At 38.6% G+C, this 58472-nt stretch overlaps 1 protein-coding gene and 1 long non-coding RNA gene across 3 annotated transcripts; one reads left to right on the forward strand and one right to left on the reverse strand.

The window, feature by feature from the left end:
• Positions 1–19759: 19759 nt before the first annotated feature.
• Positions 19760–22331, forward strand: LOC121774893. Its single transcript, XR_006045061.1, has 2 exons — positions 19760–20476; positions 22078–22331. It is a non-coding gene; the product is annotated as an uncharacterized LOC121774893 (long non-coding RNA).
• A 13995-nt stretch (positions 22332–36326) lies between these two features.
• On the reverse strand, positions 36327–37797 carry LOC121773995. Of its 2 annotated transcripts, none has more exons than XM_042170914.1 (2): positions 36662–37797; positions 36327–36557 (listed from the first exon to the last, which is right to left on the reverse strand). In XM_042170914.1, the coding sequence occupies exons 1-2, from the start codon at positions 37661–37663 to the stop codon at positions 36534–36536; spliced, it is 1026 nt and encodes a 341-aa protein (XP_042026848.1). In that variant the 5' UTR covers positions 37664–37797; the 3' UTR covers positions 36327–36533. The 2 variants fall into 2 exon arrangements, with proteins under 2 accessions (XP_042026848.1, XP_042026847.1); XM_042170913.1 differs by having other exon boundaries at positions 36636–37795.
• Between the last annotated feature and the right edge of the window lie 20675 nt (positions 37798–58472).

The raw sequence follows: 58472 nt of genomic DNA on the forward strand, positions 1-58472 counted from the left end.
TTTTTTTTACTTTGTTTGGGATTTTCTTATTTTAAAGAAAGCGATTAAATATTTACAATTTCTTACAAGTGTTCTCAAGATTCCCTGGGTCGGGGTATGGTAAAAAAAACTTCTTAATCACTTGACCCAGGAATTCTTTGAGAACACTTCCTTCCCAGACTGGTTAGGTGATATCAGGGAGTGTGCGTAGTAGCACCTCGTCCACTACACATAGTTTCGAGTTATCCCTGAATACCTTTACCCTATGTCCATTTACAAGGAAAGGCACAAAGTTCGAGGTGCCTTCTTCGATCTCTACTGCTCCATTTACGCAAAGGCCAATGATAGTATACGGTCTGATCCACTTGGATTTTAGCTTTCCAGGCATCAGCTTAAGTTTGGACTGGAATAAGAGAACTTTCTGCCCAACCTTCAGTTCCTTGACCCAGAGATTCTTATCAAGCCAAAGCTTAGTCTTTTCCTTGTACCACATCGCAGATTTATAAGACTCAAGCCTTAATTCCCCCAATTCCTAGAGTTGCATTTTCCTCTCTCCTTCACAAGCCTGCAGATTCATGTTAATCTCCTTGACCCCCCAATATGCTCTGTGCTCAATTCCCACGGGCAAGTGGCACATCTTACCGAATACCAACCTATAGGGTGACATACCAATAGGCGTCTTATATGCTGTCCTGTAAGCCCATAATGCGTCGTCAAGCCTCTTACTCCAGTCTTTCCTTGACGGATTCACAGTCTTTTCCAGTATAGCTTTGATCTCCCAATTTGATATTTCCGCCTGACCGTTTGACTAAGGTTGATAAGGTGTAGACAGCATGTGGTGGACGCCATATTTTTTCATCAGAGCTTCTATTGTTCGGTTCCGGAAGTGAGTTCCTTGATAAGAAATAACAGCCCTAGGAACACCGTACCTGTTAAAGATGTTAGCTCTAAGAAATTTTGCTACCTCACCAGCTTCGCAAGATGTGGTAGCCTCTATCCGTTTCGAAACATAATCCACCGCCACAAGTATGTATGTATTCCCGTATGAAGATGGAAATGGACCCATGAAGTCCATCCCCCAGACGTCGAAAATTTCACAAACGATTACAGGGACTTATGGCATTTCGTCTCTCTTGGAGATTCCTCCCGTCTGTTGACACCTTTCACAATTCTGACAGAATTCGAACGCATCCTTGTGCAATGTAGGCCAGTAAAAACCACTATCTAGAACCTTTCTCGCGGTCTTCCTCGGTCCAAAGTGACCTCCACAAGCTAGAGCATGCCAATGATTCGGGACATCCCTCTGTTCCCATTCTGGAATACACCTCCTAATCACTTGGTCAGCTCCCATTCTCCATAGATACGGGTCATCCCAAAAATATTACATGGCTTCATTTTTCAGTTTCATCTTCTAGGCCTGGGAAATTTCTTGGGAACTGGGCATTTCTCTAGTGACCAAGTAATTTGCTAGGTCTGTGAACCAAGGTTCCGCATTTAGCTGACATTTTCCTTTTTCAGCATCCCCTGGACCTGTTACTGCCATTATCTCTTCCCAGCTGATAGGTCTAGGCGAATTTTCCAGATAATATAGATGTTTCTCTGGGAACGCATCAGGTATCGCTTCATCTGTTTCTCCATGGTAAATACGACTCAAATGGTCGGCTACCTTGTTCTCTGTTCCTTTCTTGTCTCTGACTTCCCAGTCAAATTCTTGTAAGAGTAACACCTAACGGATTAACCTTGGCTTGCACTCCTTCTTCGCCAGTAAGTACTTTATTGCAGCGTGGTCGGTAAAAACTATCACCCTTGACCCCAGTAAGTATGGTCGGAACTTCTCAAATGAATACACAACTGCCAACATTTCCTTCTCCATGGTGTCATAGTTTTTCTGGGCCTGATTGAGCGTTTTTGACGCATAAAAAATCTCATAACTTTTCCCATCAACTCTTTGACCTAACACTGCCCCTACTGCGTAGTCACTCGCGTCGCACATTATTTCAAATGGTAAACTCCAATCAGGCGCTCTGATAATGGGAGCAGAAACTAGTCTATCCTTCAATAGCTGAAAAGCTTTTTTGCACTTCTCATCGAAAACAAAGTCAACATCGTTATGCAACAAGTGGGTGAGTGGCTGAGCAATCTTTGCGAAATCCTTTATGAATCTCCTGTAGAATCCTGCGTGCCCTAGGAATCCTCTTACCTCTTTCTGATTTGTCGGGTAAGACAGTTTCGAGATCACATCAATCATTGCTTGGTCTACCTGTATACCTCTTTCTGATACTACATGCCCCAGGACGATTCCTTCAGGGACCATAAAGTGGCATTTCTCGAAATTCAAGACCAAGTGCTTTTCCTGACACCTCCTCAACACCATATCCAAACTTGCCAGACAAGAGTCAAACGAATTCCCGTACATAGTGAAGTCGTCCATAAAAATCTTGATGCAATCCTCTAAGAGATCCGAGAAGATACTCATCATACACCGCTGAAAAGTGCCTGGCGCATTGCACAGACCAAATGGCATCCTTCTGAAAGCATACGTTCCGAAGGGACACGTGAAAGTGGTCTTCTCCTGGTCCTCGGGATCCACGTAGATTGGAAAATACCCACTATACCCGTCTAGGAAACAGAAATATTGCTTGCCTGCCAACCTCTCCAGCATCTGGTCAATGAAATGTTGGGGAAAATGGTCTTTCTTGGTCGCTTCATTTAACTTCCTATAGTCGATGCACATCCTCTACCCTGTAACTAGTCGGGTGGGCACCAACTCATTCTTGTCGTTCTTGACCACCTGTATTCTTGACTTCTTTGGTACCATATGTACAAGACTAACTCATTCACTGTCTGGTATGGAATAAATGATTCCTAGGGAGAGCAACTTCAATACTTCCTTCAGCACCTCCTCCCTCATGCTAGAATTCAGTTTGCATTGCAGGTCTCTGCAGGATTTTGCTCCTTCTTCTAATCGAATGTGATGCATGCACAGATCTGGACTAATTCCTACCAAGTCAGAGAGTGTCCACCCAATCGCCTTCTTGTTTCTCCGAATTACCGTCAGCAGTTCATCTTCTTGTCCCTCGGTCAAGCTACTGTTAATAATCACAGGGAAAGTTTCATTCTCCTCTAGATAAACATACTTGAGGCCTGGTGGGAGTGTTTTTAGTTCTTTCTTGGGGACATGTTTTTCCTGGGGCAAGAGATTTTTCTCTGTTGTCTCGGTTTTCATACCCTTCGTCGACCCAGCAGAGCCGTCCACGCTTGCCACATAAGGTGTCATCCTTGATCTAGCTAGCTCCGGGTTTGTACAGATTTCTAGAATTGCTTCAGCTAGCTCCTCATCTGATAACTTACTCGTGTTCATTGCTTGACACCAACCGGCTACTTCTCTATCAATAGCATGACTCATCTCAGAATTCTCAATCTGCTCCTGCATTAACTCGGTCTTAAGATATTCCTGGACCAAGGGGTTAATAACATCTATAGCATGCAAATTTTCAACGTCAAGAGGTTTCTTCATTGCCTCATCTATGCTAAATGTATATTTCTCCCAATTGTAATCAAGACAAATGGTGCCATCAAAGACATCAATGATAGTCTTAGCGGTACGTAGGAAAGGTCTCCCTAAAAGTACTCCGCCAGACTCTGCAGACTCATTATCACTCATCTTAATCACATGGAAATCAGTTGGGTACAAGAAATCATGTACCTTGACTATCACGTTCTCAAGCACTCCCTCAGGACAAATGCATGACCTATCTGCCAATTGGATCACAACTTTTGTGTCCACCATGCTTACCCCTATTCTTGTATATAGACAGTGGTAACACATTTATGGATTGATAAGTCGCATTCTAGGCCTCGGTTACGGGTCAGTATGATGTGCGTAAATGATTAGATTTGCAAAACAGTTGCTCAAAGTTTGTAAGTTAAGCGTTCTAGCCAGTAGAAGAGTTTCGGGATGATACAAGTGAAAAGGGCGTAAGAAAGATCTCATACTGACCAGTATACATGTTAAAACGGCTCGAGATGGAGAAGAAAGATAGCTGGGAAGAACAGCCGCTAACAAGGGGGCAGAAGAGTCATTTCATCGCCTGAAGTCTACCCTAAAAATCAAGGGAGGCCTCCCTATATAAAGAAGCCACTTGGAGAGAGAAGGAAATCAATCATCGAGTAGTTAGAAGACTCCTAAGCTTAGTTAGCAATCTCTTCGGCAGATCACTCCTTCAGCATTGTCTTTCGTATTTCTCGTTCCTCGCCACAGCCATGATCACTTGAGTTCCATAAGCTCCCGGAGTTCTAGTCATCCTCGTTCCAGTCAGCAAGATCATAGTTTAGAAGTTCCATCGCCCGGAGTGGCAAAACACTTTTATTGCGCTTTCGTAGTTTAATTTACTTGCATTTTCCTTACGTTGGATCTTTGTTGTTTTTGATTTTCGCTGCTCTGAAGTACTTGTTGAAGATCCAAACATGTTTAGTGCTATGAAGTTGATTTCTGTTCAGTTTACTTCGCTGATTTCTTTCCTTTCTGCCTAGTTAGCTTAGATCTAGTCATTCTGTTTGTTTTAAGTGTTAAATCTTTTGTTTCTGCTTTCGTCGCAAACTGCTCTAAGTTAGTTTAATCTGGATCTGTTTGATTGTGAAGAGAATCGTTGCATGCGAAGTCTGGTTTTGAGTTTTGATTCGTTTTCATGTTGACCAGTATGCGGAGTTACAGTGTCGGTGTTTGATTTCAGATTTGGTTTTCTTATTTGTGGATCTGTGTTCGTGAGTTATTAATCTGTGTTTTAATCGTGCTGAATCTGGTTTGTTATCTGATTTTAGTTCATGTTGGTTGAAGAAGATGATGTCCATCTCCAATGTTGGGGACCACTTCGCTTTTTAGATACTTTTTGCTTTTGTCCTTTACTTTTCTGCATGTACCCTACAGATCTGTCAGATCTGTCGCCTAACCGCCACTCACCCCCTGATATTCTGTTACCACTTTTATAGTAAACTAGTACTTTCCATATACTTCCTGAAACCATGTTCCCCATCTCCCACGTACACAACTGTCTGTCCAACACCTCTCTCACCTCCTAGTCAGTAGAGTAACATCTTGAAATTCCAGGCTAGATTAAGTCTGAACCCGAAGCGTGGTAGCTAACCAAACCACACCCAGAATATCACCGCGATAATCTTAACGCACCATCCCTGTGGGATTCGACCCTTACCTTCACTATACTACCCAGTAGGAGTGGGTTGAGGATTTATTGATACCAGGTTCAGGATTAGCCGAGGTCCCCTTACTGATCAGTAGGACGCACCTTTGCTTGAAACGACTCTTGCAATCCTGCTCTTTCATGGATGCGCCTAGGTCAAACATAGCATGCTCGATTTTTACATCACCAATAGAGATAGACAAGGTAAACATACCTGGGTCATTGCATTTCGAAGGCATCTTCCTCTTCTGAATCACCGCAGACACGTTTTCACCTATCAAAATTTTTCCACTAGGTCTAGCTTTTCCAGCTATAAATTCCTTGATGAACTTTCTAAACACTGGCAATTTCAGAGCCTGTAAGAACGGTAGATTAATTTCCAGTTTCCCAAAAATATCCATAAAATCTACCGGTTCATCCTTCTTTTTCTTTGTTTCCCCTCGGCTCAGAATGGTTTTGATCGCTTCCCTGCTCTTGTAGAACTATCGGCCAAGAACTCTCCAGTTTCTTTCCTTTCCACCTCTCTTTCCAACTCCGGATCCGGATCTAGGAAAAATGGTTCAGTTTCCCTAGGAAATGGTTTCTCCAGATCTTCTGCCCTGAGTTCATCTCTAATCACGGGATTGTTTGCAGCCAAGTTCCTCGGTCTAGAGGTTATACCCTTTGTCTCCTTGCTCTCGGTGGGATCTATGACTTCCTTCGGTCTCATTGCTGGGCCTTCGTATCCCCTCCCAGACCTCAAGGTAATTTGGCTAATATTGGCCCTATGAGGCGGCCTTACTGAGGCAGGAATTTTACCCTCATTTCCCCGCATGTCACTCAAGGAAGTAGCTATGTGCGACAATTGTTTTACTAACATATCCATTGCCACTTTATGTTCTTGTTGAGCATCTTGAAGCTTATGGACTACATCATTGTTCGGCTGTAAGTTGTTCTACATGTGCTGCTGAGAACTGATGAGGTCGTGCACCATTTCATCCAGATTCCTTGGCGGCTTAGGACTTGGCTGACTGGGGCCTGGTCTTGCATTCTGGTTTGTTCCACTTCCTTAGTTCGGGCGAATATTTCCTTGACCCCCTGAATTGTTGTTGAACTGATTTCCTTGGCTTGGGTAAGTGGTTAGGAAATTCCTTTGGTGCGGTGGTACATAAGAGTTCCCCTGATGGTTCTGATTCCTGTTTCCCCAGTTCGAGTGATCTCCCTGGTTCCGATTGTTCCAATTGCTCTGCCCCTCATTATTCCTCCAGTTACCCTGCCTCTCAGGCCTGAGGTGTGAACTGTATACTCTGCTGTGGTGCTGGCTGGCTTTGTTCGTTATCAGACCATCTAAAATTTGGATGATTTCTCCAGTGTGCATCTCTTTGTCTTCCAGGGTTCCAACTTCCATCTGGATTCCAACTCCCCATCGCATTCACCTGGTCCTGGTAATCTCCCTCCTGGGGTCCGTAATATTGTTGAAATTGAGTCTCTCCTGGACCTAGAGATTTCTCTTTCTCTCGTGGTGCTGGTGAATTAGTTTTCTCGATAGCGTTCAAAAGAGCTTTCTTGAGTCTATCTATCCTTGCTTCTACCTTATCATCATCTTGTTCCCTTAGTGCATTAGCAGAACCTCTCCTCACAGCATTCCTTGGACTATCATATGCCTTCTTGGCATCTATCAATTTCCTCAGAATCTCTCTTGCCTCGCTTCCTCTTTTCCGTGTAAAATTCCATCCGCTCGAGGAGTTCATTAAGTCCTTCGACTCAGGAGTCGCCCCTTCATAAAACAGAGAATAGGTCTCTGCCTGATGATTCGGGCATTCATCCAGCAATCCTTTGAACCTTGACCAGTATTGGCTCAATGACTCGTCATAGTCCTGTTTGCACTCCACTATCTCCTTCTTTAGAGCATTCGTCTTGTTGGATGGGAAGAAGTAATCTAGGAACTCCAATTTAATGTCTCTCCAAGTGCGGATAGAATCTGGGGGCAACCGCAATAACCATGTGTTGGCCTCTCCCTTCAGAGTGAAAGGAATCGCGCGCAAACAATAGTCCTCCCCCGTTGCGTCATTTGGCCTCTTTTGAATGCTGCACAATTTACAAAATTCATTTAAAAACTCGTACGGGCACTAACTCCTTCGCCTAGAAAATGTCGGTAAGATGCCGAGCACATTCGTCTTGATCTCAATGGACCTCTGACGCGGGTTAATCACTATGGCCTGTGCTGGCTCTCCATCTAAATGGGCAGTTAGCGACCCTATCTCTGGATCTGGGTCTACTACGTGCGCCATGACTACTTCCTATGTTTCCCCTGTTTCTGACTCTGTTTCCGACTCTGGTGGTGACTCCGGATCTTCACGTCCTGATGACGCCCAAGATTCGTCACTAGTAGATCAACTCGGAAACGGATCTCCCGTGGTAAACCCTGATCTGGTGGTTACTATGGAGGCTGTATCCTTGACCTGCCAAATGAACTGACCGTGCTTCCACCCAGACGAGTTACTCCAATGGGTAGATCGTGAGCCTCTGCTCATAAACTGCAAATAAAAGGAAAGAAAACAAATCAAAACTATATACGCCAAAGACTCTAAACTCTAACACAAACTACGCTATCCATCCCCGACAACGGCGCCATTTGAAGAGCTCAGAATATGACAGTGTGTTATGATGTGCTATGCTGGATCGAGATGCCAAGTCCGATGAATCCACTAGATCACTTGGTCTAGGAACTCAAGGAAACACGAAATACTCTGTCGTTGTACACACTAAATTCCCCTTCAAAGATCCCTCAACCCGAATACTATGGATTAGTATAGAGAAGCAGGGGTCGATCCCACGAAGATGGACACGTAAGAAGGCATTTAGAGACTCTGGACAAGGGCGGCTGCTGTCACGCAAACTGGGTTGAGGTTTAATTACTACTAGACCTAGGCAAGAAATGTAAACACTAGACCTAGGAAACTGTAAACATGTTGAGATCAAACGTCATCAAGACTGTGAAACATTAAATTCTCTTCCTAGACCGTGTAAACGACTACCTAATAAAACTAGACAGAAAACATATAACAATGGGGGACCATAATTCTAGAAATAGCAAGTACTGCAGAAAAGCTGCAAATAACAAACTAAGAACTTAACTAACAATGACATGCATTTTTTCAACTTAATCAAACACGATGATGAAGGAAACAGAGCACATACCCAGATTTGAACAGAATATAAAAGTTTGGTCGTCGGAAACTCGCAACAAGCCGGAAATAACATAGATCTACATATACTAGACGGAGCGAAATGAAAACACGAAAACCAGGCATCAAATTAAACCAACTCTGCTCAGATTTCACGTCAAATGCTTAATCCACTCCAGATCCAAGCAATCCAAACTAAACAACAACCAGAATCAACCCCATAACTTCATATTCAACAGATCTACTCTGATCAATACCAAATTCAAATGATTCCACACAACTCAGCAACAACAAGAAAATCAAACATCCGATTCAACCAACAAATAAACTCTGATCAACCCGATCCAGCCATGTCCCTGCACAGATTCAGTGAGCAAATGCGAAAAGCATCCAAAACAAGTAAACTAACACGAACTCCAGCAAAACTCAATAACTAAATCAGAAACAAACATCATCGACATAACGGAAAATAACTTGCATAAAAACAACGAAAATAGTTGGTAAAACAGAGTGCCGAGCTTCGAACAGTGAAGCTCGGTGAAATCCACAAAATAACGAGAAAATAAACTGGAACTTGTTTCTTCGCCCTCCACAGGACGGTGTTACACCACAAACGAAAACACGAGAAAGCGAAAAGTAGAGGGGTTATTTAGTAATCGTTATATCTGATGATATTTAAGGATGCATAGGAATGTATGGAATTATATGATGTTTTCAGATGAAATGATCTATGTAAATGCGTGCCCTAAATGGATTATACGGTGCAAAAAAATGAACTATTAGCATATAATGTGATATGGTGAGAAATTCATGCGCTACATGTGATAAAGGAACGTGTTCGAAGTTAAGTCATATGAGATGAAATATGATATGATTGAAAGTAAGAAATTCATATGAACTATATGCTTGAAATGAACTATGCGAATGCGATTTTTTTTTATTGATACATGATGGGATCTCAAAATAAATATGGTTGTTGACGAATGTTAACTTGTTATTTGAACTTTGTTGTGAATTGTTAGTTTGATTTGATAATTTATTATTAATATTATATCTTGTTTATAGGGAAAATGAGAAATAAATGATATGATCTGAATCTGTGTGCCCTTGAATGGGTTGTATGTGCGCTCGAGATCGGGCTATGTGATGTGAATGGAAGTATGAATTTTATATGGATTATATGTGTGCTCGGAATTGGGCAATAGGAAATATGATGTGATGCAATAAAGATATAAGCTAAGTAATTGTACATGATACAAGATATGTGATACAAAATGTGATCAGATTAGAATGTTAACTCCGTAAGAACTATGTGTGCGCTCGAGGACGAGCTAAGCGAATATGGAAATTTAAATGATGATTTAGAAATGAAATGGAAAATGAAATGTGTGCTCTAAGTGAGCTATAATGATATGAAATGATATGTCTAAAAATGTGAGTTTTAAATGAAATTAATATATGAGTTTGAAATTGAGCGATATGAGGGGAAAATGGTACTATGCTTGTAATTATGGAATCCAGTGAATCATATGTGTGTTTAAAAGAATGTGAAATGTATTGATGACCAATATATGATGGAATTCGAAAATGAATGTGATATTTGACATTTATGCGAATTGTATTGATTATTTGGGAGATATTAGAATTTTGCTGTGGTTGATTAATTTATTTGGATGCTTTGTGTTTGAATTTGAATACTGTTGGTTTTTGGGCATGCTCCATTTTTAGGGGAAATGTTGCCCAATTTTTGTTTGAAACTAATGGAATAAATAAACTACGGAATTATAATAACAAGAGATGATGGCTATAATAGAAACAATATGCAATATGTGGTGAATCAATGTGGAAGTATGTGGTATGATAAAGAGAATGTAAATGGATATGATGTAAGAGGACAATTAGAATAAGTTTAAAAAATGAACTAAAATGGTGTACGGGATAAATGAGTAATAAAAATGATAACATTGTCATGTGAATGCGAATGAGGATCTGAACGTGAAATTACTGATTATGTGATTTTACATGCTATTTGATGAATGATTGTTGAAATAAGAGCTATGGATTTCACATTGGAACGTATGCGAAAGTCTGTCAGATAATAAAATGTAAAGAAGTATGCAATATAATTTGATAAGTATTGTGTATTATTGAATATGTGACATGATGGAACCAATAATCTTAATTTGATATATTAGGGTGAAATATGAACATATGTGGCATTATATGTGGAAGTTAGATTATGTGATTATAAGTGCGATTTTGTGACAAGTTAAAAAGCATGACGTGATAAATAGCAAATAAAAGATAATAATAATATTATTATCTAATAGTAAAATGTGGTTGTGTTAAGATGTGATTACGTGATTTTGTATGTCGTTCTATGTTTGGTTGTGGAAATAAGGGTACACTATGTAGTCGAGGATATAGGATGCTATAGAATGACATATATGAACCTGAGGCGCTTTTAGGAATAAAGTAAACTCGATGGAATTTCGAGGACGAAATTCTTTTTGGGGGTGAGAGTTGTAACATCCCAAAAATGACTCTAGACGAATTCATGGTTCTGGTTAAGAAATCGACAACTCAGGGCTTTCGACGAATAAATCGATATTGGAAATAATGATTGTAGATAAAATATAGTTGATAATTTTGATAAGGATAAAATGTGATGAGGACTAAGTATTAGAAATAATATATGAGTTATGTTATAAATAAGATAAGGTTTGTGTTAAATTGTCGATTTAGAGTTATATGTGATTTATTCGATAACAGAAAAGATTCAAGTTAATTAAAATAATTAGTAATAAATATTAATGATTAAAGGATTATTAGAAGTAAGTATTAGAAGCTTAATGTAGGTGGAATTGGGAAAGAAATCGGAATTTAACCGACAATTGTATATAAAAATCGATAGAAGGGCAAAATCATCTTTTCACTTAAAAAATAATACAATACCTTCTAGAAGCCAAGGGGTGGACGGTTTTTTTTCACATCGTTGGATTAATATTTTGACTTCCAACATGCCTTAAAAGTGTAGAAATGTCTAGATAGTTTTTAAAGATTTAAAATGTGCCACTTGGAAGAATACTATTCAAAGTAATAAATAAATGAAAGAAGTGCATGATAAATAGCTTAAAATCAGTCACTATTCATCACCTTCCATCCTCAAAAAATTTCGTGCACCACCATAGGGTGAAGAAGAAGCTCATTTCTTCCATATTATCAACATTTTACGGTGAATCGAAGAGCTAAATGCATCAACGAGGGATTATCAAGGTGTAACTATCTTTCTAGCCTATTTTTATCACTTGAAATTTAGTAATGAATGTGTTGTGTTGGCTGTATTAATCGGACCTCCTTGGTTGGATAAGAAGATGGAGTTTTTTATTTAAAATTATCGATCTATTTGTGTACGTAGATGTCGATAAACTTGGTTTTAGCTTCAACTGATTCAAGTTCTAACTTAGAAATCCCAAAATGATAGAAACCCTAGGCCTTCAATTCATGAATTTATATGGTTAGATGTGTGAAATAATGTTGCAGAGGTATTGATGGATAGCCAAAAACATCATTAGAATCCATAATTGAAAAGTAATTGATATAAAAGTCTAAAGAGGATTAAATCTAATATTTTTCAATTCACTGTTCTGAATTGTTTAGCATGTTTATGACTGTTAAAACTTTGGCTTAACAATTTTTAAAATAACTATTATGAGTCTAGAGATTCTCAGAATTATTTTGTGAATTTTGGAGTTCACTTACTATAAGTATAAATTGTTATAATAATATGTTGTTCAAAATGGAGATACAAGTCTTGCCGGGCGAAAATTACAATGAAAGAAAACAAGAAAAATTACACTTAATCAACTGAAACAATTACACGGGAAAAGTGTGTAGAAAGCGGTAAGCCGAGTCGAGGAGTCCTCTTTCCGCAAGACGAGATACGCCCCGGTAGTGCTCTCGGTTTGGCGTGTCGTCCCCAAAGATAAAACGGCTTCGTCTCTGGAGTAGCAGCACCGCTAGCAACAGAGCTCCGGCGAACAGGAGTGAGGCGGGGGCAGAGCTTTGACGGGAAGTTTATGCAGAGAGGGAGAGAGCGTGTATGCAAAATGCTTGAGTTGTGTTGTGTGTAGAATGCAATGGATGCATGCCTATTTATAGGCCAAGTCCACCTGCAGGGCATTGATGGAGTCAACAGCCATTATGTGTGCCATGATGGCTTGACTGTAACCGCCGGGGGTTATTGACTGGTGCACTAGCCATTGGGAGCTGAAGAGACACGATGCACCTAGACATGCTACACGACGGGATACACCATGGACCCGTCGGGGTCCGTCGGGGACCTCTTGTCTCCCGTTATGAGTCGGGGTCCGTCGGGGACCTTTTGATTCCCGTTGTGAGTTGGGGTCCAGCGGGGACCTTTTGACTCCCGTTGTGCGTCGAGGTCCAGCTGGGACCTTTTGTCTGCCGTTGTGCGTCGGGGTCCAGCGGGGACCTTGACGTGGACCAGGACCCGTCGGGGATAGCGTGGAGTTTGGGGTGGTCTAAAAAGAACAAGCGGGGCACGAACCACACTCAACGACCAGCTCCAAAGAACAGCCCAAAGACCACCAAAGACCAATTGCCAAGATCCAAGATCCAAGGCACAAGGCACAAGGCACCCGGCACCCGGCACCCGGCGCACGGGGCACGGGACACGGGTCACAGTGCACGGTGCGCGGTTCGCGGGCGGGCTGCGGCGGCATGCGCGTGTGCGCGCGTGTGGGCTTTTCCACCCGTCTTATTCCACGATAATTATTACACATGATAATTCATCTGATTAAATACTTCATCAAAGAAGTTAATCATCCCCGATGTGGGATAATTAACACTTAGTTAATTAATCCCTTAGTCTCTTCACATAGCTCATTTCTAGCTTTATTGTGACCAACTTTAATATATTATTTCTCACTTACCGGGAATCGGATTTGAGAAAATGAATATACTACGGTCATCTACTCAGAACGTAGATCGACACTATTGCATTTAATTTGACAAAATTAAATGTCTTACACCATTTATTATTAGTCAAAAATCATTTGACCAAGCACGATTCCAACAATCCCCCACATGAGTGGAAATTGCCAAATGCATATGTATGCAGACACAAGCTCAACCCTCAAGAGGTATGTAAGCATAAGGATAGATAGTTTTTAGCTTTGAACCATCCATAGTCAGCACCATCGGATACACAGGCGGACTAGTAGCGCGATGCTTTGAACTATTCCTCCACGGCGTGCACAATGATGTTAACACTTAAACATCTCAACCTCATCCGTTCTCACGTTTTGTGTCCATTTCAGGCCTTGGACACCACTTTGGATTCATAAGTGTATTGTTTGAAGCGGCCCCACTTCACACTTACATAGGTGATTCCTCGTTAAGTATCTTGCCATACTCGGTCTCTTTGAGAACTTCATCTCGACGAGATCCTTTAGGGATCATTAAAAGTCATAGACTTAACCTCACCACTAGGCAAGTTTTTCAACACTCTATTGCTTTCTAGGGAATAGATATAGATGAGTGTTTCACACGAACTCTCATAGCTTAGTTTTCCCATTGAACCAAATTCTTGGGATCTCCAGTCATCATGGTTGGGTTACCACTGTGACAATTCTTTAGTTTGTGGATTTCAAACCCATTCCCTCTAGTAATTTATTCATTTGATCACGATTTAACCCTTTGATTAGCGGATCCGCTAGATTATCCAATGACTTCACGTAGTCAATTGTAATCTCCCCTGTTGTGATCAAATGTCTCACGGTATTATGTCATCGACGAATGTGTCGAGACTTACCATTGTACAAACCACTGTTTGCCCTCCCAATAGCGGCTTGGCTATCACAGTGAATTAACACTGGAGGCACAGGCTTTGACCAACATGGAATATCTTCAAGGAAGTTTTTAAGCCATTCAGCTTCTTCCGCGGCTTTATCTAAAACTATGAATTCAGATTCCATAGTGGATCGGGCTATACATGTGTGTTTCGTGGATTTCCACGAGACAACACCACCCCCAATAGTAAAGACATATCCACTTGTTCAAAGTGAGTCTTTGTTATCGGATATCCAATTTGCATCGCAGTACCCTTCAAGTACCGGGGGGTATCTCGAAAAGTGTAGCCCATGATTTTTATTATACTTGAGATATCTCAAAACTCTTACTAGAGCTTTCCAATGCTCTTTGCTTGGATTGATCGTATAACGGCTCAACTTGTTCACAGCGCAAGCAATATCGGGTCGAGTGCAATTAGTAAGATACATGATGCATCCAATGACCGGTGCATAATCTTCTTGTGCAATGGGCTCACCCCTGTTCTTGCTCAAGTGAACATTGAGTTCTATAGGCGTCTTAGCCGGGATGCCATCATAGGCGTTGAACCTCTTTAATACTTTCTCAACATAATGAGATTATGTTAAGGTGATTCCTTCGGATGTTCTTAGAATTTTCATTCCAAGAATTACATCGGCTATACCCATATCCTTCATGTCAAAGTTTCTCTTTAACATGGATTTCGTGTCGTTAATCACTTGGGTGTTACTACCTATGATTAACATATCATCAACATAGAGACACACTATAACGTATCCATTATCAGTGTTCTTAATGTAGACACATTTGTCACATTCGTTGATTTTAAATCCATTTGATAGCATCACGTTATCAAATTTCAAGTACCACTGCAATGGCGCTTGTTTCAATCCTTAGAGGGATTTAACCAGTTTGCATACCTTTTTCTCTTGTCCAGGTACTACAAAACCTTCAGGTTGTTCTATATAGATTTCATCTTCAATGTCACCATTTAGAAACGCAGTCTTAACATCCATCTGATGAATCTCAAGATTGTGCACAGCAGTAATTGCGAGAAGCACTCGAATTGATGTAATTCTCGTTACAGGTGAGTAGGTATCGAAGAAATCGTACCCTTCCTTTTGTTTAAAGCCTTTGACTACCAGTCGAGCTTTATACTTATCCACTGTTCCATCAGCCTTAAACTTTCTTTTAAGGACCCATTTGCATCCTAAAGGTTTAGCACCTTCAGGTAGATCAACCAACACCCACGTGTGGTTTAGCAAAATTGAATCAATTTTACTTTGAACAGCTTCTTTCCAATGCAACCCGTCTGGGCCAGCAAAGGCTACTTTTATCGATGTTGGTTCTTCATCCAACATGAATGCAATATAGTCAGGACCAAATGTTTTTGGTGTTCTGACCCTGCTACCATGTCTCGGTACCGCATCGTTTGGATCAGGCCTTGTTCGCTTGCGCGATTCTGGCTCTTCATTCGCTGATTTAGAACTAGTGGCTTCATCCTCAATTCTCGTCTCAGAATTGGGTACAATATTTTCCTTGTCTTTGCTAGGAAATATGTTTTCAAGAAATACAACATTTCTTGACTCGATTGTTGTTCCCACGGTCACAGTCGGTATTTCAGACTTGTGGACAACGAATCGATATGCACTACTATTAAATGCATACCCAATAAAGATACAATCAACCGTTTTAGGACCGATTGTAACTTCTTTGGGTGGAGGAACCATTACCTTAGCCAAACACCCCCACACTTTGAGGTATTTGTAGGATGTCTTCCTTCCTTTCCACAGCTCATAAGGAGTAACGTCCTTACTTTTGAGTGGGATTTTGTTTAGGATGTAGTTGGCTGTCAAAACAGCTTCCCCCCACATGTTCTGGGGCATCCCCGAACTGATCAGTAACACATTCATCATCTCTTTGAGAGTTCGATTCTTGCGTTCTGCAACACCATTAGATTGTGGTGAATATGGAGCAGTTGTTTGATGAATTATACCACTTGCGTTGCATAATTCCTCAAACGGGGCTACGTATTCACCCCCTCTATCACTTCGAACCATTTAGATTTTACATCCAAGTTGATTCTCGACTTCGTTCTTATAATTTTTGAACGCTTCTATTGCTTCGTCTTTACTTCTTAAAAGACAGACATAACAATATCGTGTGCAATCATCTATGAATTTGATAAAGTATTTTTTACCACCTCTCGTTTGCACCAATTTTAAGTCACATACGTCCATGTGAATTAATTCAAGGGTTTTCGTGTTCCGTTTAACCGAATGAAATGGTAACTTAGTCATTTTCGCCTCAAGACAAGTTTCACATTTGTTTTGAGTTTCTACTTCATTTGCCTTTAGTAAATCTAAACTTACTAATCTTTTAATGGCATTTTAATTTACATGTCCCAATCTATTGTGCCACAAGTTAGAACACTCAGTCAAATAAGAAGAAGTAGATGCATTCTTATTATTAGCCAACGGCTTAGGGACATGACGTACATCTACACTAAGCTTGAAAAGTCCATCGGTTACAAAGCCTTTCCGAGTGACTTTCCAAACTTGTACAAAGAAAATCTATCAAATTCAAATACAAGTTTAAACCACTTATTCACTAGTATTGATCCTGACACTAGGTTCTTGCGGATGTCCGAGACGTGCAGCACATCCTTCAAAGTGATGGTGACTCCAGACGTCATCATGAGAATCACGTCTCCAATGCCGAGGACTTGAGACGAGGCTTGATTCTCCATATTGATCTTCCTCCCTTCAACAGCGGTGTAGGAAGCGAACTTGCTCTTATCGGCACAGAAGTGGGCAGTAGCTCCAGTGTCGATATACCAGCCACCTTTGTTATCAACAAGGTTGACTTCTTCCGTGACCACAGCAACAAGGTCACTTTCATCCCAATCCTTGAACTCTTTTTCAACAACGTGGGCAGCCGGCTTCTTCTTCGGCTTGCGGCAGTACTTGGAAAAGTGGCCAGGTTTGCCACAATTGTAGTTGTTGCCTTCAACCTTCCTCGTAGGCTGCTTCTTCTTTCCCTTGTCCTTAGCAATTGGACGGGAGCGTTTGTTGGAGAGACCGCCCCGCTCCAACATATTGGCCTTTGCAACAGGTGGGCCATGGCCCTTAGCCAAACCATCGCGTTTGCGCACGTCTGACTCGATGCGCAGCTTCACGATCAAGTCTTCAAGATTCATCTCCTTTCGCTTATGCTTAAGGTAGCTCTTGAAGTCCTTCTAGCCGGGTGAAAGGAATTTAAATGACCGTGCCCGCCGTGAAAGCTTCAGACAGGGTCATTCCCTCGGCGGTGAGGTCGTGGATGATGAGCTGGAACTCTTGCACTTGGTCCATGATTGGTCGGGAGTCGACCATTTTGTAGTCCAAGTACCTAGCTATTACAAATTTTTTAGTACCCGCATCATCACTGTGGTACTTCTTGTCTAGCATTTCCCACACTTGTTTTGATGTGGGAATAGTACAATACACGTTGTAGAGACTATCATCTAAAGCACTTAAAATAAAGTTTTTACAAAGATAGTCTCCTTTGCACCAAGCGTCATAATCGACGTACATCTCGACGCGTGCCTCGTCTTCACTTGGCGAGGTTGGCTCGTTCTCCTTGAGGAAGTTCACGACGCCCAACGTTGTTAGGTAGAACAACATTTTCTGTTGCCATCTCTTGAAGTCCGTTCCAGTGAACTTCGACGGCTTCTCGGCGGGTGGCATCATCCTTGGTGCCATTGGTGCCGAGCTTGTCCCATGGAAAGGACCAAGTCTGTTGCCCCCGTAGGAGCTAACAATTGGTTGGGGCACAGTACCCCCCACAGTTGCGTGGAGCATGGAGGCCCTCGCATTTGTACCAACCCCGAAGGATCCAGCACCCGCGCCGACCCCAGATGATCCAGCACCCGCGCCGACCCCGGAGGGTCCAGCCCCCGTGCCGACCCCGATGGATCCAGCACTCGTACCGACCCCGGAGGGTCCAGCACCCGTGCCGATCCCGAAGGGTCCAGCACCCGTGCTGCCCTCGAAGGAACTAGCACCCGTGTTGACCCCGAAGGATCCAACACCCGTGCCGTGCCCGAAGGCCCCGACACTCGACCCAATGAAAGATCCAATGGAACCACTGAAAGTGGAACTGACCGATCCACTCGAGGTGAATCCAGAAACAGTCCCAAATGGGTTGTCAAACACCCAAGCGGATCTTGAGGAGGAAGTTGAGAAGCCAAGAGTCGGAATCATCGTTATGTCTGACGACGTGTTGACGGGAGCGACGGAGGACACAGTGGATGGAACGGTGGCAGCGGCGGTAGACAGGTCAGTCGACATCTCCAAGCAAAGGTGTTGATTTAAGTTCAGTTGGTGTGTAAACTCCTTTAGTGGCAAGATTATCTCGTCTTGCGATTGTTGTTCAAAATGGAGATACAAGTCTTGCCGGGTGAAAATTACAATGAAAGAAAACAAGAAAAATTACACTTAATCAACTGAAACAATTACACGGGAAAAGTGTGTAGAAAGCGGTAAGCCGGGTCGAGGAGTCCTCTTTCCGTAAGACGAGATACGCCCCGGTAGTGCTCTCGGTTTGGCGTGTCGTCCCCAAAGATAAAACGGCTTCGTCTCTGGAGTAGCAGCACCGCTAGCAACAGAGCTCCGGTGAACGGAAGTGAGGCGGGGACAGAGCTTCGACGGGAAGTTTATGCAGAGAGGGAGAGAGCGTGTATGCAAAATGCTTGAGTTGTGTTGTGTGTAGAATGCAATGGATGCATTCCTATTTATAGGCCAAGTCCACCTGCAGGGCATTGATGGAGTCAACAGCCATTATGTGTGTCATGATAGCTTGACTGTAACCGCCGGGGGTTATTGACTGGTGCACTAGCCATTGGGAGCTGAAGAGACACGACGCACCTGGACATGCTACACGACGGGATACACAATGGACCCGTCGGGGTCCTCTTGTCTCCTGTTGTGCGTCGAGGTCCGTCGGGGACCTTTTGACTCCTGTTGTGCGTCGAGGTCCGTCAGGGACCTTTTGACTCCTGTTGTGCGTCGAGGTCCAGCGGGGGACCTTGACGTGGACCAGGATCCGTCGGGGATAGCGTGGAGTTTGGGATGGTCTAAAAAGAACAAGCGGGGCACGAACCACACTCAACGACCAGCTCCAAAGAACAGCCCAAAGACCAATTGCCAAGATCCAAGATCCAAGATCCAAGGCACAAGATCCAAGGCACAAGGCACCCGGCACACGGGGCACGGGACACGGGACACGGGTCACGGTGCACAGTGCGCGGTTCGTGGGTCGCAGGCGGGTGGCGGCGGCGCGCGCGTGTGGGCTTTTCCACCCGTCTTATTCCTTGATAATTATTACACATGATAATTCATCTGATTAAATACTTCATCAAAGAAGTTAATCATCCCTGATGTGGGATAATTAACACTTAGTTAATTAATCCCTTAGTCTCTTCACATAGCTCATTTCTAGCTTTATTGTGACCAACTTTAATATATTATTTCTCACTCACCGGGAATCGGATTTGAGAAATGAATATACTACGGTCATCTACTCGAAACGTAGATCGACGCTATTGCCTTTAAATTGACAAAATTAAATGTCTTACACCATTTAGTATTAGTCAAAAATCATTTGACCAAGCACGATTCCAACATAATACAGCTACAAACTGTCCAAATTTTGGTACACTGGCATATTTTGGTATGTGTTATCTGAAATATTCCGGGAACTTAAGGTCGATGAAAACTTGATTGCATAATTTCTAAATTTACTATAAGGTGTTTAGTTATTCTTTGAATTTTGTGATTAATTAAAGAGTTTAAATACTATTTATAAAATTGTGTAGAAACTATTGCCAGAAACTGTTTGATTTTGTTAGTCTCTTGTAAAAGGATAATATCTCTCAAACCATTAGGAATTTTTGAGTGAATCTTGTTTCATTGTAAAATAGACTTCATGGGGTATTTATTTTTAGCCTCTAAATCCTTTTGAATGGATGTAGAACATTAATGTGAAATCAGTCCAGTGCAATTGTTATATAAGAAGTTAATTGATGAATCAATGAATTACTATACATCTGGGATATTAAATAAGGTTAAAGGAAGGAGCTTAGCTCATAGTAGTATTCTCTTTCTATAAATTAATGTGGATTGCATGTGATTAGTAAGTAAAGCGAGAGGTTTCTCGGCGATAGCCGAAATGGAATAGAAAGGGACCGGAGTGACTGGAACATTAAGATGGAAAAAGGGCTTATGCTCATAAGCCTATCAGGTAGCATGCTCAGCACTTAAATGGCATGATTCCCTTACGTGCTTTAATGTGATTATTATGTGACATATTGCTTGGTAAATCATGATTAATTATGTGGTAAAAGACTTATGAGGTAAAATGTGAAAGTAAGATGAATTATTGAATGATTTGGTAATGAAGTATGAAAGGGAAGAATATGATTGTGACTGTAAAGATGGTGAGATGTATACAAACAAGATTTTCATGTGAAATATGTCTGATCGATTTGTGATGATGCCTGATCTGTCTGTATGGATGTGTTATGTTGGAAATCATTGATAATAAAGTATACTTGTCTGTGCTTATGCCCCGTGCTTGAGTGTGTTCTGTGGGTACAATTGGCATGCCATAGGACAGCAGCGCTACATTATCTGTGATCTCTCGTCTTCTGGATAACCGAAGCGAAGATCGTCTGATATCTGTCTGAAATCTGATCTGTCTGATATCCGCTTGTCTGATATGCACCCTCATGGGTGATTTGATTATCTGTCTGCACCCTAAATGGGTGGTCTGTGCGGAGTCCTCTTGAGGACAATATCCGCGTCTGCATCTGATCTGGTCCGCGTACCCTAGTCTGTCACTAAGCACATTAAGGGGCCATATGTGAAAGTTATGTGATAGTGTCGATCAAAATATTCGTGATGATATATGTGACAATACGTGTATGATAATATATAAGTTATAATATGAGATTATGTGAAACATCTGTTATATTATACGTGAAACATCTGTTATATTATAAGATCGTCTGATATCTGTCTGAAATCTGATCTGTCTGATATCTGCTTGTCTGATATGCACCCTCATGGGTGATTTGATTATCTATCTGCACCCTAAATGGGTGGTTTGATTATCTGTCTGCACCCTAAATGGGTGGTCTGTGCGGAGTCCTCTTGAGGACAATATCCGCGTTTGCATCTGATTCTGTTTCTGATCTGATCCGCGTACCCTAGTCTGTCACTAAGCACATTAAGGGGCCATATGTGAAAGTTATGTGATAGTGTCGATCAAAATATTCGTGATGATATATGTGACAATACATGTATGATAATATACGAGTTATAATGTGAGATTATGTGAAACATCTATTATATTATACGTGAAAATGGATTATGTTACATGGTTTTGTTGAATTTTGATATAAATATTGAGAATCTGAGATTTGCAGACATAGTTTATGACATATGGGAATTTTCGTATTATTATACCCTTCTGATGACATAGTTGGAAATTTAAAGTCGTAGATGAAGATGTGACTACTGGTACGAGTATGTAGATACGTGTAATGACGTCTATAAATTGCCAATGTTAATGTGTGGATATCATGTGAAATATTAGAAGCTTCATATGAAAGCTCATGATTGTTGATAAATTCTCGGTTTGATATCGCCTATTATTGGGTTCTGAGCATGTGTTGGTTATAGAGGAGATGCTGCCCTATTTATGTTAGAAATTAATACGACAATACTAATATGATATATGCGGTAATGATTGGTAAATAAAATAATAAGAATTTAAAGAATTTTAAGTTATATGATTATTGCTTGTAGAGAATTTTGGCTAAAGTGTTGGGTGTGCTACAGGTTAGTCGGCATTGGGGAGTATCGGTCGATGTTTATTCAAGTCTGCGTCAGTGCTGCATCCTCGTCGGGTCACTGAACGTTATCTGTGGTATAGAGTGGTGGCATGTTTAGAAATCAGATTATGATATTCTAAAATCAGTTGCGTTTAGTTTAATGTTGATAAATTAATTTTCGAGGAAATATAAACTTATATGCTTTTCTATGTAAGTAATGGTCTCAATTTGTTACGATAATGAAATTTTAAATTGCCATAATTGATGCGCCTCTTTCGTAACATCACCTATTCAGCCGGTAGATGGTCGGGTAGGGGGGTGTTACACTATAACTAATATTTATCTACAAAACTATATTGTAGATTTGAGATGAATAAGAGTGACTCGATACATTTAAATCATAAATACTAAACCCTGAACCTAATTATTTCCCCATACTAATATATAATTAGACTTATAATCTCTGAGTGAAGAAAGCAATTAAAGGTGAGAATAATTAGACTTAGAAAAGCACATATAGTACTCCCTCAGTCCCATATTAGGAGTCTCGATCACTTTTGCACACCCGTTTTGTAAAAATCATAATAAATAGTTAAAGTGAAGAAATGATAAAATAAAAGAGAAAATAATATAGAGAATAGTCTTGTGTACATTATTATCTCTCTTACTTTACAATTTCTCCACTTTAACTATTTATTATTATTTTTACAAAACGAGTGTGCAAAAGTGACCGGGACTCCTAAAGTGAGACGGAGGGAGTAATATATAATATTTTATTTCTAAAAAAGAAAATATCCCCAAAATGTAACTTTAAAAGATCGACTTTAATATTGCAAAAAAATATTAAGATCACTTTGCAAAATCTTTTCAATTCTTCACCTCTTCTAAAACCTTTTCACTTCTCTCCGTTACTACGCGAACCCAAAAATCTTTTCATTTCTACCTCCCCAAAGATTACAATAATAATAAAAAAATTAATATTATAGAGGTTTTATTAATAGTGGACTACTGCTATTTAACTTCAAATTTTTAAATAGGTAATCAATATATCTTCAAAAAAAACTTTATACTTCCACCTCTCAATTAAATTTATTTTCAAAAACCTTTTCATTTCTACTTCTCATAATTATCACACAACTAATAATACCTTCTTATTATTAATATTATTAATATTATTATTATACATATTAATATTGTGATAATCATCTAAAAATGTAAAAATTTAACCTATTTTCTTATATTATTGTAAAAATGTTTGAAAGTATGTATATTGCAATCATTTCATCACTTGCATTACCAATCTGCATAATCTCCTCAAATGACTTAAAATTAAAAAGCATTCTAATTATGTGAAAATATGAATTAATCGTTGAGTTATAATTGCAAGAGCAAGTTTACGTTGCAATAATTTAAGATTGCACTGGTGAGACACTTCCTGGTTGAGCTTCATTTCATTGCAATATAGTGACCATATACACTAAAAACCCAAACCTTGATACCTAAATCCTAAACCCTTAACTTTAAAATATACTCATCATGACCAACAAATAAGTCAAATATCAATTAATTCTCCCTCCGCTCCCCTAGTTCAATTTTACTTTGTTGATCACTTATTCTATTTTGAGGGTTTTAGATTTGTATTCGATATCTTACACTGGGTTGACCTACTTGATAATCCTTACTCATATCAACAAAGTGCAATTTTAATTAAAAAAATTAAAAAACATGTTGAAAAATTTCCCCCTAAACTCCACTTTTATATAACTCATAAAAATCTATATGAATATCATTTTAAATATTGAAATTTATAAAAAAAATTAGGTTTAAATTATATTTCATATATTTGATTGGAATAAAAGAAATTAAATATCGTCATTATTATTGAGCATTAAATATTACACAACATTATTATCTAATATTTAAAACTTTTGATACAATGGAATTGACTCGAACATGCATCAGTATAAGTATATTGACAATATCCATAATTGTATAATATTTAAAACTTTTGATACAATGGAATTGACTCGATCATGCATCAGTATAAGTATATTAACAATAATGATCCATAATTGTATAATATTATTAACCGGTTCATTCATTCATTTATACTATGGCTGTTCACATCACATACCATAAACGGTAAACCCCCGTCTCAGAACCCACAGTTAATTATGTCACGTTATTTTACTCCATTTTGAGTTTTGCAATACCTACAATAATTAATACCCCAGAAACACCAAAACTATATCACAATTTAATTTAATTCTCTCAAATATTTTTAATTCATCTTCAAAAAAAAATTCATTTCATTTTCCCCAATTCAATTCAAAAACCTTTCTTGTAATTTATTTATATTTTAAATAAAATGTATATTCTTTAAAAATTGCATAGCTTGAAAATTAAAATATGATCCATTAAACATAACTACAATACAATGTAAACATAAATATATTTAAACATTGGACATCTCAGTTATATGGAGATATGTATTAGTATTAATTTTCTTTAAATTTCTCACTTCCTCTTCTCCAAATTATCATAAAAATAAAAAATAAATAATATACTTCCACTCTCTAATTTCTTAAAAATATGCATAATGATTATTTGTTATTTTCTCCAAAACCCCCTTTTATATATGAATCTAAAACTTGGTCAAATATTGAGTTGATTCATTTTATTTTGCATTGTACATATTCAATTAATTTATTGTTCGACACATGCTATTTTTTATTTGATCATTTTAAATTAGTACTATAATTTTCATTGATATTATTGTACCAGAAAATCAACTAACCCAACTCATGAAGTAATCATTCTATAATTACTTATAGTTTTTAAATGAATTCATGAATACGATTTTAAAATTTGTGATTAAATTGTAAAGAATAGAAGCATTTTTTTTGTAAATTCAAATACGTGCAAAGTATTTGAACTCGATAGTTATAGGGATAGATTGCAACTGAATTATCTCTACTAAAATACTCAATAACACATGATATTTAATATAATTAAACCATTTATAATTATAGGGATAGATTGTGCCAAACCAATTTATTATAAACAGAATTTAATTATTTTCCAAATTGAAAAATTGAATATTGAGCCAAATATGATAAAAGAAACCAAAAATTATAAAACAGCTAAACCTCGAAGGCCCCGATAAATAACTTCTTAAAATCAAATAATTGAACAAAAATAAATTTAAAAAATGTAAATTAAATAAACTGGGCTAAAAATAATTATCATTGCAGAATAATTATAAAATTGACCTATATCTATTATGAGTTACTTAATTTAGTTAAATAGTGATAGTCTCCCTCTTTCTCACGATTGCGACGCTCCTCCATCATCTTCTCTACTCTTCATTGCCTCCTCAATCTTCTTCTCTATATTTCATCGCCTGCAATTTCCAGCAACTCCTCCATGCTTCATCTATTATTTTTTGTAACTCCTCAATCTTCTCAGACATAATGTTCATTTTCTTTCTTCCTTTAACAATGCATTTGCTGGACTTTCACCGTGAAACCTTTCAGTGCATGACGAAAATAGCACATCTTATGCAGCAACACATGAGAATCACAACACTTCTTTTTCCACCACGGTCATTACAATTTTAAATAAGAGAATTGGTATTTATAGAAAATTTAGTAGCTTTTGGCATTCTAATCCCTTTTGTATTCTTCTCTATTGACTCTTAGTGATCCTAATTTAATTTATTATAAATTAAAGTAGTAATAAATTGCATTGGAATTTTAACCGTTCTCAATTATAGGTTTTATTGAATTAAATATAATTCCAATGGTCATTGTCTCCCATTGATTAAAAAAATACGTTATTAGTTATTAGAATTATCATAATCATACGTTTTAACATTTAATCATGTTTAGAGACCCTTTAATCACACATTTTATCTTTATTCGTAGTATTTTTTAACTAAAATGACATTTACATAAATATCCCCAAAACTCCCCCTTTATATATGTATAGATAGATTACAACATTATTTAATGCTCAAAACAAACATATCATAATAATTAAAAATACTACTCTTCACGAAAAATAGTCATATTTTATTATTTTAAGATGTGCAAAAAAAATAGTATTACCATTGAAAAAATTTAAACTTTTACTCATATTTTATCGATTTTTTATCCTTCGTTTCTTACTCTCTTTTTCTCCATTATCTAATCTCTCTTACTTTACCAATTTCTCGTTAAAACTCATGTTATCCACAGATGATATAATTTCAAAGAGAGTATATTAGAGGTGAAAATATAACATCTCATGAAATATTTTCTATATACAAATTCTATAATATAAATAAACAGGTTTCAAATAATGTTAGACAAATTTAAATAAACGTGTTACTACTTTTTATATATTATATACATTTAATAACAAAAAATATAAAATATTGACATGGAGCAATAATTTATAAAACAGATAGCTAAACGATTCATTTAAATTAAAACATTAAATAAGAATTAAATGCAAAACAAAATACTAATACATTCAATTTACCAAAAGCATTGATAATTCATACGACTCAACCTATATATAGATCTTTAATAACAATAATAATACATAAAGGCCACTTAAATAGGAAGACTATTCGATGATTAGCTTAATGGTTCATCCCAATAACTAAAACAATAATCTAACAACATTAGCGGCATTAATCCACATTTTGTCATTTACCTCATTCTATATTACAATTTTCTGTCAAGAGACAAAAAAAAAAGATTAGAACTACACTAAATATTCAACAAATAATAAACCTGAAATTATACAAAATACATTCTCTAAGTACATCACCGATGTAAAATTCACCGAACCTCAAAACAAAAAATCACACGGTCAATACTCTAAACTGATAGACATTGGTTTTGACTTCATGAGCGGTAGTTTCATAAAATGAATGCAACAAATTTTGATAACCGAATAAATTGTGGAAGGCTCTAGATCATCGAGCAAGGTATGAAATGACTCAATACTTTCAAACTTTCTCCTTATGATAAGAATAAAAATATCAAGCTTTAGTTATCATAACCAAATAAAGGCTCTATAAACCTTTCTTCTTATGAAAGGTAGAAAACCTTTAGAATAATAGTCGTTATATTACTATTATAGGAAATAACATGATGGATGACCAATTCATAAAGGCTGCATTTTTCCTAAGTCCTAGTTCTCTTGAACAAAAGACTAGATATGGAAATCATGGGAGTCTGAATTGTCAATCAATGTTTGTTTAAAAGCGAAGTGAAGATGCTTTGTAAGTTGGATTGACCTCTTTTAAGAAGGACAATGACTTACATGACAATGCAACTTCTAAGTAAGAAATCTTAATCCAGTTAGGCATTTATTGCTGTGGGAGCTATTGATGCTCAATTATTGTTTTATGATTGATGCTTAAGACATTATAGTATTAAAACAATATAAATGCAATAAGATTGAGTATTAAACAACACATCAACTTCTTAAACAATGAATGCTAAAGTATTTATGGCTCTTAGTCTTAAAGCCAAGAAAATACTTAGTAATTGTTCAAACTGATCTAAACTATCAAGATTTAACATTTTGTAAATAACTTGAAAGTTGAGAGTGTCTGTTTGATGCACTGTAAGTTAGAATCATTTGATTTTTCAAGAGATTAACACTTACAGGAATGCAATATAGAAAGACTAGCGAGCCTCAATGGTTTATACCATAAGGAGACGAGCGAAAGGGTCATGATCAGTAGTGGGAGTCTAATCTCCATTGACGAATCCAAGCATTCTTATAAAGAATTGGATAGTTATGTAAGAAGAAATCGGAGTCTTATAAGACAAGTTTGATTAAGTGATGAGTTGTACTCGTAAAAATCTTATCATTGATGGGATAAGCGTTAGAAATAATGAGCAACACCTTAAAGAAACTACCAACATCAGTACCTTCTACAAAACATGAGTTGTGGACTAGAGCGACTCTAGTCTAGCACATCTCAAGGTGTAATGTTGTTCCAACACGTGTTGGAAAGGTTTCCAAGTAATTGGAGTTGAGTACTGAGGTATGTTTTAAGGTTGTCCCTAATAATATAAGAATATAAGTTCTGTAATCATCAAGGATAGAATTCTTGTGAAGATCAAGAAATGAACTAAAAGCCTAACAACATGATAACTCTCAACATACAGAGAGATATCGGATTTTCCACATTACCAATAAGTCATACCATTAGAAACTTGTGCAATAATTAGATCAACTTCAGTACCTAAGATTGTAAGAACTTGTCGTAGTGGGAGCGTTCCTAAGGAACATAACAAGTTCATGGGTCTAAGAGTGTCCTAAGACTCAGTCTTATATTAACTTGAGCAAAATCCCTTTAACTACAATGTAGCACTGGTTTATTTGGATATTCATCCTTGAAAAGGTGATAGGTTCCAAACTATAATCTAAGATAGACAACCTATTTTACAAGACTTGCAATACTACCTATAGGTTGTGTTAGTCAGTGGGAGCTAGTATATCTACAAGTGTATATGTGGATCTCAAAATGGCTAGACAATGACAATGAGCTATACCCAAAGAGAACATTTTCTCACTGTCGTTGTGCCAGGATTTATTCGATCTCATTGTCTATTTAGAACTTACATAAATTAGAATGTATGTATTATGATTGTCAAGACAGCATTCTATAAATAGAAGTCTTGAGGAGATCATCTACATAGAACATCCTAATGGGTATGTAATTAAAGGCATGGAACACATGATTAGAAGCTTATGAAGATCTTCATGGTCTTAGGCAAGCATCTAAATCATAGTATATGTGTTTTTATCAAAATTGCCAAATGTCTGGAATTTGACTTGTGCCCTTAATTGTTTGTAAGCACAAGGAAGTTGAAAGTGCATTATGTATGGTATTATTGGTACTCTACGATGATGAAATCTACAAAGTTGCAAACAACTAAGATTGACATCTGGCGTAGGAAACTGGTTGTCTAGCAGTTTAAGATAAAGGATTAAAGAGAAACACATTCTAAGCATCTAAGTCCTTTCAGAACGCTAGAAAAAATGTAGAGATTCTCTTAGGAATACTATATCTATACATTGCTTGGAACATTTTAGCATTAGAAATTCCATGAAAAGGTTTATACCTTTCAAGATGGAATTGCCTTGTCTCTAGTCAAGTGTCGCTTGACGCTTAGTGAGATCAAGAATTATGAGACACTTATTTATTATTCATGGAATAATTAAATTACAATTGACCAGTTTTCTGAATAATAAAACCTTTTTTCGCGCTCCTCTTGAGGACATTATCAAACGAGACTCACCTCGCGCACGATTCAATATAATAGCAATCCTAGCACCGCTAGATATTAATCTACACTGCCCAATATGCCAGGATTCTTGGGTTACGAAAAACCCGCACCTTTTGGCAAGTCAAAATAGTGCGCAATTAATACTGTATGCTCAATGCTAACGTACATTGATTAAGAAATAAATTATCAAGACCTCGTCTTTCAGTAGATAGCATATAGACTTGTCTTGCTGTTAGATCCAATTCAGTGCTATACCAGTAAGGCTTAGAAATATCGGACTGACATTGTAACCTTTCATGATAGGTAGCCAAAGCCTATCTGGGTTGTGAAATTCTTGTTTTTCTTTGTTCATAACTGACCGTGTTACCTTAAAGTGGACGATGCTCACAACCGGTCTACTAAAACAAAGACTTAGACTTTGTTTGCTTCTTATGCATTTAAATGTTTATCCCACATCCAAGAGAATTAATTAGACAAAATATATATAAATATTGTAGTGGTTCATTACATCAAACATGTACTCAGCGGGTACGGGTAGCCGCAGCTGCAGGTTCGGGTATCCGATGTGGGTATTCGAGGTACCCGTTTAGCCTTGCGGGTCGGGTTCGGGTAGGTAAAAATTTGAATTTTCGGGTTCGGGTACCCACAAAATCGGGTGCGGATAGCCGCGGGTACCCGTTTCGATACCCCTGATTCTAGCTCACGCAAAGCCGCCCAAATGGATCTCCCGCCGCATGCATTCAGCCGCCACCACCACCTCAGGTATGAAAACGTCTTCCGCCCTCCTAATTTACTCCCTCCACCCTATCCCCCACCACAAACCCCTTCGTTGAATACTCCCCTTCCACCACCGCCGCAGTCGTCGTCTCCTCCCCCTCCCCTACAAATTCATCACATGTCTCCAACCCTCCATCCTACGCGATTTGCTTTCTCTCCACCGCGGTATCCAATTATTGAGCGATCCCACCGATATACGTGAATCGCCTGGGAATTGGGATCGAACATGACAATTATTCTCGGGGTCGTATTGATGATATATGTGAATTGCCTGAGAATTGGGATAAAGATTTAGGTTGGGGTGCCACGAGAGTGGTACGAAGTCAGGGCCGCCGGTGCTAGGAACGACGACTGAGAGAGTACCTATGCGTAGTGCACTATGAGAGGAAGAAGTGGAAGAGATATTTTGCATTAATTCATAACAATGAAGCCTTATAAAATGGGAAAAGCAACTTATATACGCTGCATGCACACAAATGACATCATCACAACAAGCTAACTAACTATATTCTCCTCACGCTCCGCGCACATGGTTGATTTGATCCTCTATTCTCTTGTGTTGCTTGCACCCATGCACCACATTATTTAAGTCTCCATCCTTCGCGCTTATTCCTATTGCATATCACTATCAAATCTCCCCCCATCGCATAAACCTTGTGCCCAAGGTTTGAAATGCGGAAAACGCTCCTCCATGTCGTGAAGGAATTCCCACGTAGCATCCTCTGGAAATGAATTCGCCCAATGCACCAAGACTTGAGTAGCTGGCATGTTTCTTCGCTTAACCAAACGCCTGTCGAGTTACTGAACAGGCTCCAAAAAGGTATAATTGCCCATCACTGGCAGAGAACCATGCAGCTGGGCTATAGGACCTATCTTCCTCTTGAGTTGCGACACATGGAATACCGAGTGGATTTTACAGTCGGCTGGGAGCTGAAGCTTATAAGCAACTTCACCATACTTGTCGAGGTTCTTGAAGGCCCAAAGTATCGAGGGCTAAGTTTCTGAAACTGAGGATCACGGAGAGTATTTTGGCGATACAGTTGTAGCTTCAAGTAGACCCAATCACCAGTAGAGAACTTTCTATCAGACCGGTGTTTGTCATGCTGACTCTTCATACGACGCTGAGCATGTTTCAGCACCTCAATCATAGCCTCTCGAGTAACCAAGCTTTCATCCACAACATGAACCGCGGAGTCACCTTTGAAGTAAGGAATGTGGAGAGGAGGCGGGTACCCATACAGAGCTTCAAAGGGGGTAGACTCAATAGCAGAGTGAAAGGAAGTATTGTACCAAAACTCAACCACTTGCTCCATTCTGTCGGTTGATCCCCACACATGCATCGAAGATATGTTTCTAGGCAACGATTGACCACCTCGGTCTGGCCATCCGATTGTGGATGGTATGCAGTAGACAAGTGCAACTCCACACCCTGCAACTTGAAGAAATCAGACCAAAAATTACTTAAGAACACCTTATCACGGTCACTGATCAATATAGTCGGGAGACCATGCAGTTTGAAAACATGGTCCAAGAAGGCCTGAGCTACTGTCATGGCTGTGTAAGGATGGGATAAGCTCATAAAGTGAGCATATTTAGTCAGTCGATCAACTACCACCAAGATCGTGGATTTCCCGAAGGATATAGGAAGGCACTCAATAAAATCGAGACTAACTTGAGTCCAAGCTTCCTCTGGTATGGGCAATGGTTGTAAGATCCCAATGAGTACGTTGTTATCATATTTAAACCGCTGGCACACATCGCATTCCCTAATGTAGTGTCTTATCTGCAGCTCCATGTTCGGCCAGTAGAATAAGGAAGATAAGCGTTTGTATGTAGCAAGAATTCCAAAGTGTCCCCCAAAGCTCGAGTTGTGAAATAGCTGGATTATTTTCAGCCTCAAATCCTCATCATTACCCACAACCAACCTCCCTTTCCTCCTTAACTGTCCACCTATCCACGAGAACTTAGAATTCATTAGAGGATTCTGTTGCAAATTCGCAAAAAGAGTAGCAAGGTGAGGGTCAGAATTCCATGAAGCCTCAATCAGGGGATACAGATTAGTAGAGACTGTTGTAATGGCCATACATAGAATTTCAGAGGAGTGCACCCTCGAGAGTGCGTCAACAACCAAGTTCTCCACACCCTTCCTGTATGCGATTTCAAAATCATATGCCATCAGCTTAGAGAGCCACCTTAACTGACCAGGGGTAGTTAACTTCTGCTTCATCAAATGAGCCAAGGTTTTGTGCTCAGCCCTTACTTCAAATTGTTGGTTTCCCAGGTAGTGGCTCCAGTAGGTGACAGCAAAAACTATGGCAAGCAGCTCCTTATCATAGACTGATAGTTGTCTATTTTGAGGGGACAAAGTTTTACTGATGAAAGCAAGGGGATGGCCGTTTTGCATCAGAACCGCACCTATGCCAAAGCTGGAGGCATCAGTTTCAATAGTGAATGGTAAAGAGAAATCCGGTAGAACTAAAACTGGAGGATTCATCATTACTCGTTTCATCTCGAGAAAAGCAGCCTCTGTTTCATCACTCCACTTGAAGGCATCCTTCTTTAGAAGATCAGTAAGAGGTCGGCAAATGATACCATAATTGCGGATAAACCTTCTATAGTACCCGGTTAGGCCCAAAAAACCTCTGAGATGTGGCTGGAGCGTTTGTGAGACCAAAAGGCATAACTGTAAACTCATAGTGGCCATCACGAGTCTTGAAGGCTGTTTTATGGATGTCCTCTTTCCTCATCCGAATCTGATGGTAACCAGCCCTTGAATCAATTTTAGAGAAAATAGTTGCTCCATGAAGCTCTTCGAGAAGCTCTTCAATCAATGGAATCGGATATTTATCCTTCACTGTGATTTTGTTGAGTCTTCTGTAATCAATGCACATTCTCCATGTGCCATCCTTCTTCTTTACTAACACAACCGGTGAAGAGAATGGACTGCAACTAGGCTGTATAAAACCTTGTTTCAGTAAATCATCCACCATTTTCTCAATAATAGTCTTCTGTAAAGCAGTGTGGCGATAAGGTCTAGCATTGACCGGAGAGGCACCAGGAGTTAGGACAATCTTGTGATTGTGAGTTCTCATAGGTCGTAAGGCTGTAGGCTCCTCAAACACAACCTTCTGGGAGTCCATAAACTCTAGTAGTGCAGCAGAATTTGTTTGCTCTGCTCCCTGACCTCCCAAACTCAGAAGCTCAGGTGCATCAGCTTCAGTAACTCTGATGCAGCAGAGTTGAACACCCGGGCAGTTGGTGATGATTTTGTTCATTTCTTTTTCAGTGACAGTATGCACCTTCTGATGAGATTGGCCTCCTCTGAGTATATACCTCTTACCTTGGAGCTTGAACTCCATAATGAGATTCTTAAAATCCCATTGGATAACCCCTAAGGTTTCCGGCCACTGCACACCAAGAACCATATCACAGTTGCCTAATGGCTAGAGTAGTACATCAGTAATGAAGGTAGCATCCCTCAACACCCACTTCAAACCTTTACACACAGCATCACACTCAAGTCTATTACCATCCGCCACATCCACCATCTCTGGTCTAACATGAGTGAGATGCAACCCCAGTTTCTTAGCCAATTGTAAGTCCAGAAAATTGTGTGTGCTGCCCGAGTCAATCAAGATATTCACAGGCCTTTTCCCCACCTTCCCTGTTACTCTCATAGTTCTAAACCCCTTCGCAGCTGATCCATTAATAGCAGGAGATTGGATACTGGTATGAATGACTGGAGTCGTGACTTGTACAGGGAAGTATGAACAATCTGGGAGACAAGGTGTATATTCAGATGGATGATGATGAGATGAGACGGGAACATAGCAGGTCTGCTGGAGTTTTGTCTCGACTGGGAAACAGGCAACTAGAACTTCCTCAGAATGATCTAAGGTTTGGTAGGGTTTTGTCTCGACTTGGAAACAAGCAACCATAATATTCTGAGGATGATCAGAGTTCGGGTGGAGTTGGGGAACAGGAAACCAGAATTTACCAACGACAATCCGAGTTTGGGTAGATTTAGTGGTAGGTTAGGGGTTGGGGTTTGTAATGTTAGTAATGGGGAGTTGATTTGGCCTGATAAGAAGAAGAGATTGCAGAAAAAGAATACATTACTTAGGACTCAACAAGGAAAAGTTCGCAGCAGGCACGTTGGAGGTTTTAAATCTCAACACTTAGCAAACGACTCCAGTAGAGGTAGTTCCAATTTGATCCGCAGGAAGCTTCACAAGAACATATTGATATAGGAGCAACAAAGAACCCTTTGCTTGGAGCTGATCCACAGATGGAAAGAGATAATCATGCCATCGAAGTTGATGCTTGTCAACCCTTGGTTCCTAAAATGAAGAGGAAAAGGAGCAATTTGAACACAAGACACGGGCTGGAGCAGAGAAGGAACACTTTGAACACAAGACCTGCTTCGTCATATGTGGTCCATGATGTAATGACTAAGTGTTCTGGAGGATTGGTAACTACTACTGAGGATCCGCACCAGTTGAGAGCTGATGGGGTCACACAGGAGAACTTTTCACCTCAAGAGAAAGCTGGTTGTGGAGACAGTCTGGTCTTCAATCAGGATGTGAACATTTCAAACAAATATGTACAAGATAAAGCTTTTTTATGTGATGCAGATAGGGGTGCAAATAAGCCAATATACTAAATATGGTAGAGATATAGAAGATGAAGTTAGCGAACATCCTAATATGGGTGAGGCAATGCAAATTAAAGGGGATGCTATCATCTCTGATGTCAGATTTAAAGATGCTAACTCAAAGGACTTTCTCCCAAACCATGCTGATACGCCCCAAGTTATCTTAGATGCAAAGCATTTCAGAAGGTGCTGCTTTTACATATTGTCCAAATGTTGCTTTTCACATTCATGCATACTTTCGGAGAATAATAAGGAGACTTTACCTAAATTTGAAGCATCTTTTTCAGATAATATGGGAACTGTTCCCCCACATAATGCTTACTCTATTGAAGTATCTCCTGAGATGATAAGTGGCAGAGAAACTTGTGTATCCATTGATAATTCATCCTCCAAGGTGATAAGTTACAGTGAAACTTGTGTACCTGTTGCGAACTCATCCAAGGTTACCAGGAAGAGGGAACATAGAGGTGATCAGATAGGTGTTTCTAGTACGAAGACCAATGTGAATGTCGAAACAGTTAGATTCACTGATGGTGGAATCACGAGCTGTTTGCCTTGCAATGGATGGTGACTTTGTTGGTGAGAAAGACAGATGCAAGGAGGTTAATTGCTTACAAGAAGGCCCATCTGGAGTACAAAATTCAGACCTAGAGGTTCGTGTTACTGCAAATGGCTCACCCCAAGGCTCCCAGAAGAAGCAGAAACTTTCCAGCCCAAGATCGAGTATTTCATCTCTTTCTGAAGATTATACAATTTCAGATGGGTTCAGTGATCCGCCAATACTTGAGCAGCATCCCACCAGGCCATCTGAATTGGGAGCTGAGCCAAGTGGGAATACTTCATCAGCACCCACAACCATCTCACCATGTCGAACCCCAGATGCACGAGGTGAAGACTTAAATGCTGCAAATCGGGACGAGATTCTGGTAGATGGATACAGATTACTAGGGATTGATGATCTGGCTTTAATTACTAGTGGCATATCGTGTTCTTACAGAAATGGTCCCAGTGCTTCTGATTCTGGAGATGAATCGTTAGCATCTAGCTTTGACATGCGATCTTGCATGTCTTCTCCTGAAGGGCTGCAAGTTTACTCGGATTCATGCATTTCCAGAAACACTGCCTGCCTATCAGATACTGAAATGATTTGTCGGAGTGACAAAATATCCAACAAAAAGAACGTGTTTGTTGATCCAAGTACCAATTCTCTTGGGAAATGTTTAGAGGTAGCTGTGAACAAATCACAAACTAATCCTGTCGCTCCACAATCTCTACTTCAGAATACCAGTCAAGTTGTCAAGAAACTTTATCCAGTACATGGTAAACTTACTTGGAGTAAGGACCAGGTTCCTTATGCCGTTACTAAAGTTTTTCCTGTGCATCATCCTTCAATTTTTAGTAATACGAAAAAATTGTATCCTTCTCATGCTACAAAATCAAGGACTTGGTGTCGAACTGTTGACTCCACTGCTTCAGTAAAGTAAAACCTCTTGTTCCTCATAGTAATGCAACAAAGGCAGCCGGACCTATACAGAGCTCATACATACGGAAAGGAAATAGTCTATTGAGGAAAGATTCCCAATCAAATGACGCTTCACATGGATTCCCTGGTTCAAGTTGCTCAGTTTATCAGCCAAGTCCGTACATATATAGTTCCCAGCAGCAGGCTTTCACTCAATTCTCATCATCTTCTCTTTCCCTTTCTTCTCTGGTGGTTGTTCCTCCGCATCTCTCTTAGACCTTGCTTTGAAACCAAACCTGCATACAAAAAACAAGCATCTCCAATCAATTACAAAATAAATTCAAAATACTACAATGAACAAGGGCCTTATTTACATATGCATATCTGAAAAGGGACGCACTCTCAGGACACCATTCATCTGCACAGTAGCAATGTAATCCCCGTCCTTGCCTTGCACAACTTCGACCTTGGCATATCGAACACCACTAGTCGTATAATTAACCATATGACGAAGGAATACGTAGAAGAGCCAACTAGTGCTTGTGGTATGAGTGTTGCCGACATAGAAAGCTTCAATCACATCCGTATCCGGAAGCTCCACCTCCACGTTTCCCACCTTCTTTGAGGACAGATTGTAGACTAACCACCTAGATGAGTAGTCCATCATGAATAGAATGTCTCCACCCACATAGACGAGGTTCCTCTTAAACCTTTCATAGTATGGCTCAGGTAATTCCCTTGCAAAGACTTGCCTATAGTTTGATACCAAATTGTACTGGAGGAGTGTTGGTTCGTATCCTTCAATGTTGTAGGACATGCGGGCTCGGCCTTCGTATTCGTCCTGATTGTAAAACCAGGCATCATAGTATATCAGTACCAATTCATTGGTGTACTGAAAGCAAGATCTTGGTATGGGAATCTTAGCCACGCTCGTAGGCAATTGCAGACTGAGGAACTGGCATGTCTTCGGGTCGTAGACCTCAGCCCAACTACTTCTTATATAAGTGCCACCACAGATGAATATCCTGCCATCGTGTAATGGGGCTACCATGGGGTTGACTCGGTCTACACTCATACCAGTGGGGCTACGAGTCCAAGTCACAGGAGAAGAATCACTCGGAAGTGGTGCAAATGACAAGTAGTTTGTCAACGTAATTTGTTTACTTAAAACGGGCTGTGGGACCGAGTAGATGACACCTCCGAACATGTACATGGTATCACCGACACAAACAATTCCAGGGTTAGCCGGAATGTCCTGATGCAAACAATTTCCTATAAATTCTAATTCTTCTAGATTACGTTCAGTATCATCCTTCAATTCCACCTCGTCAATACAACAGTAGTTCATACTCAGAGACGTGTACTTCAACATAATGAAGCGTAGACCTAGACCACCCCTCATATGCTGCTGAATGAAGACCAACCCAAAATATTAATTACTCAAATAACAATATATTATTAAATTTCCCTTTCATAAACTAGGGTTCAGGACAATGAAATTAACCCTAATGAGGGTTCAGGCCGGAGGGAAAAAGAAGAACAGGCACCATGCAATTAGCGCAAGAATCATGAATCTATTCGCCGAACAAGTAGTAATTTAATCAGGAAAAAAACTCCGAATCAATTGTATGATGAGCCAAACAAGTAGTAGTTTGATTAAAAAATAAGAAAATCGTATGATGAAAATGAGGAACAAGCGTGACATAACATGGTGTCGGCTCAAAAGATCGAGAAGCGAGAAGGATGGAAGTGTCGGCGCAAAAGAGAGGAAGGAAGATAGGTTGTGAATGAAGGCAAGGATCGTTGTGTTGCTGTGCACCAAATACAGCAGCGTATCTGCTAATTCTCCTTCAATTTTATTTTTGAATTGTTCACCTCCTTTTATAGAAAAATTGCCCCTTATATTTAATTTAAATAATACTACTACTACCTACTAATAGATTAACGCTATTGCTTGATACAATACTTTATAAATTTATTTTTATTTTATTTTTTGAGATGTTGGCAAATAATTTCAGCCCTGCTTGTTAATTTCCTTTTCATTTTTCAAAATTTCCTTTTCTATTTTCTTTGTGTAAATATTAGTACAGTAGATATAAAATTGAGATGAAATAAATTTCAATAGGCTTCTTTGTCGATTATAAATTTAGCCGAGATAAATAAATTACAAATCTACAACTGTTAAATATTTTTACAAGTTCCTATATAGTAGCTGTTAAATAATTATATAGAAAAAATAAATTAGCCAAAACTTTTACAATTATAAGTAAAGTTTCTTAAACTAGTTTATGTTTACCATTGTCCCACAGTAACAACAATACATCAGTAAGAAGCTGGGGCCCCGCCACCGAGTGGCTTCTAGCTATCACAAGGAATTGTACGCTATTGTGAAGTCGGTTCAGAAGTTGCGACAATATTTGTTGGGTCGGGAATTTATAATTAGGAGTGACCGGAAGAGTTTGAAGGAGCTTTTGCAGCAGGTGGTCCAGACTCCGGATCAACAGTTATATGTGCGCAAACTAATGGGATACAAATTCTCCATTGAGTACAAAAAGGGGAGTGCCAATAAGGCTGTGGACGCGCTGTCGCGCCGGGAGGAGCCCTCGGGGGCCAACGCCGCAGTCGTCGTCTCCTACTGCCACGGACTAGTGTGATCTCCTCGTGGCGGTATCCCGACCGATTCCACACTTGCTAGATTTGTTTGCGCAGTGGATGGTTTGGTGTACTGTCATAGGCGTATTTTTGTTGGGTCTCGTTCCTCGGCAAGAAAACCCATCCTCGCTGAGTACCATAGTTCCTAGTTAGCCGGGTATCCGGGGTTTGAATGTACGCTCATGAAGTTTGAAGAAGGAGGTGATGAAGTTTGTTGAGTCTTGTGTCGTTTGTCAGACAACTAAGTACTCAACGCAGAAGCCTGCAGGGTTATTACAGCCATTACCGATCCCGTCGCAGGTGTGGGGGGATGTGTCGATGGATTTTATCACTGGCCTGCCGCCGTCTCGAGGGTATACCGCAATTATGGTGGTGGTGGACAGGCTTTCTAAGTACGCTCATTTTGCAGCTCGGCCTACTTGCTTTGATGCTTTGAGGGTAGCTCATTTGTCTGCCTACTCACTTTGATGCTTTGAATCAATCATGGATTTCCGAAGACTTTGGTGTCAAACCGCAATTATGTTTTCTTGAATAAGGTTTGGGAGGATATTATGCGGTTAAGTGGAAGTAAACTGAATTTCTCAACGGCGTATCACCCGCAATCGGTTGGGAAGACAGAGGTGAGAAATCGGGGCTTGGAGCAATATTTGAGGGCATTTACTACAGCCGTCTAAATGGGCAAATTTTCTCCCATGGGCGGAGTTAGCCCTGAATTGTTTTCATCACGCTGGCTTGGGGATGTCACCCTTTAAGGAGCTTTATAGGAGGGATCCGCCGAATTTTGTATTTTCGCTGCCTTCAGCCGTGACACCGTCGTCCGCCGGAGCTGATCCAGCACCAGAGTGAACTTTTGGTGGAGTTGCGGCGAATTTGGCTCGTGCTCAGAAGCGGATGGGGGATTCAGCCAACAAGCATCGTCGTAATGTGGAGTTCGAGGTAGGCGACTTTTAAAAAAAAAAAATTAACTCCTATATAAAGGAGATGATTTACAAATAAACTCATATACTACAGAAAGGAGGCAATTGTAATTAATGTCAAGAGGGCTCGAACTCGGCACCTCATACAATAATGTCTGAGCTCGTTGCCGCTAGGACAAAGGCTCTGGACAACTTGGTGACTTGGTGTTGCTTAAGCTGCAACCTTACTGGCAGCACTCCATCGCGCTGCCCTTGTCGGCCAAGTTGGCTCGCAAGTATTACGAGCCCTTTGAGGTGCTGGAGCGCATTGGCCAAGTGGCGTACATGTTGAAGTTGTCGGAGGTAAGCCGAATTCGTAATGTGTTTCACGTCGGGCTGTTTTGCCCCATTGTAGCAGGCAGCGACGCAGAAGCCACGATGGAGCTGGCGTCGGAATTTTTTGGTGACAGACCGTTGGTCTATCCGGTCAGGGTGTTGGACAGGAGGATGCTGTGGCAGGAAGGGCAGCCGCACGAGGATGTTGTGCACTGGTCGGATGGGTCAGATTCTCCAACCTGGGAGCTTTTGGATGTTATTAAAAAGAAGTTTCCGAATATGCTCCTTGAGGAAAAGGACGTTGCTATCGGAGGGGGGGTTGATATGGTCCCACATCCACAAGTCCAAGCGATTGTTGCAGCACCAAACGAGGCTAGGGAGAAGGTTATGCAATCATCCATTACAAAGACTAAGGCGAAGAGGAACGGCAAGCCGCCGGACAAGCTCGGCTACTACGTTCCCAAATAAGTCGCTAGTTTAGCAAGTTATTTTTATGTTTTATTATTTCCTTTTGAATATTTGGTATTTTTATTATTTTAATTCCGGTAAGAGTCGAGCTTAATTATAAGCTCCATTTCGGGTTTTCTTTGTTAGTTCTTTCCTGAGATGACTAGTAAGTCGAACCAACCCTAGGGTCCTTAGATTATAAATAGGGCTTTTATTCATTCATTCAGCATGAATAAAATTATTATTTGCCCAACATCTTGTTGAACGTATCTAAAAAACCCTAGGTATCGAGCTGCCAGATGGGAACGCCTCCCGCGCACAGCCGAACCTTCGATTCCGACGACCCTACGACTGGGCGCCGGAGCTTGAGAGGCCGACGAGCGCAGCCGCCAGTCAACATTGAGGGATAAGCCCTTAACAATATCATATAGTACTTAGTAAATTGTGAGCGTTCAGTGTCTACTGATTTTTAATTTTTTTAATGTTTTTTTAGAATGCATCATAATATTAATACTATTATGGGTAATGATCAAAAAGTTGAGGATAATTCAAATAATATAAAAAAGATTTACAAAAATAATAATAATAATAATAATAATAATAATAATAATAAATTTGGGTCTGGTCGGGTACCCACCGTGTTGGGTGCGGGATAACCGACTCAGGTATCGGGTAATACCCAAAACAATGCGGGGCTGGTTTCGACACCCTAGTCCTACCTCATTAGAGATAAAATAGTTTTAAAAATCAGAATATTCATACTTGTCAGCTACGAACTTAAAAAAAAGAATTCATACTTCAATTATGGAGGGAGTACTATTGTTTACTGTAATATCCTTAACTTTAGGATTATATATATAGGTATATAGGATTGTGATCAAGGTAGAACCATTCTTAAACGTAGAACCATTCTTAAACGTAGAACAAATGCCAAACGGAGGTCGTTAGATCTTTTAATCCAATGGTGTTGATTTGCACAACAACTTCCCATTACAACCAAAACTATTATTAATGGGTGAATGCAGATAAGTGAAAAAATAAAGCATGCATGAACTCTTCTTCGTTTCATTCATTCTTCCATCAACATGTGAGTTTTTTCACATGTTGAGTCCGGAATGTCGTGAAAACATAGTCTAATATGTATGATTTTTAATCTTGACCGTCATTTTTTCCTCATCCAATGAATAAAATATGTAGAGTTCTAGGTTCTACACTTAAGAATGGTTCTATCTTTAACGCAACCCATATATATATATATATATATATATATATATATATATATATATGATTAATATTAGAAAATAAGAAAATTGATTTATAGGTGGATGGGTGGAAAGAAACGTGTAGTGATGGGGATTTTTGGAGAGAATTATAGTAATTATAATTATAAATGATAAAGGAGTTGGAAATTAAAATAAAGAAAAAGACTTCCTCTATTCTTCCCCTTCCCTCTCTCACGTATTCTCATCTCTTTTGAAAACCTTGGTTGACTAAGCAAGTAACATCATTTTTTTTACGTGTACAGGTAGTGTACGCGTGTTCTAGAATTTCATTCCTTTAACTTTGATAAATATTACTACTTGTTTGTGTGATTCGTATGCTTATGCCACAGAACTTAAAATAATTGGGTGGATTGTATACTTCAAGGTAAAGTAACAGAAAATGTGATATTGAAGAATGAAATATTGAAATTGTTGTTTGGTATTTCTTATATGATGCAAAGTGATTTAAATAGTTATATGTGTTGAATAATCTGAAAGTTGATATGAAATAGTTGCTTTATGCCCCATTGCTTGAGTGAATCACAGGATATAGTTGGCATGCCATAGGACAGCAGTACTGCACACATGTTGATCACTCGTCTTCTGGATAACCGAAGCGAGTGTCTATATGATATATCAATAGTTGAAATGTACCCTATATGGGTAATCTATGACAGTTGCCTTGCATAGGCCATATGAAATATTACAGTGTCCGATACGGACATACATGATAGACGCCCTCATCGGGCATCCAAGCCCCTTGGCCTAGCGGTAAAGGGTGCTGGATACCGCGTCCATCCTGGAGGTCTCGAGTTCGAATCCTGGGTGGCGTAATTTGTCTTTCCTCCTTGTTATAGGAGTTGATTTGTAATTTCCTCCTTCATATATATGATATAAATATATGAAGTTAATTTTAAAAAAAAAAAGACACCCTCATCGGGCTACAGATAGTGTCCGTGTACCCGTGTCCATCACTAAGCATAACTCGGGGCTCTATTTTTGAAATAATATGGTTGTGCTTTGAATTTTTTAAACAGTTATGTTTTCCTCAGGTAAAGTTATGTTGTATTTTGATTGATAGGTGATAGATGGTTATTATTGAAAGTATTACATGATTAATATGATTGTGATGTTGCACTTGTTGTAAACGATATAGGTGATTTCTTCAAATGATTCAAACTGTTATGAATGCTTATAATGGGTGGGTGACATTGTTTTGAACATGTATATTGATGATAATATAAGTTGAATATGTGTTGTACGACATTCCAGGTAACAAAGTGTTTACTTGTGATAGTGATATAGATTGAAGTTTTAGAGGTTTTATTCTGGAATGCGATTACACTACCAGCTTTTCGAAGCTCACCCCCTTTCTTCTCCCTCTTGCAGAGTATAGAAGCGAGTGAACTCGTTAGTTGGCAGCAGCGCGTGTCAAGTCACTACCTCCCTTTTTGCTGGTAAAGTCGGAGTTTATACGTGGCATGCTTAGGTTATCTTTTGTTTGTAAATAGTTGGGTTACAAATGTAAGGTTATAACTTTCTTTTTACTAATGGAGTTGTATATATATATTTATCGAAACAGGTTATCGATATTTTGTTATGTATAGTAGTAAATAGTTGTGTTAGTAGGTTTAGTTACTTTTATGATTGTGTTGTATGTTGAGTGTTTGCAAAATGAAAAAAAAAATAGACAGGTTTTGTTTATCGATCGTACCGAAATGTGACGTCATTTATTCGATTAAAACTAACCGAGTAAGGGGTGTTACATGTTTGGTATCAGAGCATAGGTTTAGACGGTTCTTGGTTTTAATCGTGTCTTTAGTATGTATAGAAGCATGCCACATAGGTTTGAAATGTTTTGTAACTTGACACAGCTGCCATTTTAATCAGGATCGAGATGTCAGGGGACGAAGCCTCTAGTCGGGTACAGGCTTCTTCTGAGTCTGTGGGGGTTCCTATAGCGGGTATTGCTGCTCCGATAGCGGGGCAAGACGAAATGTTACGCACTTTGGCAACTGCAATGCAACAGATTGTTGGGAATGCGCCACCACGTCAATCTTCAGTTATTAAAGAGATACATGAATATCGAGCCAAAGAGTTCAGCGGTAAACAAGATGATGATCCGACCAAGGCTGAGTACTGGTTGGACAGTTAGAGGAAATATTGGGCTTTATGATTTGTACACCAGATGAGAAGTTACAGTGTGCAACTGCACTTTTGAAAGAAGAGGCTCGCAGGTGGTGGGCAAGTGTGGCTCGTGCTACTCCTCCTGAAAGAATGACGTGGGATTTCTTCCTGAACAAATTTCGTGACTGCTATGTTGGGGAAAAATACATGGATGATCGACGACAAGAATTCCAACTGTTAGTTCAGGGCAGAATGACTGTACAACAATATGAGATTGAGTTTCGACGCCTTTCTAGATATGCACCAGAAATAAATTCTCAGATGTTGATACGTGTCGAAAATTCAGAAGGGGGTTGAGGGGTGTTATACAGGGTGGACTAGTTGGGCTAGAGACCTCGGATTTGACAAAGTTATCACATGCTGCCCGGAATCTTGAACAACTTAAAATTTCTGAGAAAGTTGAAGAGGGCTCTATGAATCAAGAGAAACGACAAGCAGAATCATCTCACTCGGCTTCTCGGGGAAAAGATTCAGAGACTATAGAGGTAACAGAAGTTCAGCGCCTAGTCGATTCCAAGGTCAAAGAGCAAGTCAAATGTCAGAGTTTAGGCCAAGGCAACAGGCAACTTCAATGGCTAGTACTGGAGGATCAGACAGAGTACCAATGTGCCAACATTGTGGAAGACCTCACCATGGTGAATGTCGAAAACTGCTAGGGACATGCTTCTTATGTGGATCTAAGGATCATTACTATAGAGAGTGTCCGAGGGGACAAGTATCTTCTGGGACTGGATCAGCACCAGGGGCACAACGAGGTCGTGGAACTGGAAGGGGTTTTGTAGCAGCACGAGGACATAGACCAATATCCGAGCCCATTCAAAAGCCAACATCGAGAGCTCCATCACGTGCTTATGCTATGCGGACTCACGAGGATTCTGATGCTCCTGATGTTATACTTGGTACTTTTATATTATTTGATGTGCCTGTTATTGCTTTAATTGATCCCGGTTCTACTCATTCATATATTTGTGATAAACTCTTAGAAGAACATAGTTTACCCTTAGAAAAGACTAAGTATGATATCTTAGTGTCAAATCCCCTGGGTATGAGTGTGGTAGTGAATCGAGTCTATAGAAATTGTCCTCTAAACGTTCAAGGATGCCTCTTTTTAGCCAACCTGATGGAGTTACCGTTTCGTGAATTTGACATTATTCTGGGAATGGATTGGTTGTATGTTCATCGTGCTCTAGTTGATTGCGGTAAGAAAGGGATAATATTGTACGCACTAGATGGCCATGAGGTGATAGTAGTTGGTGAGAGATCAGACTACCTTGATAATGTGATTTCTGCTACTACGGCTCGTAAGCTTGTGGGAAAGGGTTGTGAGGCATATTTAGCCTATATTCTAGATACACGAGCAGAGGATCCAAAGTTAACTGATATACCTATAGTGTCAGAATATCCTGATGTGTTTCCTGAAGAGTTACCAGGTTTTCCACCAGAACGCGAGGTTGAATTTGCTATTGAGGTTATACCAGGCACCACACCGATATCAATGGCTCCTTATAGAATGGCTCCGACAGAATTGAAAGAGTTGAAAGCTCAGCTTCAGGAATTACTTGATCGAGGGTTTATACGGCCGAGTGTATCACCTTGGGGAGTGCCAGTGTTGTTTGTGAAAAAGAAAGATGGATCATTGAGACTATGTATCAATTATCGACAGTTGAACAAGGTAACTGTTAAAAACAAATATCCTCTGCCTAGAATTGATGATTTATTTGATCAACTGAAGGGAGCAAGCATATTTTCGAAGATTGATCTGTGATCAGGTTATTACCAGTTGAAGGTGAAAGATGATGATGTGTTTAAAACGGCTTTCAGAACTCGTTATGGCCACTTTGAATTCAAAGTTACGCCTTTTGGGTTGACGAATGCCCCAGCTGCTTTTATGGATTTGATGAATCAGGTTTTTCAACCATATATTGATCAGTTTGTAATAGTGTTTATTGATGACATACTTGTATATTCTAAAACCAGGGATGAGCATGAACAACATCTGAGGATTGTTTTACAAGTTTTGAGAGATAAGCAGTTGTACGCAAAGCTCAGTAAGTGTGAGTTATGGCTGACGGAAGTAGCTTTTCTGGGTCATATTATATCAGCGGAGGGAATCCGAGTGGACCCAAAGAAGATTGAAGCGGTTGTGGAATGGAAGTCTCCGAAAAATGTTTCAGAAGTTCGTAGGTTTCTGGGTTTGGCAGGCTATTATCGCAGATTTGTAAGGGTTTTTCTATTATAGCGAAACCAATAACTACTTTACTTCAGAATAATGTGTCATTTAATTGGAGCAATGAATGTTAGGTAAGTTTTGAAAAACTAAAGGCGATTTTGACAGAAGCACCTATACTAATTCAACCTGAATCGGGAAAGGAATATACTGTATTTAGTAATGCATCACATAATGGTTTAGGTTGTGTATTGATGCAAGAAGGCAAGGTAGTTGCTACGCTTCCAGGCAGTTGAAAACACATGAGAGAAATTATCCTACACATGATCTAGAGTTGGCAGTTGTTGTTTTTGCCTTGAAGATTTGGAGACACTACTTATATAGTGAAAGATGTTATATCTACACAGATCACAAGAGTCTTAAGTATCTACTTACACAAAAAGAACTTAATTTGGGGCAGAGAAGATGGGTAGAGTTACTTAAAGATTATGACTGTGTGATTGATTATCATCCAGGTAGAGCGAATGTTGTGGCAGACGCACTCGGCAGAAAATCAATTGCAGTCTTGAGAGCGATGAATGCACAGCTGGAAATATCAGATGATGGAAATCTTGTGGCAGAACTCAGAGTGAGATCGACACTGATTCAGCTAGTTAAAGATTCTCAAAAGAATGATGATAAAGTGAAGATTAAGTTTGATCAGATCTCTCAAGGAAAGACACATGGATTTGATAAAAGTCCCGATGGATACTTATATTTTAAAGGAAGATTATGTGTACCAGAAGACAAAGAGTTGAAGAACGACATACTCCAAGAAGCTCACAACAGCTTGTATTCTATGCATCCGGGAGGTAATAAAATGTATCGTCACTTGAGGGAATTCTATTGGTGGCATGGTATGAAGAGAGATATTACAGAATATGTGGCAAGGTGCTTAACATGTCAACAAGTCAAAGCTGAACATCAAGTTCCGTCCGGTTTATTACAATCAATCACCATACCAGAATGGAAATGGGATCGAATTACGATGGATTTCGTTGTAGGATTGCCCTTATCACCTCGGAAGAAAGATTCAGTTTGGGTGATTGTTGATCGGTTGACCAAGTTAGCTCATTTTCTTGCGGTAAGAACTGATTATTCATATATCAGTGAAATTGTGAGATTACATGGAGTGCCTAGCTCGATAATATCTGATAGAGATCCACTATTCACTTCGAGATTCTAGAATAAATTCCAAGAAGCCTTGGGTTCTCGACTACACCTTAGTACGGCTTTTCATCCACAGACAGATGGTCAATCAGAACGAGTAATACAAATTCTAGAAGATATGTTGAGAAATTGCGTCATCAACATTGAAGGTAGTTGGGAAAAATACTTGCCGTTGGTGGAATTTTCATATAACAACAGTTATCATTCCAGTATTCAGATGGCTCCGTATGAAGCACTCTATGGCGGTAAATGTCGAACCCCACTATGTTGGACAGAGTTGAGCGAGAACAAGATTATGGGTCCTGAAATTATACAAGAGACGGAAGAAAAGGTCCGATTGATACAAAATCGATTGAAGGAAGCATCTGATAGACAGAAATCTTATGCAGATTTGAAGAGGAAACACATTGAATTTTGTTTTGGTGACAAAGTGTTTTTAAAAGTATCTCCTTGGAAGAAAGTGCTTAGAGTTGGCAAGAAAGGAAAGTTGAGCCCGAGATTTATTGGCCCTTGTGAGATTTTAGAACGTGTTGGTCCAGCAGCATATCGACTCGCATTACCACCTGATCTAGAAAAGATACATAATGTGTTCCATGTTTCAATGTTGAGAAGATATAGATCAGATCCTTCTCATGTTATCCAGGCTGAATCGATTCAACATGAATAAAATTATCATTCATTCATTCAACATGAATAAAATTATTATTTGCTCAACATCTTGTTGAACGTATCTAAAAAACCCTAGGTATCGAGCTGCCTGATGGGAACTCCTCCCGCGCACAGCCGAACCTTCGATTCCGACGGCCCTACGACTGGGCGCCGGAGCTTGAGAGGCCGACGAGCGCAGCCGCCAGTCAACGTTGAGGGATAAGCCCTTAACAATATCATATAGTACTTAGTAAATTATAAGCGTTCAGTGTCTACTGATTTTTATTTTTTTTAATGTTTTTTTAGAATGCATCAAAATATTAATACAATTATGGGTAATGATCAAAAAGTTGAGGATAATTCAAATAATATAAAAAAGATTTACAATAATAATAATAATAATAATAATAATAATAATAAATTTGGGTCGGGTCGGGTACCCACCGTGTTGGGTGCGGGATAACCGACTCAGGTATCGGGTAATACCCAAAACAATGCGGGGCGGGTTTCGACACCCTAGTCCTACCTCATTAGAGATAAAACAGTTTTAAAAATCAGAATATTCATACTTGTCATATACGAACTAAAAAAAAAGAATTCATACTTCAATTATGGAGGGAGTACTATTGTTTACTGTAATATCCTTATATATATATAGGTATATATATATATATGATTAATATTAGAAAATAAGAAAATTAATTAATAGGTGGATGGGTGGAAAGAAACGTGTAGTGATGGGGATTTTTGGAGAGAATTGTAGTAATTATAATTATAAATGATAAAGGAGATGGAAATTAAAATAAAGAAAAAGACTTCCTCTTTTCTTCCCCTTCCCTCTCTCACTTATTTTCATCTCTCTTGAAAACCTTCACTTCCACTCTTACAATCTCAAAAATAGTTGGAATCAAAGGTGAACCAAGTGCAACAACAAGCGATAAGGGAAAGGGGCACCTCCATGGTTGACTAAGCAAGTAACATCATTTTTTTGACGTGTACAGGTAGTGTACGCGTGTTCTAGAATTTCATTCCTTTAACTTTGATAAATATTACTACTTGTTTGTGTGATTCGTATGCTTATGCCACAGAACTTAAAATAATTGGGTGGATTGTATACTTCAAGGTAAAGTAACAGAAAATGTGATATTGAAGAATGAAATATTGAAATTGTTGTTCGGTATTTCTTATATGATGCAAAGTGATTTAAATAGTTATATGTGTTGAATAATCTGAAAGTTGATATGAAATAGTTGTGTTATGCCCCATTGCTTGAGTGAATCACAGGGTATAGTTGGCATGCCATAGGACAGCAGTACTGCACACATGTTGATCACTCGTCTTCTGGATAACCAAAGCGATGGTCTATAATATATCGATTGTTGAAATGTACCCTATATGGGTAATCTATGACAGTTGCCTTGCATAGGCCATATGAAATATTACAGTGTCCGAACGGACACACATGATAGACGCCCTCATCGGGCTACAGATAGTGTCCGTGTACCCGTGTCCATCACTAAGCATAACTCTGGGCTCTATTTTTGAATTAATATGGTTGTGCTTTGAATTTTTTAAACAGTTATGTTTTCCTCAGGTAAAGTTATGTTGTATTGTATTGTATTGTATTGTATTATATTGTTTTGATTGATAGGTGATAGATGGTTATTGTTGATAGTATTACATGATTAATATGATTGTGATGTTGCACTGTTTGTAAACGATATAGGTGATTCCTTTAAATGATTCAAACTGTTATGAATGCTTATACTGGGTGACATTGTTTTGAACTTGTATATTGATGCTAATATAAATTGAATATGTGTTGTACGACATTCCAGGTAATAAAGTGTTTACTTGTGATAGTGATATAGATTGAAGTTTTAGAGGTTTTATTCTGGAATGCGATTACACTACGAGCTTTTCGAAGCTCACCCCCCTTTCTTCTCCCTCTTGTAGAGTATAGAAGTGAGTGAACTCGCTAGTTGGCAGCAGCGCGTGTCAAGTCACTACCTCCCTTTTTGCTGGTAAAGTCGGAGTTTATATGTGGCATGCTTAGGTTATCTTTTGTTTGCAAATAGTTGGGTTACAAATGTAAGGTTATAACTTTCTTTTTGCTAATGGAGTTGTATATATATATTTATCGAAACAGGTTATCGATATTTTGTTATGTATAGTAGTAAATAGTTGTGTTAGCAGGTTTAGTTACTTTTATGATAGTGTTGTATGTTGAGTGTTTGCAAAAAAAAAAAAGACAGGTTTTGTTTATCGATCGTACCGAAAGGTGACATCACTTATTCGGTTAAAACTAACCGAGTAAGGGGTGTTACATGTTGGAAGTCTTTTTCTTTATTTTAATTTCGAACTCCTTTATCATTTATAATTATAATTACTATAATTCTCTCCAAAAATCCCCATCACTACTCGTTTCTTTCCACCCATCCACCTATTAATAATTTTCTTATTTTCTAATATTAATCACATATATATACCTATATACATAATCCTAAAGTTAAGGATATTACATTCACCCTCCGTCCACAAAAAATAGATCACTTTGTGTATGACACGAGTTTTAATATAGAATTGGTAAAGTAAGAGAGAAGGGAAAAAGTAAGAGAGAATGGAAAAAAGTAAGAGAGAATGAGAAAAAGTAAGAGATAAGTAGTGTTAGTGGAATGTGACGTCCATATTATTAGTAGTGTTTAACGCATAAGTGGTAAATAAAATGATGTGTAGGGTTACTGTTTTGTTGAAAACTTACCATAAGTAATTGTGATCTATTTTTTGTGGACGTCCAAAAATGAATATTGTGATCTATTTTTTGTGGACGGAGGGAGTAATATATATTGCGCTTTTAGAAGATTCCGGCTCCTTGGACTCATATACGTATATAGCAATTTGACCTAATTATAATGTACAAAATAACAATTGACTATTCCTAGTAGGGATGTCAATCGGGTCGGCCCATCGGGTTTTGGGCCGGCCCTACTCGGGTTGCGGGTCTATCAGGTGCGGGCTATTCGGGTTGCGACTTCTTTCGGGTTATAAAAGTTCGACCCTGACCCTAAAAAGTCGGGTTTCGGGCTAGCCCATCGGGTTGCTACCGATATGATTAACATACGATCAATCCAATAAATAATGATTAAAATTAGTTATATTCATAAAATTAAAACATTTAATTATGATAAATTTGATATATATGCTTAAATTCAATCATAAACATGACCAAATACTAATATTTGAGATATTTCATGAAATTTCAATGCATGTTTTGGAAATTTAAATATTTTTTTAGTGAATTTAAAGTTTTTTTATTTATTTATCAATTATAAAATAATTTGTATATTAAATATTAAATTGAAAGTTTTTTTTAGTTATCTTTATATAGAATTAATCAATGAAGTGTCGAATTAGAAGTAAAAAATAGAATAATAGAAATTTTATCGGGCTTTTGGGCCAGCCCATCGGGTTTTTGGGTCTGGCCCTAACAGATTGCAGGTTAGTCGGGTGCGAGCTAATCGAGTTTTATTTTATCGGGCTGGAAATTTCTAGCCCTAACCCTGCAAATTGAGCGGGCTATTCGGGCCAACCCACGGGTTACGGGCTACATTGACATCCCTAATTCCTGGCCTATTTACGTATTATTCTATTATTATGACTTATTATAAGAGGGACTATTCCATCACAATTTAATTAATGTAAATAATTTTGTTAACTCAAAAATAACAAGAAATACACGAATGAGCATGGCTAAAAAACAACAAGGCAAATCATTTTTAGATAAAAGTTTAGGGGAAAAGATGTATGCATTCCCGAATGATTTGATGGGTTTAGATTGGAGAGGAAATTTCATTTATCGTAATTAATAATTTTCCACACAGAATATATTGTGTTTCAATGCAAAAATACGTACTACGATTACATAATGGTTTGCAATTTATGAGAAATTAGTGTGTTTAGGTGAATGGTGCAGCTGCAACACAACAAACTGTGGACCTCTTCAATGTTTATGGAGTGATCCACTATGGAGTTTCTGGCCTTCATTATCAGTAGGAGATGTGGTCGTCCCTAAAGAATTCATCAATACTGGCCTTTGGGATTGGATGCTAATTTCTATCATCCACACTAGTTAAACAAACTCTAATTAGAGTATCTTACTTTTAAATGTATACTGCTTCAAATCAGCTTACATTGAAAAAATAGAAAATAGTGCAATCCGAACCCGTGAGGCTTAGCTCAAAGGCCTCATACTTAGAAGGAAGTCAACGCACTCCGAACTTGTGGGCTGATCTGAATAACCCGTAAAAATTAAGGGGTTAGAGTTGAAAATTTTAGGTCCAAAAAAATTACAACTCAATTAGCCCTTAACATGAGTTAGATTGACACGGAAGCTGATGAGTTGGCCCTAAAGTTGGACCTTGGTGCAATTATTGCCTATTGTTCTAGCTATTTGACATCTCATTCGATAATCCATTGATAAATTTTAATATAATAAACAAACATAAAAATAACCTTCAGTTTATATAACATCTACATATATATTAGATTTTATAAATATAATAATATATAAATAGATTTAAAAAATCTATATCCACTATAAAAAATATTTTAATTTCTAAACCATGTTTTAATAATTTCTTAAAATATGTTTATATTTTATTTTACTTACAAATCTTAAATTAGTATTAAATTATTCATTGAGTTTAGGAATATAGCATTAATATATCACTAAATTATCATAATTGAATGTTTTAAATCCTATAAATATGATCAATTTTCATTATGTATTGGAGTGATCTCGCATGTTAATTTTATCTGCAGCAGCTCTATTAGCCCGTTCGCTAGCCAAAAATTTGAACCTTTAGGGTTAGAGTTGAATAATTTTAACCCACAACCCGAGCAGTCAGGCTAAGCCTGACCTGACCCGACTAACACCCCTATTCATACTTTGCACTTATATATTGCTTGTATTTTTGGATTCAGGATGATTTGAACGCCAACAAAATGCAAACGTCTAATTAACTCGACTTGACATCCCTACTCGTACTAATGAAGTAGTAATTATTGTACTTGTATATTGCTTGCATATTTTTTTTTTAATTTGGGAATGGTGTGAACCCCAACATAACGCATGCGTCATCCAAGCCCCTTGGCCTAGCGGTAAAGGGCGCTGATACCGCGTCCATCCTGGAGGTCACGAGTTCAACCCCTGGGAATCCCATCTTGGGGATTAATTTCCCTTGGGGTGATGGGTTCACTTGCCTGGACCCAGGCGCTGGGGGAAGGTAGCCTGTACCCATGTTTGGGGGAGGTGGCCTGGACCCGTGCTTGGGGGAGGGTAGGTTCACTGGCCTGGACCCAGGCCTGGGGGAAGGTAGCATGTACCCATGTTTGGGGAGGTGGCCTGGACCCGTGCTTGGGGGAAGGTAGGTGGACTCGTTGGTACCCAACCATACAACGAAGCGCAGCTTGGTGGTAAGACGCTTCACCTCCGACCATTGGGTCGGGAATCCGAGTCACTTCGGGGTAGATGGGAAACCATCGTTGATCCTCCTTTAAAAAAAACATAACGCATACGTCTAATTAACCTGATTTGACAAGCATGTCGTGTATGATTATTAAGAAGCTAGTGATTTGGGCAGAAAGCAAATGAGGCAGTTCCAATAGAAGACATAGGTAAAATGGATAATGAGCCAAAAAGAGGAAATAATTCTCTGGGGCGCATTGCTTTTAGATCAGGAGACCCAAATATAATATTCCTCAAGAAAAGGTGTGGTTTCAAATAACAACCAATTGGCTTAATTTGGCGACTAGCCTTGAGGTGAGGTCTAAACTATCTGCATTTTGTTAAATTCTCTAAATTAAATTTTCTAAATTCTGAAGATCTGATCTAATCTATATTAGTGTGGATAACCCTCGGGTGAATGGCTCATTTCTAATATAGTATCAGAGCGGACCCAAATCGATGATGATGTTCTCTTTTCTCTCTTATATATCTACCTCATGAGTGGAAGAACATCGCGAGTTAAATTCTCTAAATTCTATAATCTATATAAGTGTGATAACCCATCACCCTTATAAGCCTTTTAAGGGGGTGAGTGGTTCATTTTTAATAGGAAAAAAGTTAGAATTGATTTAATTTATTTTGTGGCAGGGAATAGTATTAGAAAGATGTGTTAATTCCAGGTTATGCCTTGAAAGAAAGCCAAAAGTTGTAGAGTTGGGGTGAGAGGATCGACAGCCAACATATTTGTTAATAATGGAGGATATAGAGAGAGTTGATTTTCAATACTTTTGGGGTTTCATGTGCTGAGCTCTGCAGTAGTAATGGTAAGTCATCTTCTATTTCAATTTAAGTTTATGTTAAAATTCTCAAAGATGGTAGACAAGTTTGTCAAATGGGTGCCCGGTCATGGTGAATCTCCGACCTAGCCGGAGCCCAAAATGGCGAAAACGACATTGATCAGTTCGAGTCTCTTGCTTCTACAAACGTAGCCAATGTAGTCATCCAATTCATTAACTTGCTATCCTACCATTATTGGATCTACAATTAAAATCTATGTACATCAAGAATTTCTCCGGATATTTAAATTTGCTTCTACAAACGGCCATATAGAGATACTGAACCAATAAATGTTTTCGATTGTTTGTGCTAAAATTAAAAGCAATGAGACATGTTGTAGATTTTAAAATTTGAGTTTGGATGCATTAAGTAGAAGTTGATCCCTTCACCAACAAAGGAACATACACTATAAAACAATTACTCGATTCATTATTCACTTACACCACCATACCATATAAAAAAATCCATATAAAATTTGTCAAGACCATTACATAGCATATTCATATCAAACAAACGTTTTAATCAATCTCAATTCTCTAAAACAATCAATCTGTTTAATCAGGTTGCTAACGTTATATGTAGTTTCTTAGGACAATTACATCTCCTGCTTTAGAATCAATAGATCTCAAATTATCATTATTAGACAATTACATTTCCATTTATCTTTAATAGATGGAACAATGTATTAAAAAAGACATGAAATTGGAAGGGGAGACTTGACCGACAACTAATCAATTGATTTTATGATTTCTAATTTCGGTAGTGAATTATGGATATGATGAATGGGTATTCATCTATCAAAATACACCCTTAAGTCCAAAAATACAGACTAAATCTGGAGCGTTGGATCTGCCTATGGGCGGCCACGATTTAGGCTTGACAATCATAAATTTATGTCATAATAAGGTTTAGTAGAGTCATAAAAGGGTAAAAATGGAAACAAAAAAATATGCCCAGACGTTCGGTTTTTCTTCGCGAAAATCATGGAATCATCACTCCACACGCCATTAACCTGATTGTTCGGTTCCCGCCTATTCACTTCGTCTCTCCCCCCCAAAATATATCTAACGCCACCCTAAAAACACTAATCACCAAAATTAAACATTACTTCTGTAATTTCTGAAGCGGCACAACATTTACGAGCTCCAACCACTCTTTGTTCAGTCGAAGAGGCGTCCGATAGTTCACCTACATCAGCCATCCACAATACGCGCTCCAGCCCAGACAATCTTTCCCGATCCACCAAGCACCGAACCGGAAAATCAAACAATCGACCACGGCAATGGTGAATACTCGAGCTTCTGGATCTACAACGACCGACGGAAAAGGTTAGATGTTTGTAGTATCCCATAGCCTATACCTCTTTCAAATACATCAAAACTAAAAGGTTTTTTTTTGTTCAACTAGTGTATAAAAGGAGGAACACTAAAAACAAGCCACCACGGATCCCCAAAGCTCAAACCGGTAAATTGTTTTCCCCTTCTAGTTTATTTAATGAGTTAATACCGTATCAATATTGGAAGCATCGTATGTAATTGTGATATTTTTCATAAACAAAAGCCCATTCTGCAACAAAACCAACAACAGAGTCATGCGAGTGTATGCATGACATAAATCCATATTATTATGCTTAAATTGTTTTATTCTTGTGACGCTTCACTCTTAAAAAGTCAAAATAAAGAGATACAGAACAGAAAAATAATTGCTTGGCTACCAGGCTTTTTTAATGTGAATTTTTAAATGTAATGTTCAAAGCTATTGTGATTATGTTTCAGGGGTTGTATTACAAAACAAAACAACACCTCACTCCACCAAAGGGCAAGAGGCTGATGCAAAAACAACAAATCCTGGTAACTGTCTCTGATCCTCCAAACTGGAACTTAGTTGTGATGTTTGAGATGATATATGTAATTACATTTGGTTATGTTAAACACCTAGGGCTTAAGTTGGAACAACTCAGTATTAACTATCTCTGCTATTTAGATAGATGTGATTGTTTGTATGAAAAAAGGTGTGAGATGGGTGGCATCTGTGTGTGTATGTAAGCATCAGTGACTTTAATGTTTGTAAATAATATCAAAAAGTAGAACTAAGCTTAAATATGCCATCATATAAGAGTAGTCAAACCAATAACATTGAGACGGATAAAAAAAGACACGGCTGAACATATTTCAACAGCTCGAACAGGTACATAAATGAATATACCGTGCATATCTTGCTGTGTTTGTTATGATGTGAGTATTAAACAACTGTTTTGTTGTGAACAATATGTCTCAATAATGAGTTGATTATTATGGCTAAACTTAACATAAGACATTTATGAAAACAAATAACTATGTATGCAGTTTAAACTTCAATGTTTAATACACATATTATGACTTCTAACTAATATAATACTCCTGGAGCATGTCATTTTTACCTCTACCTGAAATTCTGAAAGTGTTAATAGTTTCAATGAAAACAAATAACTCTGTATGCAGTTTAAACTTCAATGTTTAATACACGTATTATGAAATCATATTATGACTTCTGACTAATATAATACACGTATTAATAGTGTCATGCTTATTATGACCTAACATGTTTATATGTTATTATGACATATATTAGCGCATATTTTGACATGAAAGTGTTCATTTTAATATTATTATTATTATTTAATCATATGACATATTAAAAGCGTACCATGACCAAGATTGACACCATGTTATTATGACTTCGTTTGTCGCATAACATGACACAACACTGATTATTTAACTATTTACAGTATACGCATAAGACGAATAATTTTCATATTACGTAGTCAATGACCTACATAGTCATTTAATATGACCCACATAGTCAATTAATATGACCCAAACCAGCTAAAATACATACATGTAATTGTAAGAGAAATCTTCAACCGTGCTAATACTTGCAGCCATGAGCATGATTGAATATAACTGTAAAACAATTTTCATATTACGTAGCTGGTTTTTCAATTATATAAAGAATACGATTCGACAACCATAATGAATTGCAGGGTGAAATCGCAAGAAGACGCGGTGTGAAACAATTTGAAATTACAAACGTAAATGTAATTCAAAATTGTGATGTTACACCACAGAACGGAATGAACAAGGTAATTCTATTGTACTAAAAATTTGGCTTTATTGGTTAATGCTACAAATATGTTTCTAAACTGACCCTGTCGTATAATATTAACCAAATGTTTCTGTACATCATTGACATACATACACATTCAGTAATATTATTATTTAATGAAGTCTGTGGCGGAGATTAGTAGCTTCACAGCTGTGGGAATGATTCAGAGCTCGAATACAGAAAAATCATTTATAAGTGTTGGATCTGAAGAAGCACGTTTGTGTGCATCAAAGGTGAAAGGGAGAGACAATGGAATTGTTGACTAACGACAAAGAACAAAGGTATGCTACAGTTTTTAAGAGCTAAATACAACCGTGTGTTGATGTTGGCAGGAATTAATCACAGCGCATTACTGAATAAAGATGCGGCATATAAACATTATGCGAAGGAAAACAAGAAAACCAATATCAACGTAGAACACATGATAGCAAACTACGAATCGGTGCAAATGTATATTGCGTAGGTTAAATAAGTTTTTCATTTTATTCGTTTCTTTGTTGACACTGTTACCCTTGTTTTGGAATTGCATTTTACACAGCTCACGGATATCAAACACAACGTTAGTCTGTTTCTCCTATAAGTTATGAATTTTTTAGAGTAATTCCATCTTACTGTTTTCTTATTAAAAGTGTTTTTTCGAAATGTGGTGCTGTAAACAGTAAACCGTATATTGAGGCATAATAGAGTGCATAAGTAGGTCATAACATTTTTAGTATACAATGTGTCATAATAAGAAAAACACCATAAATCATTACCTAACACTATTGGGGCCCAAACGAAGTACCTAAACAACAGTACGATCGAAATAAAAATAATTAGGTGTGTAACAAATGCAGTACAACAACCATGCCTTTTTTTAAGTGGGATAGATTTCAAGCAATCCACAAAAATTATGTAGAATAATAGACAACCATTTGGGT

Source organism: Salvia splendens, chromosome 17, assembly GCF_004379255.2.
Source record: "Salvia splendens isolate huo1 chromosome 17, SspV2, whole genome shotgun sequence".
NCBI lineage: Eukaryota > Viridiplantae > Streptophyta > Magnoliopsida > Lamiales > Lamiaceae > Salvia > Salvia splendens.

Excerpts from the sequence above, each read along its gene's own strand:
- LOC121773995 (XM_042170913.1), bottom strand. The coding sequence starts at position 37,663 with ATGAGGGGTGGTCTAGGTCTACGCTTCATTATGTTGAAGTACACGTCT. Across the intron at positions 36,558-36,635 it reads CCCTTTTCAGATATGCATAT|GTTTGGTTTCAAAGCAAGGT; the intron begins GTAAATAAGGCC and ends TTTTGTATGCAG.